Raw genomic sequence first — 72,089 nt, forward strand, 5'->3', positions numbered from 1 at the left:
AAATTATCCAAAGAGATTAGATCACCCTTCATTTCTGAAATATACACGTTTTTTTTTTAAATGGCAGCCATCATTTACACTTACAGCAATACAACACAGCCTATATCTTTGCTTCTGATAGAGATATCATTTCTGGGGTAAAATAATCCGATTAAATTGGTTTCAAGACAACAAAAAAACAATAGTTTTCTCATTACCTTCAAAATGGAGGTGAAATAATTAATCACATTTCATTAATAGTTAACAAATCATTTACTGATGCAAACTTGGACACATCATCAGTGTTGTTTCCTGGAGTCACTGGGTGTTTTGGGTCCTGCAAGAGTCAGCCTCCTCAGGCGACCCGACTGAAGCTGATCAGACCTCGTTATGTATCCGAGAGACCAAACTTGATGACTCTATCACTGACTCTCAGATCGAAATTGACAACTACTCTGTCATCCGAAATGATAGAAACAGATTTGGTGGTGGTGTATGCATGTATGTTCATAACTGTATTAAGTATATCCCCCGCCCTGACCTACAACACAGCTCTTTAGAAACTGTATGGGTGGAAGTGATTCTTAAGAAAGCTAAAAACATACTAATCGGTGCCATCTATAGACCGCCCGACCAAAATGATTTCTGTGAGTTACTGGAGGAGAGCCTTGCACCGGTGTACAATGTTGAAAAATACATTATTGGCGATTGGAACATAGACATGCTTCGTAAAGAAGCTCCTCTATTCAAAAAGTTCAATAAGCTATGTAATCAACAGGGTTTCACTCAGCTCATCACCAAGCCAACTAGGGTTACAGATAACTCTCAAACCACCATAGATCTCATTGTAACCACAGACAAATCTAAAGTCTCCGCGAGTGGGACTATTGAATGTGGTGGTCTAAGCGACCATGATATCATTTACTGCACCCGCAAAATACATAAGTCCAAAGCTGACGGCCACAAAACAGTTGAAGCTAGAAACCTCAAAACCTACTCTAGCGAAGCCTTTAACCACAAACTGGAGAAATCTGACTGGTCCCCAGTACTAGCTAGCACTCAGGTCGATGAAGCCTGGCTAGGCTTTAAATCCATTTTCAACACTACCCTAGACGAAGTGGCTCCTTTGCGTAGGGTCAGGGTTAAAGCCCGCTCACAGCCATGGTGGAATTCGGAAATCTGTGAATCAATGAAACTCAGAGACAAAAAATACTCTGAGAAACGCAAATATAATCACAAACTCAAAAAAGGCCCCAATAAACACCTTGAAGCCAAATTAGAAATAGTCAGTTTAGAGGCTAATAAACTGAGAAATCGGACAACCTCCTTAATCCTTTCTGCCAAAAAAAACTACTTGGATGAGAAAGTTGAGGAAAACATCCACAAACCACGAGACCTATGGAAGCTATTTAAAACCCAGCTAGGCTGTGGTGCTAAACTCAGATCCATAGCCAGCAACATATCCATCCAAACTCCCATAACCCTCCTCACTGATAGTCTTCATGTAGCCAAAAATCTCAACATCTACTTCACCTCCATGGCCAAAAATCTGGTCAATAAACTGCCCGCCCCATCTGGGCTGTTTGGTGTTAGGCACATCTTGAAATTCTACAGGAACCTTGGGGTATGCAAAGACAACTTTAAACTTGCCACGGTGACAACTGATGAAGTGTTTAAAAAACTGCGCACCCTACCTCAATTCAAGGCCGCTGGCCATGATAAAATAGCCCCCAAATTTCTCATAGACTCAGCTGCCACCATTGCCCCAATCATTACCCATATTATTAATCTATCTATCAAGCAGGGTTATGTCCCCCAGGACTTCAAATTAGCCAAGGTAATCCCCCTGCACAAAAAAGGCAGTAAACTTGACCCTGGCAACTACAGGCCAATCTCAATCCTTAGTTCCATCTCTAAGGTAATGGAAAAAATTGTCTATGAACAGGTGGCTAAATATCTTGAAGAGAATAAACTGATCTACGAGTTCCAGTCTGGCTTCAGAGAGTCCCATTCCACAGATACATGCCTCATCTATTTGAATGATTACATCAAACGTGAAATTCACGATGGCAAATATTGCGGCATGGTCATGCTGGACCTCCAGAAGGCATTTGACACCGTCGATCATTCTATTCTGATTGAAAAACTCAAAGCTATTGGTCTTGATAGCACAGCAGTGAGATGGATGCACTCTTACTTGGTGGGGAGGGAACAGATGGTGGAAGTCAACGGAACCCTGTCCCCCCCCCTCCCAGTAAACTGTGGAGTACCTCAAGGGAGTATACTAGGACCACTGTTGTTCTTAATATACGTAAACGACATGTCATCTGCTTGTGACTGCAATCTGTTTCTGTTCGCGGATGACTCGGCTCTCCTAGTCTCAGGCAGAGACATATTGCAGGTTGAAAAGGCCCTTAACTGTGAACTTAACAAGATCTGCACCTGGCTCAATGACAACAGACTCTCAATTCACCTAGGCAAAACTGAATGTATCCTCTTTGGATCTAGTCAGAAACTTAGCCTAGTTGAGAACTTCACAATTAAAGTAGGTGACACTGTGATAGAAAGAAAAAACCACATCTGCTACCTGGGTTGCATCCTGGAGGCTAACCTATCCAGTGAAAAAATGACCACCAAGGTAATCAATAAAGTCAATCAACGAATTCGCTTCTTGCAAAGAGTTGCCCCGCTGATCAATATTAAATCCCGAAAGACACTAGGAGGTGCTCTTATTGGGCCCCTCATTGATTACGGAGTCCTTGTCTGGTATCGCGACGCCCCAGCTGCCTTAAAGCTAAAGCTCCAAACAGCCCAAAACAAACTAATTAGGGTTGTGCTTGGTCTCCCTCCTCTGACCCACCTTACCGAGCATCACCACGAAAGCGTGGGGTGGCTCAAAGTAGCTGACAGAGTACAGCATCTTGCAATGGGCCTGGTGTACAAGATACACTACACCTCCAAGATTCCCATGTACCTGACAAACTACTTCTTAAAGGTCAAGGATGTTCACGATCATAACACCAGAGGCAGCTCCACTAATCATCATCAGCGTAGATTTAACACTAAACAAGGCGCTAACTCGTTCTCCTGCTATACCATCAACATGTGGAACGCCCTTCCACAAGCCCTAAAGGAGAGCAAATCCCTAGCCTCCTTCAAAATTGGTATGAAAAGTCACCTTCAGACAGCAGCTACCCGTGACTTGTAAATAGACTAAGCCCCCATGCTCCCCCCCCCCCCCCCCCTTTTCTTTGTATTCTGCCTTTTGTATTTGATGTTATGCTTTTGAAACTGATATTATCCTAGATAAAGTACTATGTTCTATCCGTCTGTCTTTCAATGTTATATGAGATACTTAAAGTGTGGTTCCTGTGGAAATAAGCCTCGGCTTTCTAGGATCTCCTTTTAGTTGACCTTGTACCAGTGATTTGTACTGTCATGAAACTGTACTTTTTTCTATTGCAAACTTCTAATAAATTCTTCAATCAATCAATCAATCCAAGTGGCATGCTTCTGTCCCCACTGCTCTCTCCTCTTAATCTGGAGGCTTTTTCTGCTGCATCCCCAATGTTTCCTATGGCTCTTCTTTGTTGGCAACTGTTATGCACAGTGGCGTAGCTGTGCTTAGGGAGTGACTGGCAAATTCCAGACTGCTAGATGTCAGGTCTCAATCTGGACAGGGAGATGTGTGGTGGAATTTTCAGCTGCCTCTCCAGGTCAACTGTCATCACTCAGCCTCAGGCTGTGGAGAGCAAACCAGCAGAGCAGTTCATTGGTGTTTTCTCTGACCTTTTCCCTTCCTTGACACAGTGAATGGCCTTAGCTCTGGCCTGGGACAACCAGATCTTATTTTATTGTTGTGTGGGACACGATCAACACAATCCTGAATTATTTTTTGTGTTCAATCTGTGTTTTTAGATATGTTAGTATTTCAGCATGCTACAACTGGTCATATGATGCATTTTGCATCATATGACCAGTTGTAGCATGCTGAAATCGGCTGAAATACTAAAATATCTAAAAACACAGATTGAACACAAAAAATAACTCAGGATTGTGTTGATCGTGTCCCACACAACAATAAAATAAGATCTGGTTGTCCCAGAGGTGACCTGGTCCTTTAAGTGATGGATTTCAGGACCTGGTCGTTCCTCAATAGAAACCGGCCCTCAGGCCTCACCCAGCGCCTTGGAGCAGCTGCTCAGGATATGTTCAGGATATGTACGGTACCTGGGTGCTCAGGATGTGTACTGCAGATATTCCTGTGCCCGTGCCACAAACTCCTCCCTGACTGAGCTGAAACAGAGCCTGAGTTTATTGGTCTTCCTGTACAGCCTGATTTTGCTTAGGCTGCGGCCACAGCCATCTTCATTCAGCCATCATAGATGAGTAGAGGCCAGAGGATTTTTGGGTGCATTTCATGCTGGTAAACACAGGCCTTGAATCTTCCAGGGAGCCCCCTCCAGGTCAGCACTGGTTGCCTTGATGGAATCTCTGTCATTCAGAGTGCGGTTGAAGACATTTCCAAGGCTCATCACCAGCTTCTCAATGACTGATGGGATCTGGTGTTCTCCCAGACTGAAGCGAATTTGTCTATGATATTCCCCTTCTTTTGGATAATTTTTCCCTTACCAGGTATCTTCCAGCACATGCCATTGCTCACAGTCTTGGACCATCCAAGGCAATGGCACTGCCAGCATTCCATGCTTTAATGGGGAGCAACACAGCCTTTGGCAAGGGCAAGAAGACAGTCCGTGCGGCAGTCCTTGCCTGAACTCACCTTACCTCTTCAGCTGCTCTCTGACCCTAGCCCCACAACTGAGATGATCTCCACCCACACACCCATTCTCCAGAAATCTCTCCAGAAGCTGTATGGTGTTTCCGGGGGGGAGAGTGTTTTCTGCTGGTGTTTCAGTCCGAGCGTATCAAAGGGTGCGTTCGGAAATGCGCACCGGGTGTGTGCTCAGTGTAGTGAGTGCCTAAACCCAACCCTAATCCTAACCTCAGTAAAACTATGCCTAAACCCAACCCTAACCCTAACCTTAACCTCAGTAAAACTATGCCTAAAACTAACCCTAACCCTAACCCTAACCAGACCCAGTGCACATTTCCGAACGCACCCTTTGATACACTCGGACTGAAACACCAGCAGAAAACACTCTCCCGTTTCTGGGGATGACATTAGGACTGTCCTAATGCTCGACTCTCCCTCTTCCTTCACAAAGGAAGCTACTTTGATCACATGCCACCAAGCAGTGATGCGCTCCATTGGAAGTGCAAGACAGACTGTATTATTGTAGCTATGGGTTCTGGTGTAATAGTGGTTTATTGTCGTCGGCCATTTTTAAAATGGCTATAAATAAAAAATGAAGGGTGATCTAACTTGTCTCTTTGGATTTGTTTTTTCCTGTGGCCACAAGGTACTTCCATACCAAAGGAAAAGTAAATCAAAGTTTAGGGGGAGGGGTGGGGGGTAAGTTACCCTGTTAAAACATATTATATTTTCATGAAATATGCATATTTTACCCTCTGCTGTCCTGTTAATTAATGAAGTATTGGGTTTTTTGCATTGAAACCTGTTTAGTTGAATTCCTAGACCCCATAAATGTACACTTTGACATCAATAATATTGTTATAGCTCTAACAGAAGTAAAGTTGGGGTCTGGTGTAATAGTGGTTTATTGTTGGCAGCCATTTTTAAAATGGCTATAGATAGAAAATGAAGGGTGATCTAAATTGTCTCTTTGGATAAATTGTTTCCTATGGCCACAAGGTACTTCCATACCAAAGGAAAGGTGAATCAAAGTTTAGGGGGAGGGGTGGGGGTGTAAGTTACCCTGTTAAAACGTATTCTTTTTCATGAAATTTACATATTTTACCCCCCGCTGTCATGTTAATTTGTGAAGTATTGGGTTTTTTGCATTGAAACCTGTTTAGTTGAATTCCTAGACCCAAAAAATGTACACTTTGACACCAATATTATTATTTTAGCTCTAACAGAAGCAAAGTTGGGGTCTGGTGTAATAGTGGTTTATTGTTGGCGGCCATTTTTAAAATGGCTATAGATAGAAAATGAAGGGTGATCTAAATTGTCTCTTTGGATCCATTGTTTCCTATGGCCCTAAGGTACTTCCATACCAAAGGAAAAGTGAATCAAAGTTTAGGGGGAGGGGTGGGGGGTAGGTTACCCTGTTAAAACGTGTTATTTATCATGAAATTTGCATATTTTACCCCCCGCTGTCATGTTAATCAGTGAAGTATTGGGTTTTTTGCTTTGAAACCTATTTAATTGAATTCCTAGACCCCAAAAATGTACACTTTGACACCAATATTATTATTATAGCTCTAACAGAAGCAAAGATATGGGGTCTGGTGTAATAGTGGTTTATTGTCTGCGGCCATTTTTAAAATGGCTATAAAAAGAAAATGAAGGGTGATCTAACTTGTCTCTTTGGATAAATTCTTTCCAATGGCCCTAAGGTACTTCCACCATACCAAAGGGGACCTTTGCATCATGACTTGAAGTAAAATGTGTCTTAGAGCCTCCACTAGTTGGTAGTTTCTGAGTATTTTTGCTTTGTTTAACAATGACAGTGAGATACTTGTTTGCACTAACTAGCATTGACTGCTATGGTCTCTTTTGCAAGACACTTTATGTATATATACTTATATATTATTCGCCCCCTCTATTGATGCACCTTCTCTTTATTGGTACTACTGTACTGCTCTTGTCTTTGTTTTTTCCCTCTTATCTATCTTTTCTTACGTCTCTGTAACTTTGTAAATAACTGTATACTGCTGTGCTACTTCTGGACAACTGAATTTCCCCCTTGGGATAATAAAGGTATCTATCTATCTATCTATCTATCTATCTGATATAAAACAAGCGTATCCATTTTGTCACGCATGTGACCCGTTCCACCAATGGCAAGGCCTCGTTTGCTCGATAGACTCGCGCACGCTCCTCTGGGTAATGGAGTTTGATTTCAAAATAAAAGCACGGAAACACACGGGTTATCTATTTATTCTATTCTGTTCGCATTCTATTTAATGTCCTTATTTTGACGCTCTTATTTCACATGTTCAAACGAGACATCAGGTAGCGTTGATTTGAAACACTATATTAATATACAGATTCAGGTTTACTGTTTACATGTCAAAATGTGTGTTTTTGTGCTTTGTGTCGTGTTGTGTTAATGGTAGCTTACTTTTTATTCCTTAAATTAAACGTAATACTTTTTAAAACAAATAGGTCTATTAAACGGTTTCTCTCAATTGACTTTTATTTTAATAAATAAATAACAACCCGGAAGAGCTCCACGCGCACACACTGCTCCATTTAGCTTGCTTTGCCTTGCGGAATCTGTTGGCAGATTAGTGCTAAGAGGAGCGCCTCTGCTCTGCATAATGCGATAATAACAACAACGTTACAAGAACAACCGCATTTTAGTTAGCGTCACACAATGGGCCGCACAAGTGTAGCCCGATATATCGTAGCCTTGCATGTTATTTAATCAAATCAAAAGGCCGGACAGACAGGGAGGGATCATGCATTCTACATTCCATTGCAATGCATTTCCATTGATGATCCATCCATCCTGGACTCACTGAAGGAGTGTGTCAGTCAAAGGAAGCAAGGAGGAGTTGCTGGTGGTTTGCGGTGTTCTTTTTAGTAGATTAAATCATCATTTGGCATGGTGGTGATGGTGATGGCGTTTATGACTTTGCACTGCTGCTGCAACAACGCATCACTGTGATCTGATGATCACCATAGATCTTCACTCTCCTTTTTATCCCGACTGCTGCTGAAAATGCCAGCGTTGCAGCCCTGCATGCCGCAGATCACAGTGCATTGGCCGTCAGTCAGGAGTGGTGCACACGGTTATGTTATCTCCGCTATAATAATGTTGACGATACGTTTATATTGTTTTTCGGCGATCGGACATAGCATAGTGTGAGAGAGTGGTGGGTTCTAGTTGGGGGTTTTGTAGCCTATGCTGCTACGATGGGAGGGACGGTGTCATGCTGCATCTCGCCCCGAGAGAGTCCTTCTCCTCGGATACATGGGAGGAGGAAAGAGGTGGAGCTGGAGGAATGCCCCATCACCACCACGGAGGATGTGAGTGAGGATACTGGTACATACCTGCAGCACATCAGCGACAGGGAGCTGCCCGATGGTGGGTGATTATGATCACAATTTATAACCTAACACATTATATAAACCCAACGACCCCCTATCTACAGTATAATAAGCAATGCTATGAATGGTTCCTGGTAATGTTTCACAATCCCCTTTGTTACAGGGCCCCCACACAGGAATTTATCTTTTTTTTAATATGCATTTGTGCACTCTCTGAGTTACAAAGGGATACATTAACTCAATATGTTACTGTTTATATACGATATCCTTTTTTATATGCATTTGTGCACTCTCTGAGTTACAAAGGGATACATTAACTCAATATGTTACTGTATATGTTATATATGATATATTTTTACAGAGTAAAATGATCTACCAAATCAGCCAATATTGGTCCTTATGGGCACATTTAGCCTATACACTCCACTCTCTCAGTTACAAATGGATAAATGAACATGTTATACTATATACCATATTATGTTTTACATAGTTAAATGAATAGTCTACTGATAATTTTACTTTATATCTTGCAGCGTGGTATATATCTAAGGAAACCTATAAATAAACTAAAACCTCCCTGTTCAACAAGCATCAGTTAAGCTTACAGCTATCTCTTTGTTATTTGAAATCTGACTATGCATGCTGTGTCTATAATAGTCATAATTTATGGCCTAGCACTGCCATGTGACAGATTAAATTCCATGTAATGCACTGTCCAGTCATAAATAATCCTCCAATAACCATCAGGGAAGAGCATGGTGGTGGGAACTGGGAACGCTGGTCTTGTAGGTCTTTTCCATTCTGTGCTGTGTCGACAGCATTTCACAGCTTCTGGATTTGTTTCCATATACGCTGCGGCTCGGATTCAGATACGTTTCTCGGAACCTCATTTGGGACCTGCTCAGGAGGAGGTAGTACTAACCCTGACTGAGTTCTGGGAACCAACAACTTCAAATAGCAATGCGTTGTGAGCTTGTATATCTAATTATTCGTTTTTTTTTTTTCATTCTTTTATTTTTTATAACGTAGGGCCTACAGTAGTATATGGAACAAATCCAGAACCTGTAGCTTTAGTATAAGTTTAGGCTGCTAGTGGCTACCTCACCCTTCAGTGGTAGTTGTGGTTATAATGGGAACGCAAACAAAAAAGTTTCAGGTTATGGAAGGTTCTGGGTTACCCCTGGTAATCGAAAAGAGCCAATACAGAAGCACAGGGCTGGCCAAAAAGATCCCGCAGGGCAGGCTCACTTTTATCTTTGTCTCCGCCAGAACTGGCACAGGAGTCCAATCCATCGGACCATCCCAGAGCCAGCACCCTTTTCCTGAACAAGTCCCAGACAGACGGTGAGTATTTCACGGGGGGATTGATTTTGGTTCCTTTATGCAGATATTACACAAGTCTGGCACGGCTGAAATGTGAGAAATGTGTGAAAAGATAGTGCTCACACATTCACCTTGAATGCCCAGGTGCAAAAATGTCATCATTTTCACATACTGAACATTTCAAAGTATTGGGTAAGATATTGTTCATACACAATAGAAATGTGTTCTTCTGCAGTTCCATGTCGTGGTGGAGGTGCTACAGTAGTATATAGAACTGCTGCCGCACAAAACACCTGTTTTACACCTGCATGGTTCTTTAGAGGTTCTCTACTGGTTCTTCAGATGAGTTTAGGCACCGCTAACCACATTTATATTTGTTAAATGCTAGTGTCTGTCTTTTTATTGGTGTGGTTTCTGGTCTATTTGATGTTGAAGACTGATATCAAACTATAGAGGGATATGAGCTTTTTGACAATTGTCAGAGCTGCTCCTGTGACGCACCAGGCTTGACTCTTGGGGAAATCTCGCTTTTGCGAACGCCCATCATTTTGACCGGAGGGTTAGGGACTCATTCCACGGAGGTTAAGGGTTAGGGTGAGGGTTAGAGTCGGGTGTGGAAAAGATGACATGTACAGTAGTAACAGCGACACGCTCCCTGACTCTTTCGGTTGAGACGCGACTGTAGACTCCCTTTCTTCTTGACATAGTAGTGTCTAGCCTCTTCTAGCACTGATCAACATCTTAAACTTTAATCCAGGAATAAAGTATGAGTCAAAAAGATTTTTTGTCAGCAGCAATAGTGATAGGTCATAAACAAAACATCTATGTAAAATAACAAGGTTTTTTAGGTTTAGGTTTAGGTTTTAGGTTTTTTATTTGCACATTTTTAAAACATATGAAATAAAACAAAGAAACAAACACAAAAATAAATAGAGATGTTACCGATCAATCGGCAATGGATCGGATCGGGCCGATCAAAGCGTGATCGGCGATAATCGGTGGTTTAGATCAAAGGGTAAATTCACCGATCCGATCCGATCGGTGCATCCGATCAACCAGCCGTTCAGTATGCCCACTTGAGGCCATTTTGGGGTATTGATTTCCACAGTGCTGAAGGAATAATTAGTTACTGCTATGATAATAAATAATGCTGGTAAATAACTATAAGGCAAATATATAAATGAATTCATGAGTGAATTAATTAAAGTTAAAACATTAACATTTAGAAAATATAAATAATATATAAATAATAACTTGATCGGATCGGTGATTGATCGGTATCGGGTGATCAAACTTTTGTGATCGGTGCTCGGTGATCGGTTCCAATAAACCTGATCGGACCATCCCTAAAAATAATACATTATAAAGAAATAAACAAAATCAAAACAAGATGTGCCGGAGAGGCCAAAAAAACCCCAAAGGGCTTGTCGAGTGGCCTTCCTAAAAGCTATCCTTCAAGCTTAGAATCATGTTTATAAATAAGAATAAGAGATAATAATAATAATAATAATAATAAGTATAGCTATATAGCTATTCTGCATTTAGTCGTCTACTATAAAGACTACTATTATCCGTAACACTTAAGTAGGAGATAAATAAATAGGAATGGTACATATAACGTACTGTATACATACACCCAACATATCGATATCCACTTAACAACCAACCACATCCCTCACTTACAACCAGTGGCTAACCACTTAAATGTGTTAATAAAAACTTTGTTAGTTGTCTCTTGAAAGAGCAAGGGCTCGTACAATCTCTTATATGTTGTGGCAAGCAATTCCAAAAATGAGGACCTCTGTATTTTATGGAAAATTGAGCAGTTGTTGTCCTAAAGAAATCAGGATGCAGATCATTGGCTGATCTGGTGTTATAATTGTGAATTTCATTATTAAACTTAAATACATTTTGAAAACTGGCTGGAAGTAGTTTATGAATTGATTGGAATAAGAACATGCATATTTGAAAATTGTTTAACTCAAAAATGGGAAGAATTTGAAGCGACTGGAACAAGGGAGTTGAACTGATGAATCTGTTGGAAAAAGTAATCATTTTCATAAAACGTTTTTGAAGCAGAAAAATGCAATTGAGATTGGTTTTAAAATTGCTTGCCCAAACCATATTACAGTATGAAATATAAGGATATATCATTGTGTAATATAAATTAATAAGGATTTTTCTTGCCACCAGGTGGCGTATTCTTCTGATGACTCCAATATTCTTTCCAATCTTATTAGCTATAAGTGCTATGTGATCTTTCCATGTAATGTTTTCATCTATAAGTACTCCAAGAAACTTTGTTACAGTGACCCTTTGTAATATATCATTGTCAATCTGAACATTACAAAGGGTGCTCCCAATTGGATAATTAGGAGGCCTGAACATCATATATGAACTTTTCTTTGCATTCAAGGATAATTTGTTTGCTTTTACACTTGACAACTCTTGGTTCATTTCCAATATTAACTTGTGTTCATCTTTACCAGATAAGAAGATATTGGAATCATCTGCAAATAAAATAAAATAAAGTTTTGGAGAAATTAAATATAAATCATCTATCTATAAATGCGACAAATCTCTGTCTGTTTGTTTGTAATCCGCGTATCTCGAGAACCGTTCGTCCCACCGGCTTCAGATTCGGCACGCGCGTTCCCCGCCGCCGCGCGGAGTGCAGTGCCGGGCCTCGACCCGACCCGACTCGCGGTTTTCCGAAACCGGCGCGAAACGTTCAGAATCTCCTTATGCGGAGCTGATTGTTGACATCAGGCTGTTCCGGAGGAAATCGGCGCAAGCGCTGAGTCATTGTGACATCACTTCATAAAAGGCTCTGACATCACGTACGCCACATGAGTCAACACAAAATCTCTGTGAATGTGTATGTATGTATGTAATCCGCGTATCTCGAGAACCCTTCTTCCCACCGGCACGCGCGTTCTCCAGATATGGGCATAAAGTCTGACATCAGAGTTTTCCGCAACCGGTACTGTGTGTGCAGAGATCTTCATATATGGGCATAAGTGGACAAAGACAAACAGATGGTCAAAACGGGTCCTATGACAACAGGTATATTGGGGTTTGCATTAAAGGGTGGGGCATTCATGGGGTTTGTTTGCATTAAAGGGTGGGGCATTCATTCCCTATTTCAAATTCGGCACGTGCGTTCCCCACCGCAGCAGGTAGTGCAGTGCTCGGCCTCGACCCGACCCGATACACGATTTTCTGGAACCAGCACGAAAGGTTCGGATTCTGATGTCTGACATCAGGATTTTCCGGAACTGGCACTGTGTCTGCATAGATCTCCATATATGGGCATAAAATGGATGCAGACAGACAAATACAGATATCTCCATATATGGGCATAAATGGACACAGGCAAACAGATGGTCAAAGATCTCCATATATGGGCATAAAGTGGACGCAGACAGACAGATACAGATATCTCCATATATGGGCATAAATGGACACAGGCAAACAGATGGTCAAAACGGGTCCTATGACAACAGGTATAATGGGGTTTGCATTAAGTTTGTCTCCTCCTCCATCTGTTTGTCTGTGTCCCTTTATTCCCATTATGGAGATCAGACAGACAGATACAGGGACACAGACAGACAGATACAGAGATCTCCATATATGGGCATAAAATGGACGCAGCTAGACAGATATCTCCATATATGGGCATATATGGGAATAAAATGGACCCAGAACTATAACTGCAGTGATCTCCATATATGGACATAAAATGGACACCGACAGACAGACAGATACAGATATCTCCATATATGGGCATAAATGGACACAGGCAGACAAATGGTCAAAACGGGTCCTATGAAAACAGGTATAATGGGGTTTGCATTAAAGGGCGGGGCATTCATTCCCTATTTACATTGTTCCGAGTTGGCCAGGTCGCCGACTAGACGCTGGGCCGCCCGAAGGGCGGCCCAGCTTCTAGTTTATATAAATAAGAAACAGTAAAGGGCCAAGTATTGAACCCTGGGGCACTCCGCAAGAAATCAACCTGTATTCGGAAGAGGTGTTATTCCATGATACAAGTTGTTTTCTTGTTGTTAAGTAACTCTGAAACCATGACAAGGCAATTCCATTCAACCCATACAGTGAAAGTTTGTGCAATAAAATGTTGTGATTGACTGTATCGAAAGCCTTCGATAGGTCCACAAACACGCCTAGTGTAATTTCCTTATTGTTACGAGCTAAGAGGATATTATCAACTAACTGAGTAAGAGCCATCGAAGTGGAATGTTTTTCTCTAAAGCCATACTGGTGGGCATAAAGCATGTTATTATCATTAAAATATTTTATCAAACGGTTATAAACTATTCTTTCCAAAACTTTAGAAAAGCATGGCAGTATGGATATAGGTCTATAATTAGAAAATAAGGCAGAGTCATCTGCTTTATAAAGGGGGATAACCTTGGCCAACTTAAATTGATCAGGAAATACACCTGTCGCAAGAGAGCGGTTCAAAATATGAAGGAGTGGTTTGGAGATATATGGAAGGCATTTCTTCAGAATTGGAGATTTAAGTTCATCATAGCCAGCTGCACATGATTTGAGTTTATTAATAATATCAATAAGCTCATTTTCCGTAATTGGATCAAGCACAAAGGGATTTGAGGGACACTTTAACCCAGAGATCACCAATGGAGTATCTGGTATTTTATCAGCAAGAGAGGGACCAATATTTACAAAATAATCGTTAAATGCATTAGCTATCACAGAGGGATTGGATATAAATACGTCTTCCTTTTTAAATTCAGTTTGCAAATTAGACCGGTTAGGTTTTTTATTAATAAGCTCATTAATGATCTTCCATGTAGATTTCATGTCATTATGAGATTCTAAAAATGTATCATCATAGAATTTTCGTTTCGCTGTCCTCAATAAGTGATTTAATTTATTTCTGTAAGTTGTATATCGATTCAAAATTAATGGTGAAGGATTAGTGAGGTAATCACGATATAGTTTATGTTTCTTTATGATTGATCGTTTAAGGGCGGCTGTTAACCAGCCATTGTTCTGTTTCCTAACTTTATTTGTTTTCCGTTGCAATGGAAAGGCCTCATCAAAAAGTTTAAAGTACATACCATGGAAGAGATTATATGCAGCTTGGGTTTCCTTTTCGTTCATTACAGCATCCCAGTTTACTATGGATAGGTCATTATTGAACTTTACAATCCTACTGTTATTAAAGTTTCGTGCAAAAAAAACATTGTTATGATTAGGGCTTACTGTAACTGATTGCGGTTCAAGATAAAACACAGGAAGGTGGTCGGATATGTCACAGCTCAAAACACCAGGTACACCTGAAATGCTGTCATGATTTGTGAATATATTATCGATCAATGTTTGGCTGGTGGGAGTAATTCTGGTTGCCTTGGATATAAGAGGACGGAAGGATGATGCATTCATTTGATCAATAAATTGTGATGATTGACTACTAAATAAATTAATATTGGTATCTCCCAAGATATAACAAGTTTTATTTTCATTCATAATCTTACCAAGTACAGTATAAAAGCAATCAATGAAGCAGTTGATATTTGAGCTTGGAGGTCTGTAAATACAACCCACGATAACCTTCTTTTTGAGCGGTGGTCACACCGTCTCCATAGCGTGGCCGTGTGTGTATCCGTGTGTGTCTGTCTGTCTGTCTGTCTGTAGCCTGAGGTGTATGTAGCCTCAGTACCTCTGGGTGACCAGAGAGGTGCTGTTGAGTCTAGCTTACCCTGAGCATCAACTGCAACCAGTTGGGGCCTGAGTGAGCAAGTATGGCTCACACTCTCTCTCTCTCTCACGCACACGCACACCCCCCCCCCCCCCCCCCCCCGCCCACACACACACACACTCCAGCTGGGTGAGCAACGCACACACACACACACACCTCTGTGAGCAACACACACACACACACACACACACACACATGCACGCACGCACGCACACACACCCCCACCCCCACACACGTGCAGGCACCACCGCTCACTTCAAACTTGGGTTTGATTTTAAAGAAAGGCTCAATAAGTTCTATAAAAACAGCCTCTGCTTCATCTCCTATTAAAGCTGCTAGATCATTGCGCGGGGAGAATGGGATGCCCTCCTTAACAAAGAGGGACACACCGCCTCCTCCTCGCTCAGATCTAAAACTCGGATAGTGATTATAGTTATTAATAAAAACTTTTTTTACTTTATCTTTGTCCAACCATGTTTCACTCAATCCGATAACGGTAAAGTTTATGGGGAGTATATCAAGATAATTTATGAATTTTGCAAACTTTTTGTCATTATTCAGACTGCAAATATTTAGATGAAACAAAGAAAAGCAGTTTTCATTGCTAATATTTTTATCCACACAGATAGACTTTAAAGAGTCCTCTGAATAATTATCACAAGATAAGGTGCCCTGATTAAAAACTGTCGAGTTAGTATCAGGGTCAACATTAGCCAATGGAAAAAAATATTTTTCATCCTGAGTGAGATTTGTACCTGTTAACCTGAGAAGGCTCGAAGTGTCCAGGTCCACCATAGAAAAATAAAAAATAAAATAAAATTAAATAAAATAACAAACAAGTATTAAGGAAAATAAAAGCAAATGAGTTATTTACTCCAGTGGATCCACTGTAGTGCGCGGACGCACGACCAGCTTGTCGTATCTGAGGTGCGCAATGTTGCCTTGAGTGCGTGCCTCTCTAAGCTTGGGTAGAAGATCCTTTCTTCTCTGTCGAACTTGGTCTGAGTAGTCCTCATTAATGTAGAGATTTGTACCTTTAAGGTTTTTGCATCTTTTAAGTATTTCTTCTTTATCTTTGAACCGGAGTAGCTTAATCACCACGGTTCTGGGCCGCCCGTCGGCTTCGAACCTCCCGGTTCTATGACAGCGCTCAAGTTCAACGAGTTTCGGATCCATCTGCAGATGTTGGGCTAGGATTTGCTTTACTTTCTTTTCTGAATCTTGCCAAGATTCAGTTTTAGTGTCAGGGATGCCGTCAATCAGGAGATTGTTGCGTTTAAGTTGATTTTGCATGTAGTCTTCTTTAGCGGATAAATCAGCAAGGGAGGACTGAATTTTTAGCAGGTCATTATTAACCTTGTCCTTTTCATAAGACACATTTGCCTTATTTGTTGCCAATTTCAGATCCGCTATTTCTGCTTGTGAAAACTCCAGGCTCTGTGCGATCTTACCAAGCTCACTGCTAAAGCAGTCCATTCGCTTGTTGGTGGAATCCATGATCATCTGTACGAATGATCTGTAGGTCTTCTCCTGCTGTTCCAGTAGATCTTTGAAATAAGCCTTTTGTTGATCAAGCAGTTCTTGAAGAACTGAGTGGCAAATAAACTCATCATCCGACCCAGCGCCGCCGCCGGCAGTCTGGATTGGAGCTTTCCGTGGCATGGTGAATTCAAACTGTAGCAATAGTCTGCTGCGGTGTCGGAATCTGGGTCCCGGCTGAAGATGAGCCTACCAGGCTAGCAATGTGTAAACACAAATCTCAAACAAACCAAATATAACTCACCAACACCGACTGCTGGGGGCACAGCCAAGTGTTTGGTGGTGCTGGTTGCTGCTGCTCAGGTCCTGGTGGTGCAGGCCGCTGTGGGCCTGGTGGTGCAGGCTGCTGTGGGCCTGGTGGTGCAGGCCTCTGTGGGCCTGGTGGTGCAGGCCTCTGTGGGCCTGGTGGTGCAGGCCGCTGTGGGCCTGGTGGTGCAGGCCGCTGTGGGCCTGGTGGTGCAGGCTACTCAGGCAAGGCCTGGTGGTGCCAGGCAGGCTGCTTCTGGCCTGTTGGTGGTGCAGGCCTGATGGTGCAGGCTGCTGCCGGCCTGGTGTTGGAGGCTGCTGTGGGCCTGGGGGTGCTGGCTGCTGTTGGCCTGCTGGTGCAGGCTGCCGACCTGGTGGTGAAGGCAAGTGTAACATTAATAAAGTAGTGCTACTTTTATAGTAGGCCTATAGAAATCAGCTTGCAAAAGCAATACATCCAACACCTAACAAGGAATATTATTCAGTAGATTGAATGCAGATTGTGACAATATTTCTTTCAGCCAAGATAACGTTCTTCCGTTTACAGAGAAAACAGAGAAACCGATAGGTTCATTCGAGACATAACTGGGGAGCAAATGTGATGTGTCATCTGTTACGTCAGTATTCATCAACATCAGAGTTTGTCAATATGGAAAACAATTCATTATAATGTTTCTAATATATATATATATATATATATATATATATATATATATATATATATATATATATATATATATATATATATACTTCCTCATTGTCCATTAGTACGTTTGTTGCCTCTTTTCTCAAGTAAAAAAAAGAAGAAGGAAAAAACCCTTCTTTAAAGTAATGTTTATGTTTATCTCAGTTTATGAACAAAGTTTTTATTCTGTCTTGGTATAGCCAAGATACTATAACACACACACACACACACACACACACTTATTTGTCTTTGTTCCCAATGCAGTACGGGAGAAGAGGAAAAGCAATTATCTGAATCATGTAAGTAACTTGTAAGTTAGTTGTAAGTGATCTGATTGGACACGACCAAGCAAAGTATTGCTTGTCTGGATTGGTGGCATCATTATCTCTCCTCTACCAGATGTCCCCGGGGCTCCTGACTAAAAAGTTCAGCTCCTGTTCCACCATATTCCTTGATGATAGCACAGTCAGTCAACCTAACCTGAAGAGCACAGTCAAATGGTAAATATCTTCTCCTCATTACTCCATTACAGGCAGCTTCAAATGGACGTTGTTTGAATTGTAGACCATTATTTCTCTCTGTGTGTGTGTGTGTGTGTGTGTGTGTGTGTGTGTGTGTGTGTGTGTGTGTGTGTGTGTGTGTGTGTGTGTGTGTGTGTGTGTGTGTGTGCGCGCGCGCACGCACGTGTGTCCCTCTGTCTTTCAGTGTCACACTGGCCATATATTACCACATAAAGAACAGGTACGGTATGTGCATCGAGAAGATGTTTTGCATAAGATATTTGTATCATTGTCTCTTGCTTTGCCATACGCTTACAGTAGCTAACTATTACACATGTCTGTGGCCGGACTGTCTTTACTTGTCTAGAACAGGTTGATGCTGTAAAATCTTCCGTATCCTGTATTTTAATCTATGTCTCAATTATTGTACTTTACTCAGAGATTCTAACCGTTCTCTGGATATATTTGATGAGAAGATACATCCGTTAACGGTGAGTTCTCTTGTGTACTGTACTAGACTGGACTAGAAATAAAGAAATGCTAGTAACCAATATCTTTTGCAGTGCAGAAAACCTTTACCCCCAGATAGTCAGTATTTACCTTAATTATTAATTTTAGGTTATTGACAAGGGCAATGGTGGTTTTCACTGCCTGGTACTGGGTGATAATTTGCCTGAAAAGGTTTCCCACTCCTACTTTAAGTGAATTCTAGTATTATCCTACAAAATACTGCTATTACACAATAGCTAAACCTTTAATATTACCCCGTAATTTATATATTATTTATATATGTACACTCTTGACTTTTAGAAAGTCTGATTCCAGTCCAAAGTCATAGTGGAGTCCTATTCACAGGTTATTGTGTTTCAAGTCCTAGTCCAAGTTTGTCCCACTAACGGATCTCTCTGATAACTCTGCAGCGTGACAAGGTTCCAGATGACTACAATGTCATCGACCCAGAACACAAGCTCATCTACCGCTTTGTTCGGACTCTCTTCACCTCCGCTCAGCTCACTGCTGAGTGTGCCATCGTCACTCTGGTAGGTCACCAAGTAAATGCAAACATGACTAGACTAGAATTAGACTAGACTAGAACAGCCTCCTGCATTTGAGGAAAGAAACATCCTATAAATTGGCACAAGGAAAAACTTCAGGGATTTAAGTCATTGCCTTCTAAAGTTTGTGTATGCGATCTGACGGTCGCTTATCTACCGATTAGGGAGTCTTACTGGTCTTTAATAAATCCCAGGAATCTCTGTGGATCTGTCTGTCAGCGTCTGTCTCTTGATATGCTGACATCATAGACTGGCTTCCCCCATTACTCTTGTTGCGACCTTCAGGAAAGTTCGCAAGTTACTATGAAAACCTCCACCGGCTGTCTGTCCGCCACGTCACGTCACGGCACGACATGTCACGTCACACTTTTGGCCCCTATTCCGGCACCGTTGCCCCTATCCATGCCAACCTTTGCATTCACACTCCTTGGCTGGCAAAGCACAACCTCCAGCCCTGATATTCTCACATGGCCCTCTTCTAGTGCCATGCACCATGATTTTTGCACATTTTTGGACACTGCTCCTACAGATTTTGCCCTAAAATCACGCAAAGCGGTACACAGTATCTCTAAAGTCATGTCATCAACATGGATCTGTCCCATTTATATTCCCTTCTGATTGGCTACAATTGCCTTCTAAAGTTTGTGTATGCGACCTGACACTTACTGGTTTTGTTGGGTGGTGTGCTTACTGATAGTGGCTTGTGAGATGTGCCTGAGCAGACTAGGCGAGCAGGTGCCTGTGCCGAACAGCCAAGGGCCTCACATGTCGACAAGCAATCCCTCCGCACGTCTCAGTCGGTCACAGCAATCAGGGGTGGGATTTTCAGGAATACTGGTCTGGGAATTGCTAACACACAAAATAAACCAAGGAGTATACTGTATGAAGGAGACGAGACGTCACAGTAATATCATTGAATCAATAATGAGGAAGTTGAATGGCCGCCCTTATCAGACCATGGTCACACTGACATGAAAAAATCATGCACAAGCAGGCAGGTTGCTCCCCACTGCTCATAATGAGCAGTGGGGAGCAACCTGCCTGCTTGTGCATGATTTTTTCATGTCAGTGTGACATGGTCTGATAAGGGGGCCATTCACTTCCTATTATTGATTCAATGATATACTGTACCTGCCTACATGCAGCCCAGTGACGCCTCCCATTCTTTCAACCTATGCTGTTTCAGCTCCAAATTGGGCTAGGAGAATATATAAGAGAATGAATGTCCCTGTACTGTCTCTAATGAAGATGCACCATGCGTTAGTCGTTAAATAACTTCACTTACCCGTATTTTCCGGACTATAAGGCGCACTTAAAAGCCTTTAATTTTATCAAAAAACTACAGTGCGCCTTATAGTCCAGTGCGCCTTATATATGGATCATTCATTGACATTGACATTCCCTTTAGCACAGCTCCATCTGTTTGATGCATAACGCAACGGTAGCGTCTATTATGTGCGCCTTATAGTCAGGTGCGCCTTATATATGAAAACAGTTTGAAAATAGACCATTCATTGACAGTGCGCCTTATAGTCAGGTGCGCCTTATAGTCCAGAAAATACTGTAATCTTATCTGCTGTATTTTGCCCTCTGAAGTTTTTCTTTGTTTCAAGATTGCCATGTTCCTTTGTTTGACTGGTTTATGACTCTTCTCCCTTCATATAATATAAGTTGCCTTTTAAAAAAATCAAGGTTGCATAATTCTGTGAAAGAATCAAGGGAATCTGTGTGTCTGTTTTATTATTATTATTTATATTATTATTCATATCATTAGGGCAGCAGGATCTTGTGTGCATTCACGAGTGTTTGTTCCATGCATGTGTGTGTAGGTGTACTTGGAGAGGCTGTTGACCTATGCAGAGTTGGACATCTGTCCCTGTAACTGGAAGCGCATCGTTCTCGGGGCCATCCTGCTGGCCTCCAAGGTCTGGGATGACCAGGCGGTGTGGAACGTTGACTACTGCCAGATCCTTAAGGACATTACTGTGGAGGACATGTGAGTGTCCCTCGTCCTTGGTTTGATTTGTAAAAATCACACCCAGTGTGAAGTGAGCAGTGGTCGTGCTTGCATAACGTCTTCAGACTAGGATTTGAGTCTAGGATGTACAGGCTATGCTACATACACACGTTTTGCTATGGTAAAACGCTGAGGAAAAAGGCTACAGACACACGCACAGCCACTCTATGGAGCGGTTTACCACCGCTAAAAAAAACAATATTGTACAATAAATAGTGAAAATGAGTAAATCTAGACTAGAGTCTTACAACTCTGTGAACTTGTAGATCTCTATTTTAGCTGTTATAGAATTTAAAGGCATTTGACCCATATCAGATGCGCATATATTTAATTCATCTGCCCTTGTCCACTATGTGATATTGATAATGGCTCCGTTTGAGCCCTGAGATTGAAGTTATTGAATTATTGGGCCCTGAAGAGAGAGGCCAGAGCAAATAGGTGCAACAGCGTAGGCAACTGATTTTCCCCCATGGGATAATAAAGGTATCTATCTGTCTATATTTAGCTTGGTGATAAGAGTGACAGTTCAAACCGGTGTACACCGCTCTGGATATAGGCATGCTGAATACTTCATGCAAATGTAAAACAACAGACCTACAAGCTCACAACGCTTCTCGCCGCGTTGTGAGCTTGTAGATCAGCTATTTTCAGTACATCTGTTTTCTAATTTATGGTATTTCAATGATATATATATATATATATATATATAATATTTATTCATGAAATCTTAGCTTTTTGGGGATTGTTTTTTATTTATGTTTTGAAATAATAACAATTAAAAACTAAATGTAGGAAATGTAAGCCATTTACCATGAGAGGGAGTGGGTTGTTGGCTGATTTACCACTGTTTCAGGGTTGTGCCACGAGCCGCAGGCTCTGGTTGTTTGGGAGGCGCATTGATCTTGGAAATGTTAAAACTCCGAGGGTTGTTGGCCTATTTACCACTGTTTTAAACCAATCAGAATCCAGTATTTGAATGTGACTAGAAAAAGTGGTAGAAAAGAAAAATAAGGGAAAATGTGTGCCCGACCCACAAATGGGTCCCAACCCAGTGTTGGGGAACCACACCCTGGATGTGACAGTGACTGCCTTGGATTTCTGCCCCCGCTTCCTCAGGAATGAGATGGAACGTCACTTCCTGGAGCTGCTCCAGTTTAACATCAACGTTCCGGCTAGCGTCTACGCCAAGTACTACTTTGACCTGCGCTCGCTGGCAGATGACAACAACCTCAACTTCCCCTTGGAGCCGCTCAGCAACAAACGGGCCCAGAAACTGGAGGCGAGTACAATGTCAGGATAGCCTGCCCTATGTCCTTTGTTGACGTGGTCCCCTAGAGCAGGGGTTTTCAAAGTGGGTGACGGGGCACCCTGGGGTGCCATGACGGCAGTCCAGGGGTGCCGCGAGATCATTTGATAAATTTGGAATTTATTTGGACACTTGAAAAAATATTTAGTATAATTTTAAACTTGAAGTATAAAGATATTTTCAGTCAATTCTAACCAAAATGTCTATCATCTCAACGTTTTCCTAATAACATAATCGCTAAAATATGCTATAAATATAAGGTGCCAGGAGTGAAAATTATGAATATAATGTTGTAGGGGTGCCTCGGATGAAGACAATATTTATAGGGGTGCCCTGAGCCAAAAAGGTTTGGGAACCACTGCCCTAGAGGTCTCTATTTTTTCTCTTTTGCAGAAAATAACCAATGTACAAGCTCACGTGACAAGTTGGTACATAATTATTTTGACTGAATGTTTGCCTATTATGACGTGCCCAGAATAGGGACGCTAGGGTTCATGTGGTTGTGAATAATATATACAGTTAAGTATGCGTCATATCATGGGATGGATAATCACACAGAAGTCGCACTGTTAAAAACATAACCCAGAGGCGAATTACCCAACGCATTATGTTTCGATAAATATACGGCTTGGACTTGGTTCTTCTCATTTATACCATGGCCACTTAAAGTACCAACAATTGAAAAGGATTAATTATTCATATTTTGTGGGAATATGATCTTTAAATAGAAACGTGGTTGAGACAGTGTTGACACTATGTTCAACCTTGGAATAAAATTACCCTGCTACTCCAGGGTAAGTGGGAGAAACAGTAAAAAGGAGTACCAGTTGAATCAGTCAGTTGAATATAGCCACGTCAACACATACTGTATACGTTTTGTGTTTCCCCCAAAGATTGAAAGCTATATTGAAAATTGTTGTTTTTTGAAACTTAGCTTAAATGTAGGTTAAGTGATTTTCTTCGGTTAAAGTATGTGTTGAATATCTCTATATTCTGATAGTAGATTAACCAGTGTTGTTTCTGCAAAGCTAGTCACACTTGCAAATTAATTCCATCCTTGTCCCTTTTATGCCCATATATGGAGATTTTATGCCCATATATGGAAATCTCGCCCTTAGGGCAATTTAATAGTCTCTGGTATATAGTGATTTGCCAGATTCTATTCCAATAGGCATATATGCATCCTTTCCAAAGTTTGTGGGCCCCGGGTAGACAACCAAGCCTGGCGGAGACCTTTTCTAGTTTATTTTCAAAGCTCCTGGAAGTGTATTTTACCGATTCCAGTGCACCAGTTACAGTCCCTACTCACCGTTGGACCCCTTGTACTATCCCTCAGTACTATAGCTATGTATGTGTGCAATGGTCCAATTCAAAAAGTGTCATTTTGAAGGTTTATTATAATATTCTCAATTTATTTATAGATTTTCTTTTTAAATCTCAGTGCAATCTCTCCGGAGAGCTGATAATGTACTTTCCATTTCTGATAGTTTGGACTCTAGTATACAACAAAGATCTGCAAAAAATATAATCTGCTGGTTGCATTTTTTATCACCATTCATTTGCCCTTAAGGGACACTTTTGATTATGCATTACAAAGCAGTTAAAGCTTAACATTGTCATTTCTTTTGACAGTTTGAGCACACAATGATTAACAGAATATTATCTAGACTACAATTGTCTAGACTGAAATTCTACTGAACTGCAGCCAGTGCTGTTTTATATTACGTTAAAGAAGAAAAACAAAGCAAGTTGGTGCAGTGATTTGCTGTTTAGATCAGATCTTGTTAAATCAGTATTTAACTAGCCAGCTGTTGGATTTAGCCATTTATAAACGACCAGCTGCCTCATAGGTTGTGATGACGTCATCATCTGTATGACAGCCTTTGTAGTCAATTTGGAAAAAATGCTTGTGTATTGTTAAGGTGTATTTCTGTCTTTGACTGTCAAATCAATTCAATTCAATTCAGACACTGACAGTGAAAATAAAGTTTTCACAGTTTTTATACTGTACTATTCTGCACAATCACTCAAAATCCTAATTTATGCTCCGTCGTATGGTGCCACAGTGGACCCGAAAATAGCAGATCTACATGTATAAGCTCATATATTTTTGGTCTGCGATGCCATCGTATGTCAAAGTACAAATCAGGCTTAATCCAGGCTAGACACATGTTTTGACCATGTAAGATCTATTACATGGTAAAAACAAAATAAGAAAACATCTGTCTTACGTCATCTGTTCCAGCACAGCAGCACACAACAGCAGGGTCTGAATCACAAGTCAGGCATGGCCGCATTTTGTCAGAGAAAATCTCAGGGCAAACTTCTGATTGGCTGGGCTGTAACAGAAGTCTGTGGTCCATAGTTGGTCAGTTCATGTCTAGTCAAGCTTTTGAGCGGTGGTCACAACGCTCCTATACGTGGCCGTGTGTGTGGGTCTGTCTGTCTGTCTGTCTCCGTGTCTGTCTGTCTGTCTGTCTGTCTGTCTGTCTGTCTGTAGCCTGCAGTAACCTTTTCTGACCACACATGTTAAGAGAGGGGCGCTGTTGCACACACACACACACACACACACACACACACACACACACACACACACACACACACACACCACCGCTCAGTTCACACGAGTGTGATTTTTTAAGTTTCAATAGATGTACACCAAATGTTAGATATCTATAATGATCTGGCTACTGCAGGACTATCTGGTCCTTGAGCAACTAACCATGTTGCTATACTGTAATATGACAGAAGTTCTAGTGCTCTACATACCGTACATACATGCAAGCACCATACTGTACATAACAGCCTCCTTGCACTCCACTTTTCCTCCTTTCACTAGTTCCACTCAGGGGTGTTGCACCAAATTCTGCGCTCTGGGTACAAGGATTCACTCGCGGTGAATCCCCCATGAATGTTCTTCATAGGGGTAGCTCACAGCGTGGCACCGAGTGCCGCGCTGCGAGCTTGTAGATCTGCTATTTTTGAAAAATCGTGAAAAAGTCTTTCTAAGGTTTTTTGAAAAACCTATGTTTCTATATCAGTGGTGCTCAATGTGATGTTAAGGACCCCCAAAATGATATGTATTTGGCCCTGGACCCCCATCTCAAAATATTTAGTTCCAGGAACCATTCAGAAGCAAAATATGAGTTAATAATGTTCACTTAAAACAAATCGCACCCGTGCGAAGTGAGCGTTGCAAACTAATTCCTGTAAGGGCGCCTGCGTGAATCAGTGTTGATAGGCATGCATGGCAATATTCTTTGTGTTGTGTATGATGTCAGTCTAGAGGTCTGCTCAGACTATATAAGGTTTTCGTGTGTCCTGACCTTTACACCGGCTCAAAACTAACACCTCCCAGGATTCGAAACAGCAACCATAGACTACAGGGTTTAATGTAGCGTGGTCGCTGTCTTGAATCCTGGGTGGGGGTCGATTTGCGCCAGAAAGGTCGAGGATATGCGGGTTGGTCAGACTTTTTCCCTCTAACTTTGACTGACGGCCAACGCCAAGAAGTGCTGGGTTGCCTCTTGGAAACAGATTATGTCGGGAGTATATTATGCGCAACATACCAGCCAGGTTTGTTAGTATCCTTGACCAGACCAAAGGCTAATAACAATTTATCGTGCACATTCATGTGCACATTTATGTGTTACCAGAAACTCCATTTTGAGTAGCCGAGATGCAGGAGAAACTCCTAATTGTCGCTGTCTGAAACCAGATAGAGCCAAATAGCTTCTTGTGGGTTATAAAGCAAGGGGGAGACAGAGGGAGAACAGACAGGATGTCAGACAAACAGCCTGGCCATTAACAGCCTGGTGGCAGTCAAAGAGTGAATAGAAGAGAAAAATAATATGCAGTCCAGACCAGAAGCTCAAACAAAACAGACAGAGGGTTTAGGAAAAGTCCAGGATATGAAACAACCTGGCCATTACGCCTGGACCTTTCATGAACTTTAAACCGGTCTCAAGTGCAAGTGTAATGGCCAAGACAGATCTAAATTAGCATGAACAACACAGCATTTGATTGGTCTGTTCTGTTTGGCTAACACATATCGTCACGAGTAGAACGGTTTCTGATTGGTCGATTCTAATGTTTAGTTAATCAACTAGCCAATCGATGAAGAATGAAAGAATCGTCCCGTGCTAATATGTTTTAGCTAAATAAACCGAAAGTGAAATATGGAGCGGTTTGCACCGCTCAAATATATATATATATATATATATATTATATATATATATACACTACAAGCTTGCAGCGCGGCACTCGGTGCGCTGTGAGCTTGTACCGTATATCTGCTATTTTTCAATAGCTAAAGTATAAAATAGTTAAGGCCCACTTTCCCACTTCCCACTTCCCCCCCCCCCCCCCCCCTTGTGACGCCCCTGGTTCCACTAGTAACAGCCTTGCATTTGTGATGTTTTTCCAGGCCATCTCCAGGCTCTGCGAGGACAAGTACAAGGACCTGGGTAAATCAGCTATGAGGAGGTCCCTCAGCGTGGACAACCTGGTGGGCATCAGGAAGACCCATGCCGTGCTGTCTTGAATCCACCGCTGCCATCTTACGTACGTCTGGATGTCCCTTTGAACGCGGACGGACAGCGGAGCGGGGATGCATATGAAGCCCTGTGCCAGGACGTTTGAGTCACACTCGGGCGCACACAGTCCCTGAAACGCGGGGTGTTTAAAAAGAAAAAAAAGAAAAGGCTAATTTGAAGATCAGCCGTTTAAAAACGTTTTATTCCAAAACACTACCCCCTGAAAAGCTCTAAAAAAACGGAGTATGTAAAAGTATTGATTTTGTCAACAAAGGGACTCTTGTTACTATCATTTTTGAAAGAGCGCTATCATTTGCTTAGTTTATTCCTTATGACGACAGTCAATATGAATAATCTCATAAGATTGGGTGTCACATGAATTGTATTTACTTATTTTCAAATGGTGGACTTTTCATTTAGGAATTAAACTCTTCCGGGTTCAACATATGGACGGACACACTCTCTGGACTGTTGTCCCAAAGCAGCTGCTATAGAACATGCTCTCTGGAGCTTCCAAAGGGGGAGAAGAGGGGTCTCAGAACTACCCTGTGGTGTAGTTCCAACCATGGACAGAAAGTAGGCTCTTGTCTTTGCTTACTGTGTAGGCCCCTATAGCTGTGAAATGTGATGGGATCTTATTTAATTGAAATAAATTTAATTTGCTGTACTTAAAGTAATTGCTAATTAGAGAAATATGTCATGTGGGCAAAGTGTGTCTTGTCTTGTTCTGTTTGTGCGTACGCACACTCAGTATACACAGAATAATAGCGATGTCACAATCCACACTGTACCTCTCACAGTTTGAAAACGACTTTGGCTTGGATCCTCTACATTTTCTCCTACATGGCTGGATGGAATGTAACAGTTAACAATAAGCTATCTTGGCTTTCACCTGGACAATGTATGTATTGGAAAAAGCATGTGCTTTTATTGTTTCACCTCCTGTGGTAAATGGGAACCACAAAGGCACCACAAGGGGGCAGGCAAAAAGAAAAATGAAAATCATTAGGAGCCTCATTCATAAACATTTAAAGTTTCTTACATTTGTTCTCACCAGTCACTCGTTAATAAAAAATGTCTTCCTATTAAGAAAATCATACACAGCCATAATAAATGTATACTTGTGCTTTGCATACGACTACGATGAACAAAGAAAAAAATGCAGAACATTAGTCAGCAAAGCAGAGGTTTGATGAATGAGCCACACTCATTATCATTTGAGGCCAGAGCTATTGGCTACTGTCCCTGGTGGAAGTAGATGATCACAGCATTTGCTTTGTGGTCCTTATGTCCTCAAAATGTAAGTTTATAAACGGAATCCACTCTTCTCTTGGTCTGACTAGAGTCTGTTCACCAATTTACATGGCCAGGCATGGATACCAGTGCCACACAGCTTGGCATCAGACAAAAATGTACCAAGTAGGCCTAAGCTGCCTGGGGGAGGAGGAGAGAACTGTGGATGAGGCATGTAAAATAGTTCTATTGGAAAGATGCTAAACATATCAACAGGGTTCCCACGGTCATGAAATTCCTGGAAATATTTTGAAATTCCTGTTAAAGTTTTGGAATTTATCAAGGGTCCTGGAAGGTCCTGGAAAAAATATATATGCATTGTCTTTGGTTATTGATTTTGTTAATACCTCTGAAATGACAAATTAAACATTGGCCAAATTGTCAAATATTAGAGGCAGAAATTGTGAAAATAGCCGATCTACTTGCGAGGCGTTGTGAGCATGTAGATCTGCTATTTTCACAATAGAACCGTGTTATACAAAATTCCTCTACTCTTAGTGCTCGTCAGGGTGCCGGGTCCCCAGTTAAAACATGATTATTTCGGGGGTCACGGCCTGAAAAGGTTGAGAACCACTGGCATACACTATCTGTCATTGGGCATTGCGCATAGGAGTAAGCGGCCTGTTATTGAGCTGAATTATTGTTATATAGTCCTGGAAATTGGGTTAAATATTCTGGAAAGGTTTTGGAAATTAATTGGTAAAAATTTGTGGGAACCCTGTATCAAGTATAATTTGTCTTTCTTCTTGTAGGCCCAACAAAGCATAGACCTGCCATCTCTTCGGGTGGCTGCTCAAGTGCCAGCACACCTCCCAGGCCTGAAACAATAAGGAATGTCAGATATTCTAAGCACAAACTTTAAGTTGTGATGTGCACCAAGTTCAAATATTTAATGTCCTGAATGGGATTTGGTTTGCAGTGATGCATTTAAAAAACAAGAGACATATAGAATGAAATAGAAATCAGACCGAAAAGAAAAGAAAGCAATGAAAGAACAAGGACATTCAGTTCAAGGTTGATGAACAACAGTGGCTCAGTGCTCTTCTGGAACTTTCTTATCTCCTGCCGTGCCGTTGTTCCCAGGCGAAACCTTCTCCTTCTGGGGGCACCGCTATCCCCTGCAAAGAGGCAAGAGTATGTATAAATGTATGCCTGACAGTTGTATGATGGGTTAACCACCTGCACTCCTCCTGCCTGCCCATGCAGGATAGAGGTTTAGCAGAGCTTCACTTTAAAACCACCCTAAAAAAAGACACATTTGGAAGGGACTTCTCAAAAATGTCTTAAAACAAGGTAGTTCTAGTGCTTAAAATGTGATTTGTCAAAAGATTTAACTAAATAAAAATAAAACTTGGGATTCACAAACACATGGGAGATACTTTTCAAAAACTGAACACACAGGGAAACATGATCATGGTAGCCTATTTCTGCTTTGTTGAATACACTGCAGTTCAGATGCATATAGGCCTACTCTTAGGTAAATAATTTTGAATGGAGCCAAATCAATATTCAACTTTTTATGAACATTGGTATCATGAAGACAGGGGTGTCACACCAAATTCGGGACCCTGCATGGTACAAGGATTCACTGTGGGCTCCCAACATATGAATGCTCTTCATGGGGAGGGGGTTCAAGCCCCCCTCACCCAGTAACTCACTTTCTCCCCCTTGTGATGCCCCTGCAAGAAGATATCTAGAACACACTACCCTTAAAGTTGAACCTGCCTTTTACCTTTAACTTTATATTGGTGTTCTATAGGCCTACATCATATTAAATATATTGACAGTTCTTATTTATTTCGTTTATCATGGCATGAACAAAAAACTGCTGGTCAGTGCCAGTGGGCACACAATTGCACAAATGGGGAATAGATGTGCAAAAAGCTTAATTGCTTAAAATGCAGAAAACCATACAGTCTTTTAAAATGCTGTGATTGAGTTTAGGCTATATCTGACCAACTGATTGTCCGTAATTAGATACTACCACTATTCATGTAGCATTTTTCTAATCATTTTGACAAAAAAAGAAAAAAAGAAGAGTGGACATTTTGGGGTAATTCAGTGTAAGGGTTAATCGGGGTTAATATGCTACTCTCTTGCTGGGCTAGATATCTAGCCTACTCAGGTGCAATGTGTTTTGGGCTTGGGTTTAGCACTTATGATAGCACTACCACTTGTAATATTATAGCCTACATTTCATGCATCTGGTATACACGATGGAATGTAGGCCTATATATCCTATGTAAAATGTAACATCATTCACAGCCATTTTAGGGTTAAACTGGTTAAACTACACGGCTAGTCGGCTACCTGACCTCACACAGCACGAGCGCATGGCTCGCGCCTGCCTCGCGCGCAGCCCAAAAAGGCGCTCACATTTAGGTAGGCCACACTTTTACCATTTTCATAGGAATGATGGCTTGCCTTGAACTCCAGCGAAAACTTCCGAAAAGCTACCAGTTAACAGGTAAATATTCGTGTAATATGTACGGCCTATTCATGTACATTTCTTACATTGTGTCAATAACACGACGTTATATATTATTCACATAAAGTTCGTCAAATGTCGACAATTTCACAATTATTTGTTGTCCAGGACAGGTAGGCCTAACATTGTCACAGCATTTTTAGTTTTATTATCATTGACGTCGTTAATTTTTTTTTTTTTTGAATAGTATGTTTATTAATTTTTTAAACATACATTATAAAGACAACAACAATACTATACAAGAAAAGGAAAAAGAGACAAACAAACTAGAACAACAAAACCAAAAGAATAATAATCATAACAAGCTCAGGCAATAACATGTAGAATGAAAAAATGTATACATGATGAGCGAAGCAATCAGTCCCCAGCCCCCCCCCACGACCCCCTCAGAGTGGAGAGGGCAGGCACCTGACCCAGATCGGAACTAGATTCACTGAGCACAGTTCAACATCAGTCGAGAAACTTCAGGACAAGTGAAACAGCGACAGATAGAAGTCAAGGCCAACAGGGAAACCCTTTAAGCACAGCAGCAGACAGCGTGGGCCCGATGAATCTTAAGTAGGGGTCCCAGATTTTATAAAAGGCGTCTGTCTATCTTGGAGTGTAACATACATGTTATGTATTCACAAGGAATACAATCCATTATAATATTGTGCCATGATTTTTTGGAAGGAGCAATTGAATAGCCACACATTGAATAGCCTCTTATGATTGGCATTGGCGACGTCGTTAATTGTTAAGGATAGATAGCCTATTATTAAAAGTTAAATAGGCCTACAAAATACATCATTAATAAAGTTCTGTATCTCCTCTGTATCCTAGGCTGCACGGTCAGTGTATTTTCCGGCCCTTTGCGTTTCAGTTTTATTTGTGTTAACTTTTAATTCAGAATACAGTCCAAAACAGTCCAAAACGGCCCGTTTCAGAATGCTGTTTGGAAGTGGCAAAACAAAACTTAGAATTAGGTATTGTAAGAACAAAATGAGACCCGGTTCGAGCTTCTCGTTGCTGTGGTTCAAAACAGAATGCTTGTCGTCCAGCAGCACTCGAGAAAAAGCAATCGGTTTTGATGCACGCTGCTCCTACCCCGCCCCCCCTCCCCCTCATTCACCCCGGAGTGTAGAGATGGGATTTATGGCTCTTTTGAGTGAGCCGGATCTCTGGGATCCGTTCCTTTCAAAGAGCCGTTCAAAAGACTGTCTCATTCTAGTTAGTGGTTATTACTCTGTAGATCAGGGGTCTTCAACAGGGGGTCCGCGACCCCTAGGGGGTCCGCGGAGGTACTGCAGGGGGTCCGCGAAATTATTGATAAAAAAAAAAACGATTTAAAAAAAATTAATGTTTTTTCCTTCTTTTTTTTTGTGCCATTTTCCACATTTATGTTAAAAAATAAATCATGATTCTATCCATTTTGAATAGCTTGAATACATGATTGCTATTGACATATTATTGACATTTGTTCTCAGTTAATAAGTAGTATGTTTGTTTAGAAATGGTTGTGGTACGGCCCACCCTGCTCGCTGTAACTTGTACATGTTTAAAATAAAAAATATGTCGTAGCCCCGACCCCCCCACCTTACGAGGTGGTAGGGGGTCCCTGCTCCATCTCCCCGTCAGTTTGGGGGTACCTGGCCTGAAAACGTTGAAGACCCCTGCTGTAGATGTTTAAAACCTATATACATTTATTTCGGACATATAAAGGTACATACCTGCCATTTGAAAATAGCCGATCTACAAGCTCACAGCTTGTAGATCGGCTATTTTCAAATGATTTTTCTAAATTTTTACTCATTGGAAAACCTGTGATTATATTATAATCATTATAATACAATATAAATTTGTATTACAACTATCCTAAATTATAATACACTATAATGGATTATAACAGTGATTATAATACAATATAAAGTATTAATGTATTACTATGATAATTATTTATACACTATAATAGATTATAAAAGTGGTTATGACACAATAGAATCTATCATCATGTATCTATACAGTATGGTGGTCTAAATGAAAAGTCAGTGAGTGATCAGTCATTATGATGTGTTTGGCCCTGTTTGGCCTAGCTCAGACCTACTCTAGATTGGATTTTTTTTTTTGGTACCACTTTCACACCACTCTACCCAGTCTTGTAGTGGAAAACCTGGCACAAGTGGGCTGTGTGGTGTGGTGTTGAGCCTGTGGAAAATGGGCTTTTCACTAATGCTTCAGGGGAATCCTTTTGCATGTTGGTGACAGGGGCCTGCAAAGCAATAATATCGCTGCTCATATCTATTAACATCAATTATAATACTTCTACAATACATTATATTCAGTAGGTTGCACGAGCCTAATCGTCTCCAATATGCCTGATAGCTATTGTTTAGGAACAGCTTATCTTGTTATATGATTGAGCCAGTCCTTGGAAGCAGCTAACAGTATAACTGTTGTATAACTATGATTACTCCCGTTCTCTTGGCAGAACTACCGTACCACTGACATGTGTTATTGTACTTCTCTCCATGATATCATGTACATAAAGCATAACCATCACCACATAGAATATGGTCTGGTCTCCTACTTACCTTATCGATTACTGATCCAGAATTCCACAACAACAGGCCCATTTTCTCAAAATACGCCTATGTATAGATTACATTTCAAAAACAAAATAGAAAACATTTCTGTGTCTAAGACATTTCCTGTAGTCTGTTTAGTAATAGAGGTATTGTCACATCAGTGGCTGCCAGACTAATACAATATAAAGTTAAACATAAATAGCAATATAACCACAGAACCCCAAAGTGACAATTATGAGTAACAGCAAAAATAGTAGATTACAACTGGAGAATAAACGTGTGGTGTCTAGTCTGTCAAGTTGTGTCAACAAGAACATTATTATTCATCAGGGAAAGCTGACAGAACATGGACACAGAGGCATTTATTTCTAGGCACAGGATTTATTTCTTGGCGGATTTCTCGTCTTCTTGGAGAGAGGAACAGCCTGGATGTTGGGCAGCACACCACCCTGAGTGATGGTCACTTCACCCTTGTTGACAACAGGCAGCTGGAGGTGACGGGGGATGATATGTAAATTCAACAAATTCTTTCAAACAACTGGCCTTCTTGCCCTGGCATTTGTGCCCTAAAAAAACTAAAGAAAGAAAAAACACCAAAGGCCAAGTGACCTTGCCTCTAAAATTTGAAATTCCACCTGCTACTGTATAATATATTAAGAAAGCCCAATGCTGACAACTGACCTGGACCAATAAAACCAAGTATAGAACACACACTTGCTGTGCTTTCCTAGAAATAACACAGAGCCAGAGGCATTCATAACATTCAGCCATAACTAAAACCCCTTTAAAGATGCTTCAGTTTCTTAGTGATATGTTTGACTTGTTACAGAGTGAGTCAATGAAGAAGCTGTATTCTTTCAAATAATTTATTGGATACAGTAAACTTAATATAGCATGTATTGCAGAGAAAACTGTAACCATCCAGTATTACCGAGTATCTCTGAATGAAAGTAATAATACATTAAAGTTAGACCATCAACAAATTAAACGCTAGCATCCCTATTCATATGATAATAGAATATCTTTTTGATCTACTCACTCAACACGTTGTGATGCCCACCCACAATGCGCCACGTGTTTGAGCTTGTAGATTTAGCATTTTTGCCTAATGTTTGCCTAAACCTAACCTAAACACCAACCTATTTTTGAATGGGGATGTTTCTAAGTGGGGGTGTTTCTGAATGGAGGTCTGCCCCCATTTTGGGCAAAGTGATTTGGTTTGAAGGGAGAAAAGAGCAGGAAAGTACAGAGCCAATGGTCAAATTGAATCTTTATAAATGTCCTAGTCAAAGTGTCAAATGATCAATAGGAACAATAAACTGAGCACTAAGCCATGCAATCTAACAATAGCCTACATCTTTTGTAGTATGTAATTGGCATGACCACGATGGGCTACATAGACATGCCACAGGGACATGCTTAAGAAAAGTCAGCTTGTATAAAATGTACAGTATTGTATAGACAGTAATAGAATCAACCTTTTAAATTGAGAGGGTAGGTGTCTCTTAAAAGAGCCTTTGTGGGGTTTGTACGTATGAAGTATGAAGCAGATGTATTTCTTGGTGGCTTTCTCTGTCTTCATGGGCAGCAGAACCGCCTGGATGTTGGGCAGCGATGGTCACTCCACCCAGCACCTTGTTGAGCTCCTCGTCGTTGCAAGAGGCAGCTGGAGGTGACGGGGATGATTCGGGTACTCTTGTTAAGCAGCAGCCTGTGGACACATTGTAATTTAACAGTAAAAAGTGTTTTTTATTTATTTATTTTATTAGACAAAAATGGAGAACTGTACAATTGAAATGTAGTACAGTACAAGTACAGATAAACACCCTGCCTAAAAGGAACATATCAAATAAAACCTTTTACAGTCTTTTTTTTACGTTGAGAGCCCTCAGTATTTAATTCATGGACATTCATGGAGTGTAATCTCTTCAGAAGCATAATTAATTACAAGACAAACACAGTATGTTCAAATTAATTAAACCAAAAATAGTTAATGAGTCAACACCACATCTCTTTTCCAATAATAGTGGATCTACAAGCTCACTATGTGTTATGGGCTTGTAGATCTGCTATTTTTGGCAAAGTGATTTGATGTTTAGGGGAAAAGAGCAGACAAGTACATGTCCCAACACACTATAATGTGTAACTAAACAAATACAAAATTAAATTAAAATCAGTGATGACAGTGTAGTCAAACACGTCATCTATGAATAGTTTAATTTGCAACACAATTGTATTTATACTACTTGGGGTCATTGCTTCATCTCTGAGCCAAGGGGGTCCTGGCTTGAACCCTTGGCAACGCATGCAACAAGTCTGGCCATTGTTCTATCTCCAAAACAACGGCGCTTGCCTTTAATAAAGCGTGTGCGTCATAACCATGTTATGTATGTTGCATCACATGTATAATGACTGTGTCTACGCTGTGTACAGTATGAGAGGACCTGACTAGACATTACAATCGTCATGAAACTGTACCTTTGATTGATTGATTGATTGAAGAATTTATTAGAAGTTTGCAATAGAAAAAAGTACAGTTTCATGACAGTACAAATCACTGGTACAAGGTCAACTAAAAGGAGATCCTAGAAAGCCGAGGCTTATTTCCACAGGAACCACACTTTAAGTATCTCATATAACATTGAAAGACAGACGGATAGAACATAGTACTTTATCTAGGATAATATCAGTTTCAAAAGCATAACATCAAATACAAAAGGCAGAATACAAAGAAAAAGGGGGGGGGGAGCATCAAATACAAAAGGCAGAATACAAAGAAAAAGGGGGGGGGGAGCATGGGGGCTTAGTCTATTTACAAGTCACGGGTAGCTGCTGTCTGAAGGTGACTTTTCATACCAATTTTGAAGGAGGCTAGGGATTTGCTCTCCTTTAGGGCTTGTGGAAGGGCGTTCCACATGTTGATGGTATAGCAGGAGAACGAGTTAGCGCCTTGTTTAGTGTTAAATCTACGCTGATGATGATTAGTGGAGCTGCCTCTGGTGTTATGATCGTGAACATCCTTGACCTTTAAGAAGTAGTTTGTCAGGTACATGGGAATCTTGGAGGTGTAGTGTATCTTGTACACCAGGCCCATTGCAAGATGCTGTACTCTGTCAGCTACTTTGAGCCACCCCACGCTTTCGTGGTGATGCTCGGTAAGGTGGGTCAGAGGAGGGAGACCAAGCACAACCCTAATTAGTTTGTTTTGGGCTGTTTGGAGCTTTAGCTTTAAGGCAGCTGGGGCGTCGCGATACCAGACAAGGACTCCGTAATCAATGAGGGGCCCAATAAGAGCACCTCCTAGTGTCTTTCGGGATTTAATATTGATCAGTGGGGCAACTCTTTGCAAGAAGCGAATTCGTTGATTGACTTTATTGATTACCTTGGTGGTCATTTTTTCACTGGATAGGTTAGCCTCCAGGATGCAACCCAGGTAGCAGATGTGGTTTTTTCTTTCTATCACAGTGTCACCTACTTTAATTGTGAAGTTCTCAACTAGGCTAAGTTTCTGACTAGATCCAAAGAGGATACATTCAGTTTTGCCTAGGTGAATTGAGAGTCTGTTGTCATTGAGCCAGGTGCAGATCTTGTTAAGTTCACAGTTAAGGGCCTTTTCAACCTGCAAAATGTCTCTGCCTGAGACTAGGAGAGCCGAGTCATCCGCGAACAGAAACAGATTGCAGTCACAAGCAGATGACATGTCGTTTACGTATATTAAGAACAACAGTGGTCCTAGTATACTCCCTTGAGGTACTCCACAGTTTACTGGGAGGGGGGGGGACAGGGTTCCGTTGACTTCCACCATCTGTTCCCTCCCCACCAAGTAAGAGTGCATCCATCTCACTGCTGTGCTATCAAGACCAATAGCTTTTTTTCTATGCAAACTTCTAATAATGTCTTCAATCAATCAATCAATCAATCAATCAATGAAACAATGCCTAGGGTCGGAGTAATGAGAGTATGGGATATTGCACTTCTGGGCAAAACTGTACACATGTACCACGTTATATTAATTACGTTTTAAGGAATAACAAGTGATGCCAAGAGTGTTAGCCATGCTACCTAGCTACAAGCTAACCACGTAAACAATGGCAGGATGCGGCAGCGCGCAAAGGTATTCATTAAAACATGTATACTGTACCTGGAAAATCATGGCTATTTTCCACACGCAGGCACGCACATATGTCTTCCTCCAACACTGTACGCTGCTTATCTCCACTTATGATGATACATTTAGCAGCTGCCTAGTAGCGACCAGATTGACTGCACACAGCACACTGCTGTAGAGGTGGGACGTTCGTGAACGAATCGAGTCTTTTGAACGGCTTTGAAATGAACGATAGGATTTGGTTCATAATAGGGAGCCGTCAGCCGTTCCTTTCTAATGAACAGTGGTGTATAGGGAAAGTACTCAATTTCTCTACTTAAGTATAAATATCAATACTGCAATCAAGTAGAAGTTTGGAATGTTGTCTTGAGTAAAAGCAAAACAGTAGTCTATTTGTATCAAAATGTACTTTAAGTACCAATATTAGAACATACTCATTATGCAGAATGTCCTGTTTCACAGGTTTTCCAATGAGTAAAAACTTAGAAAAAACATTTGAAAAAATATTTTTCAAATGGCAGGTATGTACCTATTGTGTCATAACCACTTTTATAATCTATTATAGTGTATTATAATTATCATAGTAATACATTAATACTTTATATTGTATTATAATCACTGTTATAATCCATTATAGTGTATTATAATTTAGGATAGTTGTAATACAAATTTATATTGTATTATAATGATTATAATATAATCACAGGTTTTCCAATGAGTAAAAAATTTGAAAAATCGTGAAAAAAATTGTGAGCTTGTAGATCGGCTATTTTCAGATGGCAGGTATGTACCTTTATATGTCCGAAATAAATGTATATAGGTTTGAAGTTATTTGTAATTATAATAAAGATCTACAGAGTAACTACTAACTAGAAAGAGACAGTCTTTTGAACGGCTCTTTGAAAGGAACGGATCCCAGAGATCCGGCTCACTCCAAAGAGCCATAAATCCCATCTCTACACTCCGGGGTGAATGAGGGGGAGGGGGGGCGGGGTAGGAGCAGCGTGCATCAAAACCGATTGCTTTTTCTCGAGTGCTGCTGGACGACCAGCATTCTGTTTTGAACCACAGCAACGAGAAGCTCGAACCGGGTCTCATTTTGTTCTTACAATACTTCATTCTAAGTTTTGTTTTGCCACTTCCAAACAGCATTCAGAAACGGCCCGTTTTGGACTGTTTTGGACTGTATTCTGAATTAAAAGTTAAAACATTTAAATCAAATTCGCCAAAGGCCGACGTATACACGGACCCTGCACCTAGCCTGGCTCTAGCTCTGGTCCATAGCGTTAGTGGAGTTCTCCCTAGGGAGAACTCCACTAACGCTATGGACCAGAGCTAGCCTGGCTCCAGCCAATAGACCCGCCCACTCTCTGAGTGAACTGCAGCGTAGTCTGAAATCAGGCTAGGCTGCACCTAACCTTAGTGACACATTCTGCGTCATAGGTTTTTGTGAGCACGTTAACGGTGTATGTATTATAGCCTACGCCTTACGCCATTAGTTGATTTACTAAACCTAGTACAAGATAGAAAGCTAATATAGCTTACTTAGCCTACTTAATAATAGTTAACAATGTTACTAACATGGAAAACACATTTCCCCATTGATTTCCCACCAGGACAACCACTTGTAATACCCATTTCTGACCACAAGGTGGGGGTGCTGTTACATGTAATGACACACAGACAGGGCTATAGCTCGACTGCAGGTGTGTGAGATTATAGCAGCACGTGTACTAATGCGACACCTAAAAACATTCTGGCTGGCCAGTGCTGGCTGCTGTGCAGCCTAGGCCTGCCTGCATCATTACCAGGACGGACAGCAGGCTATGGAAGAAGAAGGACAAACTGGAAACTCCCCTCTCTCTCTCTTTCATCTGTCGTTGAATGAAGGCTGGTCCTGCTGCATGCTCTTTCTGGACTGCTGTCTGGTGCAGTGCCTTGCAACACAGTCTGTCTGTGATCCACACGTTACATAAGGTTCTTTGTTAAACTGAATATTCAAACTGAAAGCTCCAATTTTAGAGATTTATTTTTCATCTCCAAGGATATTTGGGCAGAAAAGCCCTATTTAAAAGCCATTCTAGGCTTTCTTTCTTTGCTGCCCAAAGTAGGCTATGTGCTATTATGTGCTATAATAGGACTCATGACATGATGACATCATGCCATGGCATGTATACATTTTGCACCTAGGCTGTACCTGACATGTACCTGTGCATTGTATATCTATCTGCACAGCACAAGACTGCTACTGTAACAAGAGGTGTGTGTGTGTGTGTGTGTGTGTGTGTGTGTGTGTGTGTGTGTGTGTGTGTGTGTGTGTGTGTGTGTGTGTGTGTGTGTGTGTGTGTGTGCTTGTGCCATCCTGCAGGGATCATTTGGTGTCAGTACAGCTTCATTAATCTTCCGGTGCCATGGGACTCCCCTGAACTCCTGAAGAGGACCAGAGAGAGAACACGCAGGGCCCCTCTGGGGAGCCCCTCCATTTACCCTCCACGCACCTCGGGTCGCTCCTCAACATCACATCCGCCCACGACCAGACAAGTGCAATGTCAAACGCTGCACCGAGCCCGCCAGAAGAAGAATGCTGTGAGGCTGCCAAGTGCCAACTTCTATAGCAGGTAATGCTGTGAAGTGTGTGTGTGTGTGTGTGTGTGTGTGTGTGTGTGTGTGTGTGTGTGTGTGTGTGTGTGTGTGTGTGTGTGTGTGTGTGTGTGTGTGTGTGTGTGTGTGTGTGTGTGTGTGTGAGAGAGAGAATTTCCTACACCAAACATGCACTAATTACCATTTTAACACAACATGAATCCATGTCAGAACCCAGGATGTGTTGCTTAAATCCTGGCTCAACCTGGATGAGCCAGCGGGACGGCCCCCCCTCAAATAGTCAAAACATGTCACACGACATGCTGAGTTCTTACCACTGAGTTGTTGTTGTTGTTCTTGCTTTGTTGTTATACTGATTACGTTTGTGGCTTCGCTTCACCATGTGCCTCTTGAAGACTGGAGATTTGTTTATTGAATGTGATCCAAGCCCCTACGGTCGCATTGGTAGAGGTGTCCAACTCAACTTTGCCGTCCCACCGCTAAGACTGATGAGCTGGCACCAAATTGGCCTGGTTGACTTTCTCGTTCGCTCGGCGTGCTTGGTGAGCGATCCAGACCTTGTCTAACGCCCCTGGTTCCTGGCAGAGAGGTGCCAGGGCAGGCTTTACATGCTCTGCCAATGTTCAGACAGTCACGGGCACAGAGAGACCAGTGGGCAAATGTTCCAAGCAAGTCGTGCCAAGTGTACAGTACTTTGACCTTTTGTGAAGATGACAGGGGAAGCAACGAATGGAAAATGCTGTCACGTAGGACATGCATGCAGGCCCACTAAAGCAGTCTCGTGCACACTTGTATACACACACACACACACATGCACGTACACCTGTGCTGATAAGACGAGCCTTGATAAGGGATTTTAAGGCCAGCCCTTTCTTCAACGAGAGAACCTTGCAATTGTTTACCTTCCTTCTCCGTGCTGCACACTCCCAACTGTACAACAGTGGATTATTGTTGCCCTCTGCAGCTCTCGCGTCAGAGTCAAGCGCATGCAGCATGCAGCATGCAGCTCCAGGATACTAACGTTGTACAGAACTGAGTCAGCGCAACGCGGCCGCGTTGCCGCTTTGTCTGGTAAGATCAGACCACACTGTCCGTTTCACAACCGCTCTCATCAAAAGCGACAAAAATTGCTTATATGTTCCCCTCTATTTCTTTTCGCACAGCAAACGCAGAAAGAAAATGCTGCCTCTGCCAAATCGGGGCGCATTCCTTTTTCCTGCTGCAAGCTGAAGGTGCATTTTGATGTGATATGTACTGAGAATTGCTTTTTATGGTTGGCATAGCACAGGCTGTGAATTGTGCACACTATGAGCTAGGGCTGCAACAGTTAATCGAACGAATCAATTTAGTCGATTATAATCGATTTATATAATAAATACGTTAATAATATAATCATCCCTTTTGGGGCATATAATTATAGGTGAAAATATATTAAATTATATTTATAGCTTACAGCGTGTCACTTAGTGCTGAGCTGCGAGCTTGTACATCTGCTATTGTTGAACATTTATGCAAAATCTGTGAGAACTGCTGATTTTCGAAGGTATTTGTAGAATCGGCCTCAGGTCTTAATGGGATAAAGGACCAGTACGTATATTCACAACCATGGCCATATATCGTACATATTTCACCCCATAATCCTGCAGGAACAGTCAGATGCCATAAATGGCTTTATTTTTAGATTTCGTAATAGTTTGTTTTCTCCTAAATTATTAAAATGTTGCAGATGTTATCTGAATAATTGAGTTGAATGTTGGTCAAACATAATTTCGTAGTTGATAAGCAATGGATGAATTTGTTCCTAAATCAATGTTTTCTCCAGAGGCTGTTTTCAGCAACGGCCTTTGAAATAAATCAGCGCTTTAAAATGTGCTGTAGCACCCCATTCCAGGGGGTCCCAAGCAAAATGAGTGATAGTGTCAAAATCAGTTTAACCGCTTTAACCCAATTTTATAATCCGTCTACCATTTAAAAAATAGCTGATCTTCAAGCACAAGTTATGAGCTTTTAGTTCTTGTGAGCTTGTAGATCGGCTATTACATTCTTTTTCTTTTTATAAATGTGAAAATGTTTTTTTTTTATAAATGTGAAAATGTTTAACAAAAATCATCTCTTATGGGGGTCCCTCCCTACTCTAGCACAACATCTTTTCAGATGGGGGTCTGTGGCCAAACACACATGAATCTGGGGGTCCTTGACATGAGAAAGTAGTGGTTTGAGAAGCAGTGGTTTTTAGGGTTGCTTATTGCAGTGGTTCTCAACCTTTTCAGGCCGCGACCCCCAAAATTATCATATTTAAACTGGGGACCCTCCCACCCCACCCTAGATGAGCACTAAGTTGAGGCATTACATTTTGTATAACACGATTCTATTGTGAAAATTGCGAGGCGTTGTGTGCATGTAGATCAGCTATTTTCACAATTTCTGCCTCTAATATTTGACAATTTGTCCAATGTTTAATTTGTCATTTTAGAGGTATTAAAAAGCCCTTAAATGATCACTTTTTGTCACAGAAAAGTTCAGATACCCTCTATACACTTAAACTTCATGTTGGTTTGTTCACTGTTGAGTGAGAAAACAAACGTTGCACATCTATACTATAATTTTGCGAATGTCTGAGTGAGTGTCTGTCTGTCTCAGCGTTTCTCCTCGGTGGCTGGAGCAATTGATCTGAAATCGCATCACCATCAGCATATGAACACACCTGACATAACTGTGAAGCCCGTTTGTCACTTTCACAAATCGTATGCTGTATATTAGCATTTTTATGGTGTATCTATATCTATTTAGCCTACAGTACCTTTTGTGACCACAAATGTTAAGGGAGGGGCGCTGTTGTTCAGGCGGGTAAGGGCTAGTTAAGATTAAGTTAATCATCTCATCATACCATCTCATCAATAATAATAATAATAGTAATTTGGGGACCCTCCTGGGGGTCCCGACCCGCAGGTTGAGAACCACTGGGCTCAGTGCAGTGTGATCACGGCGGTCCCAGCGCAGCATCAGTACAGTGCTTGTTCTTTACGGCTGCTCTGTGCACTGTGATCAGCAGAAACATCAGCGTGATGATGGCACGCTGAGCAGAACAAAACACTGCTTAATGGGCTGGAGGCTGCAGCCCGCAGGCTGAGCCAAGGTGTGTGTGGTGTGTGTGTGTGTGTGTGTGTGTGTTAGAGAGAGTGTGAAATGGGGAGAAATGAATGGATTCTGCACTGCTTGCACATACTGTACTTCTATGAGAATGGACAGAGAGGTGTGTGTGAGGTCCCATGCACACTCGTCTATCATCTGTCCCTTATACAATTATGACATAGATAACTATTTATTTTCTAATTGGCATGCATAAGTACACATTTTATGATTATGAAGATAAAGAAAAATACTACATCTACCTGCTATACTCCTTGTTACGCGCGCGCGCGCACACACTCACACGCTTGCACGCACGCACAAGATGCTACCATCTCGCGCACATTTTCTCGCTCCATTGACTCCATTCTTGTTTCTCTCTCTAAACACAATTACGGATTCTATGGCGGAGAGCGGTCGGAGGTTGTATGCAGATGATCAGATCTGAGATGCATGTCAGGGCAGCAGTGTTGGAGCCGTTGTCCCATGTTGGAACTGAACGCCGGTTCTTCTAATCTAGAAATATAGTTTCACCGCAGTGTGTGTGTGTGTGTGTGTGTGTGTGTGTGTGTGTGTGTGTGTGTGTGTGTGTGTGTGTGTGTGTGTGTGTGTGTGTGTGTGTGTGTGTGTGTGTGTGTGTGTGTGTGTGTGTGTGTGTGTGTGTGTGTGTGTGTCAGACAGACATGCACCACCTCCAGGCTGGGTGCTGCAGCGCGGTCGGCGATCGTATTGACCTGACGAAGATCCCACCAGATCGAAACGTTGTCTTGGTAAAGAGTGAATTATTACCACACGGTTTAGCATGCAGACTTTTCATTTGTTCCCATGCGGTCCTAGCAACAGTAGAGAAATGGATGGTAACCCTGCTCATTGCTAGCTTGCACTCTAGCCATGACAGGGGCAGTGGTGGGAAGTGACTAAGTACATTTACTCAAGTGCTATACAGAGGTACTCTTTACACCCTATATCAGTGGTTTTCAACCTTTTTCGTATCAAGATCCATTATGTATTTGGTGAGATTTAGCCTCTCTGATCCAAAACGTAGAATATTTTGTTGTCGTTGGATAAGATTTTGTCCGCAATTTCATGCTGTATTGATGTGGTTGGAGAGATGATGGGCAAACGTTGATCAAAGTAATTGCGCTGCATTCGCTAATTGTACTTGATTGACTTATTGTAAATTAAGTATTGCAGATGTTTAACAATAATTTAACTCTTTAGAGCGTAAAATGAATTTCACGCTCTAAAGAGTTGAAGATCTATCAGAGTCCGTTTGGTCACCAAGTCTCCATCATTTAGCTGGGGACCACCTCGAACTCCCTCAAGGACCACCACTGGTCGCCCCCCCCGGAAAACCACTGCTCTATACTGTACTGAGGCAAATACTGTACTGTTTGCTCCACTACAATTATTAGACGGCTTTAGTTACTTTGCAGATTTAGAATTTTATTTTAACTCATTCTGAGCCCAGGACATTAACGGATTAGGGGGTCCAGAGTGCCCCCTCCCGGCCCCATTAACGGCCGCTGTCTTATTTTGAAGGCCAGAAGTCTAGACCGGAAGTACTTCCGGTCTGACGTCATCGGATCGTGCGCCGGAACCGATGCGTGTCCACGTGGAGTTGTGTAATGGCCGACCGGGAGCTTTTATAACTGTGTAAAATAAGCGAGCATCTGCCTCCATCCTAGCTTCTAAAGTGTAGTTTTGAGATAATGGACATTAAAGATGAGATCGGCCGTCCACCTCAATGTTATGGGATGACTATTGTGTGCTCGTGGAGCCGTGATGATGACAAATCAGCGCGGATTTCGTCTCCGGAGCGTCGGCCATTGTACTAGGTATTTTTACTCGCCGTTACAGTAATATATTACTTTTCCCGCGACATCGCGTGGATGGCACTATAGATACTCTATTACTTTTCCCGCGACATCGCGGGGTTGGCTTTTAATGAGTTAAAAAGTACTAATAAGTTTGACCTTTACTGAAAAAAAAGAATGAAGGACCTTTACATGTAACAGAATATGTTCACATAATGCAGTATTGTTACTTTTACTACAAGTGTTGATTGCGACCGCAGGGAGCAAGTTTACTATGAGAAACGGCACAGCTTGTCCGCGTCCGTCTGGACGTGTACACCTTTTTACGGTCTATGGGTTTGTCGCTCTGACATCATACTCTGATGTCACTGTGATGTCAGGGGAACCACACTTAACAGTCTTTTTTGTTATACGCCCTGGCACACTGTGACATCACAGGTGACATCACAGTGATGTCAGATACTCAGAGCAGGGATCTCCATATATGGGCACAAAAGGGATTCTGTGAGGGATCTCCATATATGGGCATAAAAGGGATTTTATCCCAGATGATGCCCTGTTAGGAGAACCACACTAACAGAATCCATATATGGCCAAGACGGATGGCACGACCTCGCCCTTTAGAGCGAGGTCGCTTTTTGCCCTTAGGCGTCTTACTGGTTGTGATGTCTGCCTGGCATACATTTGGGAATGACAGTTACTGCATGTGACTTGTGTCGAGACATCTGTTTACACTTGACCAAGCTGTGGCACCGAATGGGAATCTGGTTTACTGGCAGCACAAATCAGGCCACAAACTTTGGCCTATCCAGATTGGAATCAGATGGGATTGATGAAGCCTGAACTCTGAACACAAAAAACACAATGCAAACAAGATTTCTGCTAATCAGATTTTTAACCACATTCCTAGGTGGTTTGAAGTACAATTCAAATCTGATTTCTAAAGATGTGAACGATGTATCTCAGCCTATACACTGAAGCCTAATTTATGCTTTGTCGCACAACGGTGTCCCTCAATAGCTGATTTACAAGCGCACAGACCATTGCACCGTGATGCATTCATTGTGAGCTTGTAGATCTTCTACTTTCGGCGAGCGACCACCATTGTAACCAATGCAGATATGTAGGTCGACGATTTCTGAATGCACAGATAGGCTCTGGTCACTTGCAATGTGGACAATCAGTCCCAAAGATGGGATTTGAGAAACATGTCGGATTTGCCTGGCCATTTAGCTACCCAAATTCTTACCTTCACAACCAGTGTAGGGATGGGACGATACGCGATATTATCGTTTAACGTGTTAAAAAACACTCACGATAATCGTATCGTGGAGATTTTATTTATTGGGATATCGTCTTCCATCATGCACTGGGATGAATTCACCTTTTATTTGCCGAGCTGCATATCCGGTACCACTTAAACCCTCTATAATTGGTAAAAGATATTTATAATATGTACTTGATACAGTCTTTTTTTCCCCACTCTCTATCAAATGTCTTTGCCAAAAAATAGCCGATCTACAAGCTTGACGCGTTGTGAGCTGGTAGATCTGCTATTTTTTGGCAAATGTTCCGCCCCAGGATAATGGATTTTGATTATCGCAATAATATTGTAAACCAGTGTGGGGTAGACCCTTTTACACTGACCGTAGCTCTGTATGGAGCATGTTCTGGGGGCCACTGGTGACCTTCACGGGCGAGTGAGCGCAGGACAGACCGATACCTCAGCCAAGACACTGTAATAAAGCTAATGGAGGTGAATGGAGGGGTAAAGGACACGGTGGGGGGAGGAGATGAAGACAAACGAACAGCCGTGTAGGTTGACCGTCCAATCCCATCTACATATAGGGAGTACACACACACACACACACACACTAGGGCATTCACCAAATATTCGAATATCAAAGTCACTATTCAACGTTGTTCACCGAAGTCGAATATTCGCTTATTTGATTTTTGTTTATTGTTTTCTCTTTAAAAAATATATAGTTTATACAGCTTGGCTAGATAGGAAGTCATAAGAATGAATAATGCTCTATACCAGGGGTTCTAAAAACCTTTTTAGGCTGTGACCCCCAAAATAAACATATTTGAACTGGGGACCCCCACCCTGACAAGCACTTGGAATTGCAGGTATTACATTTAACGTGACTCGGTTCCGCAGATAAATATCGTGAAAATAGCAGATCTACATGCTCACAATGCCTTGCTTAATATTTGACAGTTTGGCCAGTCCTGTCGAATATTCGACTATTCGAATACTTTGAGGTCGAATAATTCGAATACTAAAAATCACTATTCGTGAATGCCCTAGTACACACACACACACACACACACACACACACACACACACACACACACACACACACACACACACACACACACACACACTCGCATTTGGAGCTACAGAGTTACTATAAATGAACACTACCGGATTAGTGTGTGTATTAAACCACATGTATGAACCCTGGCATTCCTTTTCTGGGCACGCCATAATAGGCAAGTTTTCGGTAAGAATGGCTCAACGTTCAGAAGGTACGAAGTATATTAGGTTTAAGTGGATAAGTGCTGCTGATGTATTTTAAGTATCGTCATCTCTCATTCTTCAAAAAGAGATCAGACTTGAACATTCGCGTTTTGCTCTCTTTCTCGCATATATTCTCTTTTTCCCTCGCCCCTCCCCTCTTCATCCATAGCTACAGTATACACACTGTAAAACCGTCAGTGTTAATTCAACTCTCGGAGAGTGTACGAGTGTACACGCAGGGGTGTCGCACCAAATTCTGGGCCCTGGGTACAAGGATTCATTGACTGGGAGCGCATTATTACGCATTTTATTTTGTGCTTTAACTATTGAAAAATAGCAGACCGACAAGCTCACAGCGCGGCACCGAGTGCTGCGCTGCGAGCTTGTAGGTCTGCTATTTTTTGAAAAATCGTGAAAAATATTTAGTTCCAGGGACCCCCTGCAGAATCGAAATTTGAGTTACAAATGTTCGCTTAAAAAATACATATATTCAAAGATTTGCTCAATTTTCATGACTTTTCAAAAATAGCAGATCTACAAGGTCGCAGCTTGTAGAGCTTGTATATCTGCTATTTTTCAATAGCTAAAGAATAAAATAATTAAGGCCCCTCCACCTTGGGCCCTAGTAACCCAGTCCCACTTTTCCTCCCTTGTGACGCCCCTGTGTACACGCTTTGTACACGCTCGGTTACCAATGGAGAAAAGAAACACTGAGGATTTTTTACTGTGCATACGTATAATCCTCCTCTTGTATGAGTCTTTTGAATCTCTCTCTGCTTTTTAATCAGGATAATTAGGTTTAGTCGTCTCCCTTGCCGTCCCTCACCGAAAAGAGAGAAAATGGAAGTAAATGGAAGAATATGGCTAATATGAAGGGGAGGCGAGCATCCACAAATCTTACTCAAAACCTACTTTTTGATGATGAGGAGGAGGAGGAGCATGATGTTTGAGGAGCTTAGGCGAGACAGCGAGGCCTGGCGGCTTCGCGGTGTACGATGCGTCGATATTTTTCCGAGCCATAAAAAATGTACTTTCCGTGCAAAAAAACATTCGCAGATGTGTGATCGGAAAACAGCAACGCGCAACAACAGAGCTAAAATGGCGAGCGCTGCAGGGTGTTGCGCGGCTTTGCGTGCCATTGGCCGTGCATCTTCTCCCCCCACGATTTCTCTTTTTGCGTTGTTGACACGTTCAAGCATCCTTAGTAGGTCACTCACCACCACCAGCCCTGGATCTCATTTAAAGGAGAGACATTAGGTGCCAGGCGCATAACGGGTGCTCATCATGTCTGAAATAAATCAAGGTAGAAAAACAAACATGTTAGAATATCGATACATATCTGAGTGGGGTTCTTTGTTATTGTTATTATTATTCACGACCCCCTCCTCCTCCCCATCTTTGCTTTCGATGCCGCTGTCTCAGCTCAGGCACCCACCCCTCCCGCAGTAGCAGTTAACAGGATTAGGCACGGCTTACATAAACATCTCCCATGGCAACAGAGCGCGCCGGCGCCAGGCAACGGCAGGGAGGAGAGGTAGCTGCGAACCCACCGACAGGAAGCATCATCACTGGGTCGGGTCAGCCACATGTCAGCCAGCCAGCTCTGGTGCAAGGCTGTGGCACATGGAACCTGCAATGAGCATACCTGGCTCACGCTGCAACTATCCATGATTTTATTTTATTTTAAGAGTTATCGAATGATCGGAAAAGTGATCAACTAAAGCCATTGACCGCCTAGGCGTTATTTTATTATGCTTCATCACAGAGCGCGTTGCGATGCAACAAATGTGGCGTAGCAGCCATTGTTGCTTATATGTGCCAACAGTGCCATCAGCTCTTGAAGCAGACTGTTTGGCTCAAGTTATGCCTAACAGTCTGCTCGTGGAAAGTGCTAAAATGCATAGAATATAAAGCAGATGCCCCCCCCCCCCCCCCCCCCACACACACACACACACATAGGGATGGGACAATATGAAAATGTCATATCACGATTATAGAGACAAAAGAAATCATGATTTACGATATTATCGCAATAATCAAAATCCATTATCCTGGTGCAGAACATTTGCCAAAAAATAGCAGATCTACAAGCTCACAACACGTCGCACCGCAACGCGTTGTGAGCTTGTAGATCGGCTATTTTTTGGCAAAGACATTTGATAAAGAGTGGAAAAAAAGACTGTATCAAGTACATATATTATAAGTACCATTTTACCAATTATAGAGGGTTTAAGTGGTACCGGATATGCAGCTATGCAAATAAAAGGTGAATTGAACCCAGTGCATGACAGAGGACGATATCACGATAAATTAACTCTCCGCGATACGATTATCGTGAGTGTTTTTTATCACGATAAACGATAATATCGCGTATTGTCCCATCCCTACACACACACACACACACACACACATACACACACACACACACACACACACACACACACACACACACACACTTCCGTTTTGCTTTTACAGTAGCATGAATAAGTTCTACTGAAAACCAAATTTGTTGAAGTCTATCTAGCTTGCTGCTTAGCAGAAATGGACCATCAAAAATGACACTGTTTTTGTTAGGCGGAGTCTGCTACACAGAATGTATAGCATTGACAGATTGTGGAATGGAGTCTGGCTTGAAAGTCTACTCCTTGACATCAGCTCATCTTGCTCCTCACAATGTGCAGTATTATGTATATTTTCCTTTGGCTATTTGTTTTATCCTTGGGTTAAGCTAGTTTTGTTTCTCTCAATGTCGTGCATATGTGCAGTGCTGTACAAAAAACGTATTCCTTTTTAAATCGCAGGCAGTTGTGTGGACAGTGAGGCCTCGAGGCTCTTCTGGTGCGCCCGAGCGAGCCGCCAGCCAAGCGAGCACCCACACTGATCAGCCGACTGCTTTGCACATACGTTGACAAGTGTGCCAGCCTAGATGGCAAACCTTGGTAGACGGAATAGGTTATAATATGAACTGGAGCAAGCTCTCCCTCTGTGCCAATCACAGAGATGGTGGAGCGTTAAGATAGTTGAAATAGTGTGGCGGCATTGGCTCAGGGGTAGAGTTGCCTATAGAGTGGCCGGATGGGAACGTGAGGTTCCCAGTTCGATCCCGGGCTCCCCCAGAGTTGGTGTCCTTGAGTAGTCTAATAGGGCTGCACTTTTTCCATTTGTGGCCACTAGGGGGGAAAGTGGCGCTAGTGAGTCATTTAATGCATAAATTAATCCAATGGATTAAAATATTTTAATGAATGCATAAATTAATGATTAAATTAATGATTAAATTAATGATTAAATTAAATTCATTTAATTAATATATTCATAACTATATTTGTGTGGTTTATAGTTTAAAGTACTGTAGTATACAGTATATCATTATGATTGATGTCATGTTTATCTGTATGCATGTAGGGGGGTTTTCATCTTGTTGATGAGAGAGAGAGAGAGAAGAGAAGAGAGAGAAAGTGTGTGTGTGTGTGTGTGTGTGTGTGTGTGTGTGTGTGTGTGTGTGTGTGTGTGTGTGAGTGTGAGTGTGAGTGCTTCGTGTGCCTGCATGGATAGTTGAGCAACGTGACAATGTGCAACTTTTAGGCTAACTGCCAGATGTGTGTAACTCTTTGCAACATTAAGACCGAATGACAACGCAGGTTGAATGCTTTCTACTCAACAGTGATGCAAGCAGTGTATCATAGTAAATGATATAATTAGATGTACCAAACATGTATCGTTGGATTACATCGTATAATCGGTGTAACCATTGTTGTCTAAAAGACTGATCTACCATCATGGGGTGTTTTACATATATTTAATTACTTGAGCCAAACATTACCTAATAAAATATTTAACCTACAAGCTCATAATGGTTTGCAACGCGAACCATTTTTTCAGGTATTTAACCACTTGAGCCAACATTATATAGAAATTATTTATTAGGAATAAACCATTGAGATGGACCATCTCGTTTTCAAGAACATCCTCAAGTTATAGATATGTATCTGTGTAGAACAAACAAAACTATACAAATGAACAAAACAAACAAGTAAAAACAAAACAAAACAGCACTAAGCATAATTAAGAATGAACAAGACAAATCAAACAACATAAACAAGGGGAACACAAATACAAACATACAACATTCAACAGAGCACATAAAAGAATCATTGCGTCAAAAGATCTGTTATACTGTTAATTAGCAATTAATGAAAGCATGATCAGGTAGTTTCAAAGTAAGAGGACAGCGCTGTTTTAAATAGTTGAAAGGAAGTTGTTGATCTAATATGAACATTACCTATTAAAAGGTACCAACCTACAAGCTCACAACGTCTCGCTGCGCGACACAATATGTACTTGTAGATCTGCTATTTTAGGCATTTGTAAGAATCATGGCTTCTAGAGATGATAAAGGTTTGTCTGTTACAATTGATCATTGCAGTGCTAATGATTTAATGCTTAGGGTGGGGGTTAAGATGAAATGAATTAAATGATCTGAAAGTGTGTTGTCATGGTATAGTTGATGCAACGTGAGGCAACCAGAATGTGCAACTTCTGGCCAACTGCCATTGTTTATGCTACTCCTTGTAGATGTGCAACTGTTGACCAATTGCCATAGTGATTGCCATGACAAGAGTCACCCATGTCTATGTGAGTGGTCACTAGTGGTACTGCACCTGTGCTGTAGCAGTATTATAGGCTTGAGGGATGTCCCTGTTGAATAATATACTGAAAATATAGTCTGCCTTATCATGTGTGTTTTTTTTTTCTTCACTAAACGTATCCATAGTGGTCAGAACTGGTACTACACATGACATTGTATTAATATTACAAAATGATGATGGGTAGCAGGTGGGTGGATTTGTTATTGTCATAGGAACATGTATGGTCACTAATGGCCACAAGTGGTACTGCAGCGGTAAAATACTATTTGTATTGTCCATTAATAATTACATTTGCTTGTAGATTTTGTTATTTTGAGTACCAGCTTGTAGATGAGCTATTTTGAACCCATAGGCTAACAGCTTGCAGATGTGTTATTTCTGGGTAATACCTTGCATACCTATTATTTTCACTGGGAGGTGATGTACGTGGGGTTGTCCCTGTTGGATAATATATTGGAATATGGCGTGATTTATTCATGGATTTGTTGGGTTGTGACTAGTGGGATTATTTGTAGCCACTAGTGGTACTACACAGCTAGAATAATACATGTATTCCTCATTAACATTACAAAATGAGAGAGGAACCCAACTTGTAGATCAGCTATTTTCACTAGTATGACTGACGCTACTACTGATAATACACATAACAATGTCCTAATATTACAAAGAATTATAGAGTGTCAGCTTTGTAGATCTGCTATTTTAACTGTTTCTGTGATATATTCTTAACATAAATGTGTATGGTTGGTATAATCTCTAATCAAATGATAACATAAGCACTAAAGCCACCATAATGTTAAAATTGAAAATGATCAACCAGCTACTGTTTTATTGAACCAGTCAGATCAACCACTTGAATCCCAAATTGGTAAAAGATGCCTGTTACAGGAGGGTCTGTGAGAAAACTAGTTTACTCTTTTTGTGTGAACAAATCTCAACAGCTCCAAATATGGGGTATCACTGTGTTTAAACCTTATGATATGCAAGAGACTAACCATGTTCATTTGATTTACATTATATTCACTAAAACATCCCATTTACATGAATATGTTAACATTTTTAAAGTTTTTGTGACATTATTCCAATACGCTGAAAACATTTATTCGTAGTACACCACTACTGTAACTGATGTTAATAAAATCAAGTTTAAATCACTCCCCCAAAACTTCATTGAACCCCTATTGATATAACAATAACTTATATTATTTAGAAATAATGCGTTGACAGTAGTTGGGGGGGGGGGGGAAATAGTGCCATCTAGTGGATATGGTAAGTTTTTTCTACCCTGAACTATGCAGCCTGAATGACTGATGAGGGAAAATACCGCCCCTGGAGGATGTAGGGGAAATACCATGCATACTGTACATAGTACATATAATGAACTCGAGTGTATGACACCATACCCCTACAATCCTCAGAACACAATATCAATATAATCTCACAAGAAAATAAAAACTCATGACATAATCCACCCATAACGGGTAAACTGTAAAACACAAGGTGGTCAGCAGCAGTTCATTAGCCAATCAATTATAATTAATATGTAAATGTCTGAATACTATATGTTTCTACGCGGTACACCATGTCTATTTAGGGGTTGAATCCTTTTGGCGATAAGCTACAGATACAGATAACTAGAAAAAACTAACAGATCTATAGCCCCATCGATTATCAGTACAATTAACATACAATACTATCCCCCTTCATCCCTATCCACTGGGAATGTGTAACATAGTTTTTCTTTTCCTGGCGTGAAACACTAGCTAGATGTGTCTACACAAATCATACCCAGTAAATCAATTTGGTAGACATACTGGTTTGCCACCAACACAATTATCTTACACTTTATATTCTGACACTCTCGTCTACTCGTTACACGCTGTGTCACTACTCTACATAGCAAAAACACTATTCATCTGTACAAACCATGCACTTCCTCATTCAACACTAAAACATACAACTTTACCACATAACAGAAACATTTTACAAAATAACACCACTATGAATTTCATTCAACACTAAAACGTACAAAACATACAACTGTACCACATAACAGAAACATTTTACAAAATAACACCACTAAGAATTTCATTCAACACTAAAACACACAAAACATACAACGTTGCAAACATAACAGAAACATTTTACAAAAATAACACCACTAAGAATTTCATTCAACACTAAAACGTACAAAACATACAACGTTGCAAACATAACAGAAACATTTTACAAAAATAACACCACTAAGAATTTCATTCAACACTAAAACGCACAAAACATACAACGTGGCAAACATAACAGAAACATTTTACAAAATAACATCACTAAGAATGTTCAACTAGCACCTAAAACTTTGCAACATAACAAAAATATTAAAAAAAAAATAAACACCACTAAGAAATTGAAACTAGAAACGCGTGCTTACAATCAAATCAGATGAAAACAACATGAAGCCAGAAACAAAGAAGAAAAATAAATTATCTTTTGATTTCAATCAATTAGGTCATCTAGGTTTTTAATGGGGGGGTTAACAGGGGCTGACCTAATTAGCTAACTAGCTAGGGTCATACGCTCCCCTTACTGTTCCACCCTCCCCTTCCAACCACGCCTATTCCCCATACACTATATAAGGGTATTGTGCGTATGGTTCTCTTCACCATCTCCACTGAATTCAACTCTGACTATGGAACATCCTGACTCTACCACTACTCTTCCAGAGGAAACTGTAGAATTTGGTCCTTTACCTCCACCATCACCAATATTCTTTGACTCTCCTCTAGACTTAAGTCTCAATGCTCCACCGTCTTCACCTGTGAATTACCCTGGACTACTCTCCATCACACCATGGCTTTCAGCATCCTCTCCAATGAATTCAACTCTGACCATGGACCAACCTGATGGACTGGGCAATATAATGCATTTGGACATTATAAAAATATGCATCGCCAAGTTAATGAGTGTGGTTATAAATAACCAGTGGAAAGATGACTGCGAGGGATGTCAAATAGATCATCCCAGTCAAACCGAACATCGATGCCTATACCCCATTCCAAAATATTACACATTCACTCATTTTAAAAAGTTAATGGAAAAACTATGGACTCGCCGATTCATACCATGTGTTATGCAGGTGTTGGAAACTCAAGGAATTGTCATCACACCGTCCAGAGTGCAAGGGATATGTGAAGCTATTCTATATGACTGGAGGAATGTGAATGATATCATGGAAAAAATCGATAATGACATGAATGTTGATAATGTGCTTGGTGGATACATGAAGAAAGATGAATTGCTAAATGGATTTGTTACATGTTGTACTAACACCCCACCTGATGCTGCAAGCTCTGACGCTGGTAATTATTTGAGAAAACTAGTTTGAGAGAATAGTTTTGCACATATAATGTGTGTTATATTCATATTTTCATGGATATTCATAAGTTGGAAACAAATTCTTCTTTTCTCCTCATCACCAACGGTTTCATGGCCCTCCCAGTGACATCACCACTGGATCTGGATCAACCTGCAACATTACTTGGTTCACGCTTTCTGCGTATTATAAAAGTATGCGTAGCAATGCTAGTGGATGCTATACTAACTGATCTATGGAAAGAGGATTGTGACGGTTGTGAACAGTGTCTATCCCATCCATCAAGATATTTTTTCATTCATTTTGAAGAATTAATGAAAAGACTATGGACTCGCCGATTCATACCATGTGTTATGCATGTGTTGGAAGCTCGTGGTATTATTACAACAATATCCAGAGTGCATGGAGTGTGTGAAACTTTTCTACACGAATTGAAGGGTGTTAAAGATATTCCAGGATATATCAGAGCGATTGTTAATGCCAATCTGGTATTGGGTAAAGACAAGAAAACGGGTTCTGTTCTGAATGAACTTGTTACATTATGGAGGAACTCTCCAGCTGTTGAACTATAGAATTATTAGATAAAGTATAAACACCTTAATAATTGATTTATTGTTACTGTGAATAAATTATATTTTCGATTTGTTATGTATATATTTGTAAACCATTTTCATTAGCTATGCTGTTCATGTTCATATTCAATTATTTAATGAACTCTGTGTATATTTTGTTACCTCTGTACCATTTACCATATAGTAATGTTTTTGTCAGTTGTAATGTAAATGAATATCCTTGTAAATACTTGTGCATTGTTTTCTTGTCAAAATAAAAATATACTGATATACTGAATATTTGGTCTTGGTAGTTTTTGTTAAATTAGTTTATGTTGGTTTTACTGTATTAGCCTTGAAATTAGTTTTGTTTCACTAGAGGGGACAGCATAGCTCACTTCTAATGTAACTAAAAAATGATATACATGTATTTTACACCATTTCCAATAAATAACCCATGTTTTAACCACATGTTTTTTATTTGAATTTTCCAAAACATACATATGATTACATTAAAATTGTACATTATACATTTATAGAATATGAATAGACCTCCTACTCTCATCAAAGGAGATCGTGAAAATAGTAAATCAAATCACTTATCCTATTCTATAATCTCAGGGTACATAGGCAGATCAAAAATCGCACTAACCATAGTTAAATCCATATTCATAGACAATAGCTCATCCATATCATCATATACAGGTGTTACAGGTTCAGGTGTATTAGAAGGACCAGTATTATTGACCAAAGGCATATTTGGCCCCTCTACGATATCATCATATACAGGTGGTGCAGGTTCAGCATTTGGAATCCGAGGTATAATTGGTCTCATAACAGGCATAACCATGGCTACAGGTAGATCTGTGAGAGAATAATAACATTATGATTAATATACTTTAATATAATACTAAGCTAATAACATACATGGAAATCGATGGAAACAGCTGGACTGGGATGGGAAATCATACGGTCATAACTTCACATATGGGATAGGCTAGGGTATAATATATACATGTAAACTATGAGTCAGATTATAAACTTACCAGTCATGCGTTTTTTCAAAATCCAAGGTCCCCGGGGGCACCTACACCTAATCACGAAGGGTCCAGTTATGTCTATAGGATAATAACAAGATAATAAATATTAGTATACAATATATTATATAAATAGTTATAAAACACCACACACAATAACACATGTACATTAAGTATTACCTTGATAATTCTCCATTAGCAAGAATAGCGATGGTATGTCCTAGAGGTTGCTGTAAGGTGATACCTGTACGATATATCCTATCTTTATTCTGAGATCACCTAGCGGTCTTTATACTAGAGTTCATCCAGGTGAAGCCCCTCCTTATGCATTAGAATATTTTTTTTACCACCAATCAACCCATCACTAGCCAGGCACAGTCATACATATGTTAAATATTTCACAATAATAGTGTTTGTTGTTATTACAACACACACTTTGTAATACTTCAAAGCTGTAGCTGATCAAGCATGTCTGCTATGTGTCATCATAATGAATGTATTGAGGAGGTCCAGACCAACTAATCGATGGGGAGGGAAGTCCTATCAAATTGACAAATAAGCACCCCAGAATAGCTGAATTTAATTATTAGAAAATTAACATAGACTGATACTGCTAATATTTTACTTTTGTAGATTAATCTGTTAGGTACACTGCATTATTCAAGTTAGTAACAAGAAAAAGTACACTCTGATTATGACCACCAACACCATTCAATAATTTATCAATCATTTCAGATACTCAAATACTAATACTATAATTATGAGGTCTCTAAAATGCTCCATTTGCTAATTCTGTTTACTCCCCTGTGCTTTTCCTATGCACATTTCTAATAAAGTGTCCCTATTAAAAATGTCCAACTATCTTACTCATACATATGACCCATACTGTTGCAGATGGGTATCCTGCATAATATTAAAAAATAACATCACTTAGAATTCCAACGAGCACAAAACCAAACAAAAACAGCAAATAGTGCAAACGTCACTGAGAATTAGAACCAACACAAAACCAAACAAAAAACAGCAAATATTGCAAAAATAACATCACAGAGAATCACAACTAACACAAAAACAAACAAAACTAATATTACTGCACAAACATCTCTAAGAAAATTTTAATTCTTTTTAATTTTTTTTTTTTTTGAAATTCTCAGTGCTGTTATTTTTGTCTGATTTGTGCTAGTTAAAATTTTCTTAGAGATGTTTGTGCAGTAATATTAGTTTTGTTTGTTTTTGTGTTAGTTGTGATTCTCTGTGATGTTATTTTTGCACTATTTGCTGTTTTTGTTTGGTTTTGTGCTCGTTGGAATTCTAAGTGATGTTATTTTTTAATATTATGCAGGATACCCATCTGCAACAGTATGGGTCATATGTATGAGTAAGATAGTTGGACATTTTTAATAGGGACACTTTATTAGAAATGTGCATAGGAAAAGCACAGGGGAGTAAACAGAACTAGCAAATGGAGCATTTTAGAGACCTCATAATTATAGTATTAGTATTTGAGTATCTGAAATGATTGATAAATTATTGAATGGTGTTGGTGGTCATAATCAGAGTGTACTTTTTCTTGTTACTAACTTGAATAATGCAGTGTACCTAACAGATTAATCTACAAAAGTAAAATATTAGCAGTATCAGTCTATGTTAATTTTCTAATAATTAAATTCAGCTATTCTGGGGTGCTTATTTGTCAATTTGATAGGACTTCCCTCCCCATCGATTAGTTGGTCTGGACCTCCTCAATACATTCATTATGATGACACATAGCAGACATGCTTGATCAGCTACAGCTTTGAAGTATTACAAAGTGTGTGTTGTAATAACAACAAACACTATTATTGTGAAATATTTAACATATGTATGACTGTGCCTGGCTAGTGATGGGTTGATTGGTGGTAAAAAAAAATATTCTAATGCATAAGGAGGGGCTTCACCTGGATGAACTCTAGTATAAAGACCGCTAGGTGATCTCAGAATAAAGATAGGATATATCGTACAGGTATCACCTTACAGCAACCTCTAGGACATACCCTCGCTATTCTTGCTAATGGAGAATTATCAAGGTAATACTTAATGTACATGTGTTATTGTGTGTGGTGTTTTATAACTATTTATATAATATATTGTATACTAATATTTATTATCTTGTTATTATCCTATAGACATAACTGGACCCTTCGTGATTAGGTGTAGGTGCCCCCGGGGACCTTGGATTTTGAAAAAACGCATGACTGGTAAGTTTATAATCTGACTCATAGTTTACATGTATATATTATACCCTAGCCTATCCCATATGTGAAGTTATGACCGTATGATTTCCCATCCCAGTCCACCTGTTTCCATCGATTTCCATGTATGTTATTAGCTTAGTATTATATTAAAGTATATTAATCATAATGTTATTATTCTCTCACAGATCTACCTGTAGCCATGGTTATGCCTGTTATGAGACCAATTATACCTCGGATTCCAAATGCTGAACCTGCACCACCTGTATATGATGATATCGTAGAGGGGCCAAATATGCCTTTGGTCAATAATACTGGTCCTTCTAATACACCTGAACCTGTAACACCTGTATATGATGATATGGATGAGCTATTGTCTATGAATATGGATTTAACTATGGTTAGTGCGATTTTTGATCTGCCTATGTACCCTGAGATTATAGAATAGGATAAGTGATTTGATTTACTATTTTCACGATCTCCTTTGATGAGAGTAGGAGGTCTATTCATATTCTATAAATGTATAATGTACAATTTTAATGTAATCATATGTATGTTTTGGAAAATTCAAATAAAAAACACGTGGTTAAAACATGGGTTATTTATTGGAAATGGTGTAAAATACATGTATATCATTTTTTAGTTACATTAGAAGTGAGCTATGCTGTCCCCTCTAGTGAAACAAAACTAATTTCAAGGCTAATACAGTAAAACCAACATAAACTAATTTAACAAAAACTACCAAGACCAAATATTCAGTATATCAGTATATTTTTTATTTTGACAAGAAAACAATGCACAAGTATTTACAAGGATATTCATTTACATTACAACTGACAAAAACATTACTATATGGTAAATGGTACAGAGGTAACAAAATATATACAGAGTTCATTAAATAATTGAATATGAACATGAACAGCATAGCTAATGAAAATGGTGTACAAATATATACATAACAAATCGAAAATATAATTTATTCACAGTAACAATAAATCAATTATTAAGGTGTTTATACTTTATCTAATAATTCTATAGTTCAACAGCTGGAGAGTTCCTCCATAATGTAACAAGTTCATTCAGAACAGAACCCGTTTTCTTGTCTTTACCCAATACCAGATTGGCATTAACAATCGCTCTGATATATCCTGGAATATCTTTAACACCCTTCAATTCGTGTAGAAAAGTTTCACACACTCCATGCACTCTGGATGTTGTTGTAATAATACCACGAGCTTCCAACACATGCATAACACATGGTATGAATCGGCGAGTCCATAGTCTTTTCATTAATTCTTCAAAATGAATGAAAAAATATCTTGATGGATGGGATAGACACTGTTCACAACCGTCACAATCCTCTTTCCATAGATCAGTTAGTATAGCATCCACTAGCATTGCTACGCATACTTTTATAATACGCAGAAAGCGTGAACCAAGTAATGTTGCAGGTTGATCCAGATCCAGTGGTGATGTCACTGGGAGGGCCATGAAACCGTTGGTGATGAGGAGAAAAGAAGAATTTGTTTCCAACTTATGAATATCCATGAAAATATGAATATAACACACATTATATGTGCAAAACTATTCTCTCAAACTAGTTTTCTCAAATAATTACCAGCGTCAGAGCTTGCAGCATCAGGTGGGGTGTTAGTACAACATGTAACAAATCCATTTAGCAATTCATCTTTCTTCATGTATCCACCAAGCACATTATCAACATTCATGTCATTATCGATTTTTTCCATGATATCATTCACATTCCTCCAGTCATATAGAATAGCTTCACATATCCCTTGCACTCTGGACGGTGTGATGACAATTCCTTGAGTTTCCAACACCTGCATAACACATGGTATGAATCGGCGAGTCCATAGTTTTTCCATTAACTTTTTAAAATGAGTGAATGTGTAATATTTTGGAATGGGGTATAGGCATCGATGTTCGGTTTGACTGGGATGATCTATTTGACATCCCTCGCAGTCATCTTTCCACTGGTTATTTATAACCACACTCATTAACTTGGCGATGCATATTTTTATAATGTCCAAATGCATTATATTGCCCAGTCCATCAGGTTGGTCCATGGTCAGAGTTGAATTCATTGGAGAGGATGCTGAAAGCCATGGTGTGATGGAGAGTAGTCCAGGGTAATTCACAGGTGAAGACGGTGGAGCATTGAGACTTAAGTCTAGAGGAGAGTCAAAGAATATTGGTGATGGTGGAGGTAAAGGACCAAATTCTACAGTTTCCTCTGGAAGAGTAGTGGTAGAGTCAGGATGTTCCATAGTCAGAGTTGAATTCAGTGGAGATGGTGAAGAGAACCATACGCACAATACCCTTATATAGTGTATGGGGAATAGGCGTGGTTGGAAGGGGAGGGTGGAACAGTAAGGGGAGCGTATGACCCTAGCTAGTTAGCTAATTAGGTCAGCCCCTGTTAACCCCCCCATTAAAAACCTAGATGACCTAATTGATTGAAATCAAAAGATAATTTATTTTTCTTCTTTGTTTCTGGCTTCATGTTGTTTTCATCTGATTTGATTGTAAGCACGCGTTTCTAGTTTCAATTTCTTAGTGGTGTTTATTTTTTTTTTTATATTTTTGTTATGTTGCAAAGTTTTAGGTGCTAGTTGAACATTCTTAGTGATGTTATTTTGTAAAATGTTTCTGTTATGTTTGCCACGTTGTATGTTTTGTGCGTTTTAGTGTTGAATGAAATTCTTAGTGGTGTTATTTTTGTAAAATGTTTCTGTTATGTTTGCAACGTTGTATGTTTTGTACGTTTTAGTGTTGAATGAAATTCTTAGTGGTGTTATTTTTGTAAAATGTTTCTGTTATGTTTGCAACGTTGTATGTTTTGTGTGTTTTAGTGTTGAATGAAATTCTTAGTGGTGTTATTTTGTAAAATGTTTCTGTTATGTGGTACAGTTGTATGTTTTGTACGTTTTAGTGTTGAATGAAATTCATAGTGGTGTTATTTTGTAAAATGTTTCTGTTATGTGGTAAAGTTGTATGTTTTAGTGTTGAATGAGGAAGTGCATGGTTTGTACAGATGAATAGTGTTTTTGCTATGTAGAGTAGTGACACAGCGTGTAACGAGTAGACGAGAGTGTCAGAATATAAAGTGTAAGATAATTGTGTTGGTGGCAAACCAGTATGTCTACCAAATTGATTTACTGGGTATGATTTGTGTAGACACATCTAGCTAGTGTTTCACGCCAGGAAAAGAAAAACTATGTTACACATTCCCAGTGGATAGGGATGAAGGGGGATAGTATTGTATGTTAATTGTACTGATAATCGAAGGGGCTATAGATCTGTTAGTTTTTTCTAGTTATCTGTATCTGTAGCTTATCGCCAAAAGGATTCAACCCCTAAATAGACATGGTGTACCGCGTAGAAACATATAGTATTCAGACATTTACATATTAATTATAATTGATTGGCTAATGAACTGCTGCTGACCACCTTGTGTTTTACAGTTTACCCGTTATGGGTGGATTATGTCATGAGTTTTTATTTTCTTGTGAGATTATATTGATATTGTGTTCTGAGGATTGTAGGGGTATGGTGTCATACACTCGAGTTCATTATATGTACTATGTACAGTATGCATGGTATTTCCCCTACATCCTCCAGGGGCGGTATTTTCCCTCATCAGTCATTCAGGCTGCATAGTTCAGGGTAGAAAAAACTTACCATATCCACTAGATGGCACTATTTCCCCCCCCCCCCCCCCAACTACTGTCAACGCATTATTTCTAAATAATATAAGTTATTGTTATATCAATAGGGGTTCAATGAAGTTTTGGGGGAGTGATTTAAACTTGATTTTATTAACATCAGTTACAGTAGTGGTGTACTACGAATAAATGTTTTCAGCGTATTGGAATAATGTCACAAAAACTTTAAAAATGTTAACATATTCATGTAAATGGGATGTTTTAGTGAATATAATGTAAATCAAATGAACATGGTTAGTCTCTTGCATATCATAAGGTTTAAACACAGTGATACCCCATATTTGGAGCTGTTGAGATTTGTTCACACAAAAAGAGTAAACTAGTTTTCTCACAGACCCTCCTGTAACAGGCATCTTTTACCAATTTGGGATTCAAGTGGTTGATCTGACTGGTTCAATAAAACAGTAGCTGGTTGATCATTTTCAATTTTAACATTATGGTGGCTTTAGTGCTTATGTTATCATTTGATTAGAGATTATACCAACCATACACATTTATGTTAAGAATATATCACAGAAACAGTTAAAATAGCAGATCTACAAAGCTGACACTCTATAATTCTTTGTAATATTAGGACATTGTTATGTGTATTATCAGTAGTAGCGTCAGTCATACTAGTGAAAATAGCTGATCTACAAGTTGGGTTCCTCTCTCATTTTGTAATGTTAATGAGGAATACATGTATTATTCTAGCTGTGTAGTACCACTAGTGGCTACAAATAATCCCACTAGTCACAACCCAACAAATCCATGAATAAATCACGCCATATTCCAATATATTATCCAACAGGGACAACCCCACGTACATCACCTCCCAGTGAAAATAATAGGTATGCAAGGTATTACCCAGAAATAACACATCTGCAAGCTGTTAGCCTATGGGTTCAAAATAGCTCATCTACAAGCTGGTACTCAAAATAACAAAATCTACAAGCAAATGTAATTATTAATGGACAATACAAATAGTATTTTACCGCTGCAGTACCACTTGTGGCCATTAGTGACCATACATGTTCCTATGACAATAACAAATCCACCCACCTGCTGCTACCCATCATCATTTTGTAATATTAATACAATGTCATGTGTAGTACCAGTTCTGACCACTATGGATACGTTTAGTGAAGAAAAAAAAACACACATGATAAGGCAGACTATATTTTCAGTATATTATTCAACAGGGACATCCCTCAAGCCTATAATACTGCTACAGCACAGGTGCAGTACCACTAGTGACCACTCACATAGACATGGGTGACTCTTGTCATGGCAATCACTATGGCAATTGGTCAACAGTTGCACATCTACAAGGAGTAGCATAAACAATGGCAGTTGGCCAGAAGTTGCACATTCTGGTTGCCTCACGTTGCATCAACTATACCATGACAACACACTTTCAGATAATTTAATTCATTTCATCTTAACCCCCACCCTAAGCATTAAATCATTAGCACTGCAATGATCAATTGTAACAGACAAACCTTTATCATCTCTAGAAGCCATGATTCTTACAAATGCCTAAAATAGCAGATCTACAAGTACATATTGTGTCGCGCAGCGAGACGTTGTGAGCTTGTAGGTTGGTACCTTTTAATAGGTAATGTTCATATTAGATCAACAACTTCCTTTCAACTATTTAAAACAGCGCTGTCCTCTTACTTTGAAACTACCTGATCATGCTTTCATTAATTGCTAATTAACAGTATAACAGATCTTTTGACGCAATGATTCTTTTATGTGCTCTGTTGAATGTTGTATGTTTGTATTTGTGTTCCCCTTGTTTATGTTGTTTGATTTGTCTTGTTCATTCTTAATTATGCTTAGTGCTGTTTTGTTTTGTTTTTACTTGTTTGTTTTGTTCATTTGTATAGTTTTGTTTGTTCTACACAGATACATATCTATAACTTGAGGATGTTCTTGAAAACGAGATGGTCCATCTCAATGGTTTATTCCTAATGAATAATTTCTATATAATGTTGGCTCAAGTGGTTAAATACCTGAAAAAATGGTTCGCGTTGCAAACCATTATGAGCTTGTAGGTTAAATATTTTATTAGGTAATGTTTGGCTCAAGTAATTAAATATATGTAAAACACCCCATGATGGTAGATCAGTCTTTTAGACAACAATGGTTACACCGATTATACGATGTAATCCAACGATACATGTTTGGTACATCTAATTATATCATTTACTATGATACACTGCTTGCATCACTGTTGAGTAGAAAGCATTCAACCTGCGTTGTCATTCGGTCTTAATGTTGCAAAGAGTTACACACATCTGGCAGTTAGCCTAAAAGTTGCACATTGTCCATTGCATCACGTTGCTCAACTATCCATGCAGGCACACGAAGCACTCACACTCACTCACACACACACACACACACACACACACACACACACACACACACACACACACACACACACACACACACACACACACACACACACACTTTCTCTCTCTTCTCTTCTCTCTCTCTCTCTCATCAACAAGATGAAAACCCCCCTACATGCATACAGATAAACATGACATCAATCATAATGATATACTGTATACTACAGTACTTTAAACTATAAACCACACAAATATAGTTATGAATATATTAATTAAATGAATTTAATTTAATCATTAATTTATGCATTCATTAAAATATTTTAATCCATTGGATTAATTTATGCATTAAATGACTCACTAGCGCCACTTTCCCCCCTAGTGGCCACAAATGGAAAAAGTTTAGCCCTATTAGACTACTTCCTTGAGCATAGACGCTGAAACCTTGCATGGTTTCTTCTAGCATCGGTGTATGAATGTGTGTGTGGATGGGTAAATCAAATGCACAATCTATGTAAAGCACTTGGGATGAAAAACGCTATCATTTATAGTTGCAACTTAATGCAAATGAGAAGCAAATCTAGGTCGGTGGGGAGTGGGGACCAATCCGATTTTTAGACACACGTGAGATGGCCAGGAGATGAGGATGAGAATGGTAAGGTTGGGTTTAGCAACCCTGATTTTTGATTATTTTTCAGAGACTTCTGAGAGATTTGAGGTAGCTTCTAATGGTGCTCCATGCTGGCCTCCAAAATTGTTTCAACATCTCAGTAGAGTCGTCCTGCAAGCCAAATTACGTCATGATGACGTTATGATAACGTCCTCCGTTGACGTTCAGAACTAGGCCAGATCACAGCCCATGAGGAGATGATCTTGACGTCATTACCAGGACGTCATATGGACTTTATGAATTATTGTTATTGTTTGTAATGTTAGTTGAAATATGAGCATGTAAGGTTATATTATGGGACATATCTGACTAGTTATGATATTTATCTGGCCTCGATCGGACCCTCTCTGATTAATCCAGGACGTCCGTTTTCGTGGCCAGGATTTATGTTGGTTGAAATAAGGTGATTTTCTAGGCCAGATCTGGCTAGTCATGGTTTGACTTGATCTGGCCCCAATCCCAACGTCACTGATTGGTCCAGGTCCTGACCGTGCTTGCTGCGATCTCAACTACAGCTTCCATTTTTTTCCATACAGTAGCTGTATATAAGCATTATTATAAGCAATATAAGCAGTTCTGGTGTGCGTGCACTAAAGCTGACATCTGTGGATGAGGCATTCCTGATGTGTCAGCAATATTCCATTGACAATGTACAAGGTTGATTAATGACATCCATATCTAACTACCCAAACAAATATCATGCCCCTATCTTATGGTCTTCGTGCTGAACACTAACATTGTTGATCTACTGTAAACCTAAAAATGTCTCCTTGAATGAAAAGTGACATTCACAGAGTTGAAATAAATGCTGACGCGCTGAAAGCCTGGATATAGGTTTTCCAGCCCAAAACAGTTGTGACTTAATATAAAGGGCAATTCCAGGCTAAAACATATGCCCCCCTTTATTTGACTTTTATCATGAATCTTCCTATCTGGTTTGGTGGATTTCTGTTATTGTCGCCCCTCTTCAGATACCTCCTGACCCTCCTCACAGCAAAAATGTGGCTATATATACACAGACAAAAGCGCACATTTTTGTCGTTGCAAAGTTACTTTTTTCTTCATGAATCGTCTTTTTATAGTTCCAAGAGACGAATCGACGTGCTGTTAGATCCACCACTTGCAGTACTTGATGAGAAGACGGCTCTGTTTACTTTCCAGAGAGCTTAGGCGATTTCCGGTTACTACGTTTTTAGCGTAACTTACGCATCTACAGTACGTAAAGTAGGTACGTAACTAAAGGTATTCTAGAAGCTTACTATGCTAGAAGCATAAGTCTGGAAAGTAAACACAGCCGTCTTCTCATCGAGTACTGAAAGTGGTGGATCTAACAGCACATGGATTCGTCTCTTGGAACTTTAAAAAGACGATTCATGAACGACAAAAAATAGCGCTTTTGTCTGTGTATATTTATATTTTCCGCTGTGAGGAGGGGTCGGGACGACTCGGGCGACAATAACAGAAATCCACCAAACCAGGTTGGAAGAATCATGATGAAAGGCAAATAAAGGGGGGCATATGTTTTAGCCTGGAATTGCCCTTTAAGTCCCTCTGTCCTGCTGTTGCCCTACATTGTCAGGGTGTGTGTGTCAGTTTGTGTGTGCTCGTACAGTATGTACGCCGGTGTGTGTGTCAGTTTGTGTGTGCTCCTACAGTATGTAGGTGTGTGTGTCAGGTTGTGTATGCTTGTACAGTATGTATGCAGGTTTTGTGGCCTGCCGTTGCGGTGTCAGTTTGGCATTGATGGTTGAAGTGCGGTCCCATTGGATACACTAGACCTTTAGCACGCTTCATTTCCCACTAGACCCCCGAGAGAGACCACATTGCTCAATGTCTTTCATGGCCAACGCTCTGAAGGAGACGAGAGTGGAGCTCTCTCTCTCTCTCTCTCTCTCTCTCTCCCACACACACACACACACACACACTCTCTCTCTCTCTCTCTCTCTCTCTCTCTCTCTCTCTCTCTCTCTCTCTCTTTCTCTCATCTCCGTAGTCCCGTGCCAACTATGCCCTTCGCTTTCAGGACTAGAAAAGGTAGCTAATAATTTTGCAGGAATAATTCTAGCCAGCAACCTGCATCAGCCATGCATATGCATATCATCAAAGACGAGAACACTGGTACTGTTATTAAGTGAATAGAATCAAAGCAGATAATGAATAAAAGACAAAGAAATTAACTGTAATCGTTAAATACATTGTCATTCAGTTGGCAACATAACTGTGTCTATTATGTATTATGTAGCTTGTATATCTGCTATTTTCAGCACACAACCAAGTGTAAAATCAGTCATTATGATGCTATCAAGGCCTGCCAAAATCCATTTTAGTCGACTAAATCAACTGTAGATTTAGTCGCCTAAAATCTTATGATATTTAGTTGACTAAAGCTAGACTAAAACTAATACTTTTCAGGTGACTAAATTATGACTCAAACTAAATTACATTTTATTCAAAAGACTATGACTAAAACTAAATCAAAATTTGCTGTCAAAAACAACACTGGGTGGCAATGAAATGTAGTCCCCAAATGTGAAAGTATACAATTCTAGGAATTTCATCACTCTGAGTATCTCTAAAAGGCCATTGCTGTTGTTAAAGATTTATTTAACCACATGAACCCTAGCACCCCTACTCTGGACAATATAGGGGAACATTCTGCAAAAAAAAGATTGCCTCAACTTTCTGCGAAAATAGCAGATCTACAACTCGCAACACGTGGCAACTTGGCGTGTTTGGGAGCTTGTGGATCGCCTGTTTTTTTGCAGTTTCCTGTAAAAGGGTGGACAGGGTCAACCCCACATACATTAATTGCGACATAGGGAGTTCAGGTGTTGCAGGGACCTAATGTGCATATCAAACACACACACACACGCGCACACACACGAGCACACACACACACACACACACACACACACACACACACACACACACACACACACACACACACAGTCTGTACAGAGCATTGTGTGAATGGTGTTGAAATCGTTCAATATGAAATACAGTTCTTTACAGATTAAGGTAATGGTAAGCCTCTCTCTCTGCGTCTCTCTTTGTGTTTGTCTCTCTCTGAGTCTCTGTCTCACTGATTCTGTCTCTGTGTGTCTCTCTCTCTCTCTGTCTGTCTGTCTGTCTGTCTCTCTCTCTCTCTCTCTCTCTCTCTCTCCTCTGCTTGCTTCTGTCTCCCCCTTTTCCACTGCCTCTCGAGTGAGATAAGGAGATTTAGAATGGGTGGGGGGGGACGGGTGCTCCATTCCCCAACGGGTGCTCACCACCCCCCCTCCCCCCCTCCTCTCCTTTTCTTTTTTTAATAGATGTTCTTATTCGCTTTAAGAAGAGCAGGCTGACTGCAGTGTCTCTGCCGAGATTGAATATCACTCACTACGACAATGAACGTATTCATCCTCGTGCACGGAGGCTCGTGCGCTCCACGCGTATTTCCATCATCCTCCTCGCCTCTTGCTGATAAGCGATCAGAGGAAGAGAGAGAGAGAGAGAGCGCGCGCAGTGAGAGAGCCTGTGCACGGCCACCGGTCCCCCCGTTCAGCATCATTAACCCGCAGCATAATGCAATACCTGCAGTTGGCATGAGAACTTGTTTTTTTGGGTGGAAAACGCTCGGCTGCAGAAGGGGGAAAGTGGGATCGGGAAACCGTGATGGTTTTTGGCTCTGTGACGCATAAAGTCTCTCCTATAACAGTGGTTTGGTTTCTCCCCCCCCCCCCCTCAGCCTCCGTGGACGCTGCAGAGTAATTGGTAGGATTACGGCGTTTACTCGTGAGAGTCTTTTCTTTTTTTTTGCTGTTTTCAACCTCGTCTTCTTCTAACCTCCCGAGTCCCCACTCCTCCCGCCCCCTTCCAAACTCAACCATCTGAAGTGTATATTCAGCGATAATGCTCTCTCTCTCTCTCTCTCTCTCTCTCTCTCTCTCTCCTTCCAGTTCTCTCCGTTTCTCTGTTATCCGCCACGTTCCATTGCCTCCTCAGTCCATCCGCCAGCAGCAGCAGCAGCAGCAGCAGCGCCGCAATTTGCACCCGCTCGTTATGACGATGATGTCACAGTGCTGAGCGTTGCTCTAACTGATTAAGGACCACTGAGGACCCGATTCTATAAATGTCTCCTAAATCCGTTATGAAAAACGCATGATTCTATGATCAGTGGTAGCTCACACTTTTTCATGTCAACTACCCCCCAAAATTACATGTATTTGGCCCGCAGACCCCCATCTCAAAATATGTTGTTCCAGGGACCCCCAGAAGCAAAGATTTGAGTTAGAAATGTCGGCTTTGCATTTTTTTTTTTTTTGCAAAAGATCTGCACAAATTTCCAAGATCTTTCAAAAATAGAAGATCTACAAGCTTGCAGTGCGGCACTCGGTGCTTGTATATCTGCTATTTTTTAACCCTAACCCTAAAGCATAAAACAATGGTTAAAATCTACATTTGCACAGATGCGTTCAAGGTCTGAATGGTCTAACCGAGGATGAACAATCGAGCTGGACCCCCCCCCCCCCCCCCTTACTGTACAGCGCTCTCCACAGCGGGCTGAATTCAAATCTTGCGGCGCTGATCAGTGATAAATGTGTACAATCAGTCCGAGTAAGGGGGCACATCCCCTTTCGCGATATTGATTCGCGAGCCCATTTGCGGAATTGAGGGGTCTGCAAAAAGCCCTAACCGCAGCAGACACGACCTGGTATGGGGGGATTAAGTGGGGGGGGGAGCAGAGTCCCATCTTTTCAGCAGGCATGGAGAATCCCTCTTCGCTTTCCCACCATGCGGAATCGTTGATAGACAACACAATAATTGCTTTTCCAAAGGGGTAATTCAGGCCGCTGCCATTTTTTCCCTCTGCGACACTCTAATGTTTAGTTTCGACATGTGGCGGTGTTGTGCCGCCGAAAACAGCCAAGCTACGGGACTGTCGTGTTGAGCTTGTAGATTGACCATATGGATATGGACTAGGGGTGTAACAATATAGTAACTGCATCGAAATATCATTTTTAACTTAAAAAATCAAAGTATATCGAAATGAAAACAGCTAATCGTATCGTTTGATTTTGTATCGTATCAAATCGGCAGGGCAAAGAATCGATTGTATCGATACTACCTACTTGTGCATTGTATTTAGCATTTTTAAGAAGAAAAAATTAAAAGGAGGGGTTTAATTATTTTTCCATTCCAGGTGCAGGTTTGTCAATCTACAAAGTCCATGTAAAAATAGAGCAAAATAAATGTTTTATTTATCCTCATTTATGTAGTTACAGCCTGGATGGTCGGTCATCTATGTAAAAAAAAATACAATAATGGCATTAAAAGTATATTTACAGTATAATTACTTTTTCGGAGAGGGTTAGTAGCCAACAGGGTTAGGGTTAGCATTGATACCTATGCTAATTGCTGAAGACAAAATGTTGTTTTTAATTCATATCCTATTTACAAGCTATATTTATTTTGACCTTGTGTCCTCCGATGCAAAAAAATAACCCCCAGAGAAATCTCCGTCTCGGGGTCATTTGTCAGGTTGTAAATTAGCGTTTTCGCCGTGTTTTCTGTGTCCGCGGCTCTCGTGCCTCGGGAGTAGGGATGGGACGATATGAAAATGTTATATCACGATTATTGTGACAAAAGAAATCGCGATTTACGATATTATTGCGGTAATCAAAATCCATTATCCTGGGGCGGAACATTTGCCAAAAAATAAAGCTTGTAGATCTGCTATTTTTTGGAGACATTTGATAGAAAGTGAAAAAAAGTGAAAAAAAAGACTGTAGCAAGTACATATATTATTATTATTATGTAACTTTTACCAATAGAGGGTTTAAATAGTACTGGATATGCAGCTCGGCTAATAAAAAGGTGAATTGATCCCAGTGCATGATGGAGGACGATATCACGATAAATTAAATCTCC

At 40.5% G+C, this 72,089-nt stretch overlaps 1 protein-coding gene across 1 annotated transcript; it reads left to right on the plus strand.

Annotated features, from left to right (window-relative positions):
- The first annotated feature begins 7,359 nt into the window (after positions 1-7,359).
- LOC308280026 (cyclin-Y-like protein 1) lies at positions 7,360-28,202 on the plus strand. The gene is made up of 10 exons (XM_080720281.1): positions 7,360-8,156; positions 9,389-9,463; positions 17,923-17,957; positions 18,058-18,158; positions 18,364-18,399; positions 18,598-18,649; positions 19,079-19,198; positions 21,043-21,209; positions 22,347-22,509; positions 26,963-28,202. Exons 1-10 carry the CDS (start codon positions 7,985-7,987, stop codon positions 27,077-27,079), a joined length of 1,038 nt encoding a protein of 345 aa, XP_080576407.1. The 5' UTR covers positions 7,360-7,984; the 3' UTR covers positions 27,080-28,202.
- Positions 28,203-72,089: the final 43,887 nt, after the last annotated feature.

Source organism: Nannobrachium achirus, assembly GCF_963921795.1.
Source record: "Nannobrachium achirus genome assembly, chromosome: 24".
NCBI lineage: Eukaryota > Metazoa > Chordata > Actinopteri > Myctophiformes > Myctophidae > Nannobrachium > Nannobrachium achirus.

Excerpts from the sequence above, each read along its gene's own strand:
- LOC308280026 (XM_080720281.1), top strand. The coding sequence starts at position 7,985 with ATGGGAGGGACGGTGTCATGCTGCATCTCGCCCCGAGAGAGTCCTTCT. Across the intron at positions 19,199-21,042 it reads AGTGTGCCATCGTCACTCTG|GTGTACTTGGAGAGGCTGTT; the intron begins GTAGGTCACCAA and ends ATGTGTGTGTAG. Across the intron at positions 21,210-22,346 it reads GACATTACTGTGGAGGACAT|GAATGAGATGGAACGTCACT; the intron begins GTGAGTGTCCCT and ends CCGCTTCCTCAG.